The sequence below is a fragment of the Bufo bufo genome, chromosome 6 (genome assembly GCF_905171765.1).
Source record: "Bufo bufo chromosome 6, aBufBuf1.1, whole genome shotgun sequence".
In the NCBI taxonomy this organism is placed as follows: domain Eukaryota; kingdom Metazoa; phylum Chordata; class Amphibia; order Anura; family Bufonidae; genus Bufo; species Bufo bufo.
In genome coordinates, this window is record NC_053394.1 from 294,010,522 (window position 1) to 294,082,610 (window position 72,089).

Consider the following 72,089-nt stretch of genomic DNA (forward strand, 5'->3'; position numbering starts at 1 on the left):
GAGCAGGGATGTGGCGGTGTACATTTATATGCAGGTGCGTCAACTAGATGATTTAGCTTCATTACTCCAAAGTGGTAAATTATACTTACAGCTTTATGTGGGCATAGGGAATAAGCATCTGATCGTGGGGGCCCGATCAGAAAATATGGATTCCGTGTGCCCATATGAATAGAGCAGATCAAGCACATTCTTTAACTCCATTTATTCTCTATGGCGCAGAAGTGCCATAGAGAATGAATGACTCGACAGCACAAACGTTTCACCTGCTGCTCCATTCATAGGGGTTCATAGGATTTCCCTGTTCTTGCAATCAGTGGGGGTTCCAGTTGTTACACCCCTGACAATCAGATCCTTATATCCTATCCGATGGATAGGGGATAAATTGGTATCTTGGAGCAACCCTTTTAACAAGGGCCCAACAGAATAACAAGTCTTGAGCAGTCTCAAGACAGTAGTCTTTTAATAGCTGATTAACCCTAACAGCCTAACAATGGAACCTTTGGTAGGTTCACCTACATGCACTTGCATTAAGACCAAGATGTTACCACTACTGTCCCACTCGTGCCCTCTCTTGCTAGACTCCAAACGTATTCACTGTGGCATCAGCCACACACTGACTTCTTCCTGTTTGCAGCCTCTATATATAGTCTGTGGTACGACAGTGGCATCTAGTGGCAGCAAGTGCAGATGTACATGCAGCCGGTGTACAGTAAAATAAAACACAACAGGCTTTCCAGAAAAACCAAAAATAAATAAAAACATCATTGGACCTGGTCATGCTGCCTGGACATAAACTATGTGGTCATTCAGACTTACAAGACGGTGGACAAACAGACTCGTGGCTGCAGAATCTGGTAACTGATTGAGAAACAGAAAAGGAGTGACTTAGTGCTTTTGCTCAATCAACTACAGAGCTGCAACTACAGGTCAGTGTGTCCACAATCCCGTCTGGCTGACTGAGCACAAAGGTAATATGCAGTCAGCATGACCAGGAACCATCTATTACAGACCCCACCCCAACAGCTGATAACAGTACAGTCTCCCTTTCCACACACACAGAGCACAATCCCAATTGCAGTGTGCCAAGGAGGTATCTCGTATGTCCATTGATTCTGATTTCAGGCTGTGTAAGAGCTGACAATCTCAGCTGTAAATCTAGCCTAGGAACGTGGTGCTAACCACATTAGATTTCAAGTTAGAGCCCTAAGAAGTGGGTCTCAGTGAAAGATGCAGCTTTTACTCATGACCAGATTTCTAAGTGTTCTCTCGATCTTGGTCTTGTTTTAAAGCTGAAAATGTCAGCTTTAAAACAAGACCTGGCAAGATTCTCTAGCTGCTACACAGCATTGGATATTTCAGGAGAAATCAGCCCTTCAGCCAGCTGAGATGTCAGCAGGCATGGAGGAGAGGGGGACTAGTGGGGACTTGCTAACAGGCTGCACAGAGGATAGGCCATCACTTAAAAAACCCTGGACAACTCCTTTAAATATGTTACAGGCCAAACGTGCGACTTACAATGTAAGGAAACACACAGTTTGACTTATATATGGAGATGCATGTTAATTTTATTATATCCATATTGTGTGGTAATTTCCACAGTACAACACACATATGACAATAATAATAGAGTACATAAACAGCACATAGTCCCTTTTCCAGCTTCCTAGGGCAATGCCTCTTTAATGTATCCTATGCTGTGTTACATAGTTACTAATGTGTTAAAAATGCACAGAACAAGACACCCGTAGGGAGACGATGTACTGTAATTTAAAAAATCAGCAGGCAGCAGGGGTTGTCACAGTAGGTGCCCTGAGTGCTTTTTAAATGGATCTGTGATTACCTTTAGACCAGTATATTTTGCAGAATTTCCATATGGTGTATTTTATCTTTGTATAAGTTATGTAATCTAATTCTCGCATATATTCAATATTTTTGGCTGAAAAAATGAATTCATCAGGTCTGTGCATAAAAGCAAGAATCCAGAAATAAATGGAAATTCATTAGAGCTTTCATTGGCAAACACATGGGCTGTCTGAAAGCAATGAACTTGAGGTTTTTTCCTGCCTTAAAGTCCCCATACACGAGACAAAACAGCCAAACCCACCAATTGTGGTAGGAATGACGTACAATCTAATGTTGGGGAACAACTGATTGGACATGTTGGATTTTAACATGCCTGATTCTTTGAGATGAGCTGCTAGCAGAGACACATTAAACTCTCTCCAATGAAATAAAAATGCATCTTTATTGTGGAATTGGGAAATATAGATGTTGGCCGAACAACCTTGCTTGGCCAGCAGTCAGAGTCTTTTCACAATGCGTCTTAATCGTGCACTTACTGTATGAGCCAGGAATGGCCCCTGTGCATCAATAAAATGGACTCACAGGAATCCATTAACCCATTTTGGCCTCCATTTGGCACCATCTGGTGGCACCATCCATTTTATTTGTCCCTTTAATGGATGCATCAGTGCCATCATGGGCAGACTGGGAACTTAATCGGGTTGTCTCACTTGAGCAAATAGCATTTATCATGTAGAGAAAGTTAATACAAGGCACTTACTAATGTATTGTTATTACTTATATTGCTTCTTTAGGCTGGCTGGATTCATTTTTCCATCACGTTATACACTGCTCATTTCCATGGCTATGACCACCCTGCAATCCACAAGTGGTGGCCGTGCTTGCACAATATAGGAAAAAGTACCAGCCTATGCTCACTCCCGTGGTCCCAGCCACTTGAAAGACTAGCGCTTTTTCCTTTAGTCTGCAAGCACTGCCACCACTGATGGATTGCAGGGTGGTCATTAGTGTTGAGCGAGCATGCTCGGCCGAACACCAGTTCGGCTTGAGCATCGCGATGTTAGGCACATCGCGGTGTTCGGCCGAATACCGCGTGTGCTCGAGCGCGATGCTCTAGTCTCCTACCCGAATGTTTGTTGGCTGCTACGCAGCCAATAAACGTTCAAGTAAGTACTACAACTCACTGTAAAGCATTACAATGAATGGCTGGCCGGAACGCGTCATCGGGTTCTATAAAGCACCCGATGACATGTGGTTCGGCTCAGTCTTAGTCAGGGAGAGCTGTGCTGTAGAAGGGACAGATAGTGTAGGGAATTGAATTTTTTATTTTTATTTTTGGCAGGGTTGGTGTTAGAGACCCAAAAGTCCTTTTTAGGACTATTGTTGTATCTGGCAGCAATATATATTTTTAGAGCAACCTGCGCTAAATAGCTTGCAATTGTTTGGCAGCTGCAGACAGCGACATTATCTGCGCTATATCTCCTGTGTAACGTGTGCGCATCCTAAAAATATCTGTGACATCCAGTGTACTTTTTCCGTAGACGGTGTCCGCTGTGGACAGTGACATTACCTGCGCTACGTATCCTGTATAACGTTTGCGCATCCTAAAAATATCTGTGACATCCAGTGTACTTTTTCCGTAGACGCTGCGGACAGCGACATTATCTGCACTACATCTCCTGTATAACGTTTGCGCATCCCAAAAATATCTGTGACATCCAGTGTACTTTTTCCATAGATGCTGCGGACAGGGACATTATCTGCACTACATCTCCTGTTTAAGGCTACTTTCACACCTGCGTTAGGTGCGGATCAGTCTGGTATCTGCACAGACGGATCCGCACCTATAATGCAAACGCTTGTATCCGTTCAGAACGGATCCGTTTGCATTATTCTTTTCAAAAAAATAAAACTGATCTGTCCTGACTTTCATTTAAAGTCAATGGGGGACGGATCCATTTTCAATTGCACCATATTGTGTCAGTGAAAACGGATCCGTCCCCATTGACTTACATTATATGTCAGGACGGATCCGTTTGGCTCCGCATCGCCAGGTGATGCAAGAAGCATTTTGGTGTCCGCATCCACAGCGGAATGGAGGCTGAACGGAGCCAAACTGATGCATTCTGAACGGATCCTTATCCATTCAGAATGCATTGGGGCTGAACTGATCCGTTTTGAACTGTTTGTGAGATCCCTGAAACGGATCTCATAAACGGAATTCAAACGCCAGTGTGAAGGTAGCCTAATGTGTGTGCGGTATGCCAGACCTAGCAGGGGAATTATGTGTGAGGTCACGGTGTGAGCATTAGGTAGGCCGAGGTAAATACAGTTCTGGTTACTCACGGTTACGTCGTCCCTGGGCAGGCTCGCATAAGTGAAGAGGAGAACGGCACAAGAATTCTTTGGGGCACACTCTGGTGCAAGGGACACTGGCCAGATGTTGGTTTGAGGTGCCCTTGATGGTCTGTATTAATGTGCCTATGGCAAGATCCCTTGTAGTCGTGACGCCAGTACCTTTTGTATGGAGGTACAACCATTTACTGTAGTGTTAATGGAGGAACTTGAGACTGAGACAAGAGGGATGAAATCCAGGGTAGAACTTTACTGAAGATAACTCCTGATAACAGTACATCCAAAGTATTAAACAGTCTCTTGGTACAGCCCGGCATTAAGCACAATTCCCATACATATGGGGGAAGGGAAATGCAAATCCTCAGTGAAATACAGGCTATAGTAATACATAAGAAAGCTACTGCTCAGACTAGGCTTATAATATATGAAAGTCTTACACTGGCCAAAACTCCGGCCTGATCCTAATCTAGATTAAAGGTGCTTTTCTAAATCCTGGAACTTCTATTCCAATGTTGTTCTGACAGTTGGCCTGACTGTCCTCAGAGTTTGAACTGGAGGTGTAGATGCATCATGCTATCTCCTACACCTGATACAAAGGTGTCTAGTAAGTCCTGAGGTAATGACTATCTTGCTAATCCTTTGTCTTGCATAAACGTGATAATTCCTTATATACTCGGCTACATACAGGTTTAGACATTGGTCACCCTGGAAGAGCGATCTATAGGAGTGGATTGCTCACCTCTAGGTAGAATAGTTGCAGGCTTTAAACCCTGGGCTATGGAGCCGACAGGGACAGAGTAGAGAGGCTAGGAATGTGCCTCCCTCCAGATATTCAGCTACATCACTGTTGTTTTCTTGTAGGTTCATGAGAGAACTGCTTTTAACTGAACTCTCACTTGGATTGACCTGAGCTCACCTGATCTGGTTTGATCTTGACTCAACTGAACTGAACTGCCTAATAGAATTGAGCGGACACCTGGATGTTGGGGCTCGGCGGGTTCAGCGGAACTTGAAAAAAAAAGTTAGGGTTCGGGACCCGAACTTGAACCCGAACCCCATTGAAGTCAATGGGGACCCGGACTTTTGGCCACTAAAATGGCTCTAAAATAGCCCTGGAAAGAGCTAGAAGGTTGCAAAGGGCAGCAAAATGTGCTTAAGAGCATGGCAAATGCTCTGCAAACAAATGTGGATAGGGAAATGAATTAAAAAAACATAAAAGACCTTAAAAAAAAATAATTAGGAATGATGTAGGAGGAAGAGGTTGAGGAGGCGGTGAATGGGTGGATGTAGCCGTGTAGGCTCACGTGGCGGTCTAGGTGGAAGCGGCGGCGAAGGAGGAATAGGTAGCCAACACAGATGTGTGTTATTTGCATTTTACATAGCGGTATCCCCCAAAATATAAAAAAAGGAATAAGTGCACTTGAGTACAAGGATGGATGGTTGAGGCTGTTAGAACTGTCTATTCTGCACAAGGTACAGACAAGTCTGTGGGATCCAGGCCTGGTTCATTTAATGAACGTGAGCTTGTCCACGTTGGCTGTGGACAGGCGCTGCGTCTGTCTGTAATGACGCCTCCTGCCATGCTAAATACACGTTCAGAGAGTACACTGGCTGCAGGGCAGGCTAGCACCTCCAAGGCATACAGGGCAAGCTCTGGCCATGTGGACAATTTGGAGACCCAGAAGTTGAATGGGGCAGAACCATCAGTCAGTACGTGTAGGCGTGTGCACAGGTACTGTTCCACCATGTTGTTCAAATGCTGCCTCCTGCTAACACGCTCCATATCAGCAGTTGGGGCCGGTTGTTGCGGCGAGGTGACAAGCTTTTCCACATGTCGGTCATGCTAACCTTGCCTTTCTGAGGTGCTGGCGCTGACACAGCTGTGTTGGCGACCTCTTCCTCCTCCCCTGCCTTCGCCTTGTGCTTCCACTTGTCCCCCGGCGTCCCAACTTTGTCCTCTACCAGCATGCGCCTTTAGTCACGCATCTTCCGATCACGCTCCAGTGAGGGAATTAAGGACGTCACATTGTCTTTGTAACGGGGATCCAGCAGGGTGGCCACCCAGAGTCCGCACACGTTAAAATGTGGGCAACTCTGCTGTCGCTGCGCAGGCACTGGCTGCATGTAGTCGCTCATGGTGTCCAGGCTGCCCAGAGGTAAGGACAAGCTGTCCTCTGTGGGAGGCGTATTCGTCTGCGTCCTCCGTATCCCCCCAGCCAACGCACCAGTGATGGGCCCGAGCTGCGTTGGATACCACCCCGCTGTGAACATGCTCATCCTCATCCGCCTCCTCCTCCTCGTTCTCCAGTAGTGGGCCCTGGCTGGGCAAATTTGTATCTGGCATCTGCTGTTGCAAAAAAACTCCCTCTGAGCCACTTCTAAAAGACTGGCCTGAAAGTGTTAGAAATGATCCCTCTTTCTCCTTCTCCTCCTCATCCTGGGCAACATCCTCTTCCATCATCGCCCTAAGTGTTTTCTCAAGGAGACATAGAAGTGGTATTGTAACGCTGATAACGGCGTCATCGCCACTGCCATGTTTGGTGGAGTACTCGAAACAGCGCAACAGGGCACACAGGTCTCGCATGGAGGGCCCAGTCATTGTGGTGAAGTGGTGCTGTTCCGCAGTGCGACTCACCCGTGCGTGCTGCAGCTGAAACTCCGACTATGGCTTGCTGCTGCTCGCACAGTCTGTCCATCATGTGCAAGGTGGAGTTCCACCTGGTGGGTCACGTCACATATGAGGCGGTGAGCAGGAAGGTCGAAGTTACACTTTAGAGCAGACAGCCGAGCGGCGGCAGGATAGAATGCCGGAAGCGCGCACTAGACGGCCCGCACTTTATGCAGCAGCTCTGACATGTCGGGGTAGTTGTGAATGAATTTCTGCACCACCAAATTCAGCACATGCGCCAGGCAAGGGATGTGCGTCAAACAGCTAGTCCCAGAGCTGCAACGAGATTTCGCCCATTATCGCACACCACCAGGCCGGGCTTGAGGCTCACTGCAGCAACCGACTCGTCTGTCTGTTGTCTATACCCCGCCACAACTCCTGCGTGGTGTGGGGCCTGTCCCCCAAACACATCAGTTTCAGAACGGCCTGCTGACGTTTACCCCTGGCTGGTGCTGAAGTTGGTGGTGAAGGTCTGTGTCGCTGAACCGGATGAGGTGGTAAAAGAGGGGAGAGGAAGAGGAGGCAACAGGAGGCAAAGAATGATGCCCTGCGATCCTTGGCGGCGGAAGGACATGCGCCAAACAGCTCCCCGCTGGGGCCCAGCCACCACTACATTTACCCAGTGTGCATTTAGGGAGATATAGCGTCCCTGGCCGTGCTTACTGGTCCACGTATCTGTGGTTAGGTGGACCTTGCCACAGATTGGGGGCGTTGCGCAGTGCACACTTGATTTTACCAACACTTGGTTGTGCAGGGAGGGCACGGCTCTCCTGGGAGAAGAAGTGGCGGCTAGGAACGATGTACTGTGGGACAGCTAGAGCGACATGAGCTGTTTGAAGCTGTCCGTCTCCACCAGCCTGAATGACAGCATTTCAAAGGCCAGTAGTTTAGAAATGCAGGCATTCAGGGCCAGGGATCAAGGGTGGCTAGGTGGGGAATTTTACGCTTCTCTCCAAGGTTGTGAGATGGAAAGCTGAACGCTTCCGTGTGACATGTGGAGATGCTTGGTGACGGAGGTGGGTGGTGTTGGTGGCACATCCGTCTGCTTGCTGGCGCAGGTGCCAACATTCCTCCAGAGGCGGAGGAAGAGGCCGAGGCAGCAGCAGAAGAGGGAGCAGGAGGGGCCCAAGCCCTTTCTTGGTTTTGAAGGTGCTTACTCCACTGCAGCCTGTGTCTCCCATGTAGATGCCTGGTCATGCAGGTTTGTGCTAAGGTTCAGAAAGTCTCGGGCTCTGATGGCACAGCGTGCAAACCACTCGGGTCTTGTCGTCAGCACATTGTGTGAAGTAGTGCCATGCTAGGGAACTTCTTGAAGCTGACTTGGGGGGGGGTGTGCTCGGTCCCTGGTGGCGGTGGCCAGTAGCAGGCAAACTGTTTTGGCGACGGCTGCTCTGCTTTTGCACCCTGCTCCCGCTTTTGCTACGCTGTTGGCTCGGTCTCACCACTGCCTCTTCCTCCGAACTCTGAAAGTCAGTGGCACGACCTTCATTCCATGTGGGCTCTATCTATCCTCATCGTCCCCTGCATCGTGTTCCACCCAGTCTTCCTCCCTGACCTCCTTTTCGGTCCTGCACACTGCAGAAAGAGGCAGCAGTTGGGCACCCTATGTTTTCATGTCCTCATCAGGAAACATAAGTGGTTGTGCGTCATGTGCATTCTATGTCTCCACCCCTGGGGAAGGGCTAGGTGAAATGCCCTTGGGAAACCCTGCCAGCAGGAGTCTTCAAACAGCATAAGAGACTGCTGCATGATTTGAGGCTCAGACAGGTTCCCCGATATGCATGGGGGTGATGGTGACAGACTGTATGGGCATGGGTTTCATGTGCCACCTGTGCGCTTTCTGCAGAGACTAGGTGGGAGATAAGGTGAACCTGCTGGATCCACTGTCGGCCACCCAAGTCGACTAGCGCCTGTACTTGCTCAGGCCTTACCATCCTTAGAACAGCATTAGGCCCGACCAAATATCGCTGTAGATTCTGGCGGCTACTGGGACCCTGAGGGTAGTAGGTTCAGTAGGACGTGTAGCTGTGGCAGAACGCCACGTCCCATCTCCCTGCACCAGAGGCTCCACCAACACCACCACCACTACCATGACCGCGTCCCGTATTAGATGTTCGCCTCATAGTTAGCGTTCACAAAGCAAAGTAAAAAGTGGTATGTGTGGGGTATGTTAAAAATAATTATCCGCCAATAAAAACCTTGAGATGTAGGGTATTGCACTCAAATATATATTTTTTAAACTCTATATGACAGCAGTATTTGTGGCCTAAATTTCACAGTAACATTATGCACCTCTAATCCCAGATGTGCAGTATATCAGAGGGTTTTTTTTAACCCCAGTAAGCAAAAGGCTGTATTTGTGGCATAAATTTCACTGTAATTTATGCACCTATAATCACAGATGTGCAGTATATAAAACCGTGTTTTTTTCCACCCCTGGCTGAAATAATGAACAGTCCCTTATGCACCTATAATCCTAGATGTGCACTATATTAAAAAGAGTTTTTGTTTTTTTTCACCCAGTATGCCCCAGTATGCCAAAGCCGTATTTCTGGCCTAAATGTGACACTCACTTATGTGCAGTATATAAAACAGTGTTTTTTCCACCCCGGTATGTGAAAGCCGTATTTCTGGCCTAAAATGAACAGTCCCTTATGCACCTATAATCCTAGATGTGCACTATATGAAACAGAGTTTTTTTTTCCACCCAGTATGCCCTAGTATATTAAAGCCGTATTTCTGGCCTAAATGTAACACTCACTTATGCACCTATAATCACAGATGTGCACTATATGAAACAGAGTTTTTTTTTTTTACCCCAGTATGCCCCAGTATGAGAAAGCTGTATTTCTGGCCTAAATTGAACAGTCACTTATGCAGCGATAATCCAAGATGTGCACTATATGAAACAGAGGTTTTTATTTTTTTTTATTTTCAATGTCTCAAAGCAGTATTTCTGGACTTGCAGACATGCAGATAGCCTGTGCTGGTGCACTATCGTTGCATAAAATGGCTGCGGATTATGTATTGACTAACTGAAGAAAAAAAAGTTCATTTTCAGTAGTAGTTGGCTCAGGGCAGGCTTAAAACAATTGTACACTGCACCCACAAAACACATTTGCTGTAGATCGCTGAGTAAAGAAGCAGTTCTTCATAAGATTCCTCCCTGATCTCTCCCTCACAGCAGCTGCAGCCTCTCCCTACACTAATCCGAGCAGAGTGACGGGCGGCGCAACGTGACTCCAGCTTAAATAGAGGCTGGGTCACATGCTGCAGTTGGCCAATCACAGCCAATAGTAGGAATGGCTGTGATGGCCTCTTTGGGCAAGTAGTATGATGCTTGTTGATGCCTTTCAAAAAGCGCCATAAAAATCGACGAACACCGAACCCGAACTTTTACGTAAATGTTCGGTTCCGGGTGCCGAAAAACCTAAAGTTCGGTACGAACCCGAACTTTACAGTTTGGGTTCGCTCAACTCTACTGCCTAACTTAGGCTACTTTCACACCTGCGCTAGGTGCGGATCCGTCTGGTATCTGCACAGACAGATCCGCACCTATAAATGCAAAAGATAGTATCCGTTCAGTACGGATCCGTCTGCATACACTTAGTCAAAAAAAGTCTAAGTCAAACGGATCCGTCCTGACTTTACATTGTAAGTCAATGGGGGACGGATCCGTTTACAATTGCACCAATATTGTGTCAATGTAGACGGATCCGTCCCCATTGACTTACATTGTAAGTCAGGACGGATCCGTACGGCTCCACACCGCCAGGCGGACACCAAAAATCTGCAAGCAGCGTTTTGGTGTCCGCCTCCAGAGCGGAATGGAGGCGGAACGGAGCCGGATCCATTCAGAATGCATTGGGACTAAACTGATCCGTTTGGGGCCGCTTGTGAGAGCCTTGAAACGGATCTCACAGGCGGACCCTGAAACGGCAGTTTGAAAGTAGCCTTAGGTCTGAGCTAAGCTATATATACACACTGACACTGCTCCATCTTGTGGAGAAACAAGTGTCGTGCACCCTGACTAGGCCTGTGTAAAGGATATTTGCATATAGAATCACATTGTGACATGGGAGAATATGACAGGAGATAAAATACTAAATGCAGGCATATTACATGACATTAAAGCATAATTAAAACACATTTGCGGTGCCCACGGTCACGTAGGTGGGACACTGCATGTGCACATACAGTCAGGTCCAATAATATTGGGACATCGACACAATTCTAAAATTTTTGGCTCTATACACCACCACAATGGATTTGAAATAAACCAACAAGATATGCTTTAACCAGTCACCTGATTTGGATGTAAATACCCTCAAATTAAAGCTGACAGTCTGCAGGTAAAGCACATCTTGTTCGTTTTATTTCAAATCCATTGTGGTGGTATATAGAGCCAAAAATGTTAGAATTGTGTCGATGTCCCAATATTTATGGACCTGACTGTACTAAAAATATCTGACATCCAGTGTACTTTTTCCGTAGACGCTGCGGACAGCGACATTATCTGCACTACATCTTCTGTTTAACGTGTGCGCATACTAAAAATATCAGAATTGAGAAAGCTCGTTGGAAGAACGAGTGAAACGGTTTCAAGAAATCTACAGTAAGTCCAGTTGCCTTGATTTATTCTTTTACAGATTTAGCGGTTCAGCGGTTTCTCAAAACCTACCCCAATTTGCCTGAGCTACTGGTGATGGTGAGCCGCGTGTGTGCCTATTTACGAAAGTCATCTACAGCTGCCACCGGTCTGCGCTGCAGCAGCTCTTACAATTGCCAGCTCACCGACTGATGTGCGATGTGAGCACGCGCTGGAGCTCCACGTTCCACATGTTGGCCAGGCTTTGTGAGCAGCAGAGGGCTGTAGTGGAATACCAGCTGCAACATGGTCGTCGCCTTTCAAGTCAGCTTCCCCTCTTCACAAGCGACGAGTGGGCATGGATGTCTGACCTCTGTGAGATACAGACGGCGAGCGGCGATGCCGCTATTATCAGCGTAACCAACCCACTTCTGTGTCTACTGAAACGCTTGCTCCTCACAAAGAAGGCGGACGCTTTGCATGTGGAAATGGGGGAAGACAGTACACAGGGTGATAGCCAGACCACCCTCCGTTCGTCTTCTCAGGGCGAATTGGATGATAATGAGGAGGAGCAGGAGACGGTTGCCTCCGCTACAGAGGGTAGCACCCATAGCAGGTTTATTCCATCTGTTCAGTGTGGATGGGCCAAAGAGGAGAAAGAGGATGAGGAGATTGAGTCATCCCCCTGATGAGGACAGCGTAGTCTTGTCTGTTGGGACACTGGCACACATGACTGACTTTGTTATGCTGCCTTTCCCGTGACCCTCGCGTTATACGCATTTTGGCCATACTGGTTGTTCACCCTTCTCGAACCCCCGCTACAAAGAGAAGTTCTCATCTCTCATTCCTGTGGTGGAGAGGACAAGCAAAATGGTGCAATACCAGAAGGTCCTTGTGGAAAAATTGCTCCAGAGTACGTCGTTCCTTGGGCAACCGAGGAGGGGAGATGAGGGGAACACACAGCAGTTCCAACAGAGGCAGGGCAACACTCTCCAAGGCCTGGGACAGTTTCATGACACCCCGCCAGCATCCTCACCCTGATGCGCGGCCTACTGTCACAAGGAGGGAAACATTTTGGAAGATAGTGAAGGAGTACGTAGTAGACCATGTCTGCGTCCTCAATGATACCTCTGTGCCTTACAACTATTGGGTGTCCAAGCTGGACACTAGAGATGTCCCGAACTATTCGCCGGCGAACAGTTCCCGGCAAACATCGCTTGTTTGCGTTCACCGCGGCGGGCGAACATATGCGATGTTCGGTCCGCCCCCTATACGTCATCATTGAGCAAACTTTGACCCTGTACCTCAGTCAGCAGACACATTCCAGCCAATCAGCAGCATACCCTCCCTCCCAGACCCTCCCACCTCCTATCAAAAAGCAAGGACAGCATCCATCTTAGATTCATTCGGAAGCTGCAGTGTTAGTGAGAGCAGGGAGAGTGCAGCTGCTGCTGATTTAATAGGGAAATCGTTAGCTAGGCCAGTGTTCTGTGTCCACTCCAGACCTCAAAGACTCATCTGATCTGCTGTAAGGACAGCGTCCTGACAGCACCCCAAAAAGTCCTTTTTAGGGCTAGTACATCAGTCTGCTTTATTTATTTATTTTTTTCTCTGTAATATAATTGCAGTTGCCTGCAAGCATGTGTGTCAGGCCCACAGCGTGTACTGTGCCCACTACTGCCAGTGCCCAGTGCCACCACTCATATCTGGTGTCACAGTAGCTTGCATTTAAAAAAATAAAACCCATTTTTCACTGTAATATAATTGCAGTTGCCTGCAAGCATGTGTGTCAGGCCCACAGCATGTACTGTGCCCACTACTGCCAGTGCCCAGTTGCACCACTCATATCTGGTGTCACAATAGCTTGCACGCATAGTACAACTAATTGAAAAAAAAATGACAGGCAGAGGCAGGCCACCCTGCAGGGGCCGTTGTGGTCGTGGTGCTGTGATTTCCTTTGGCCCTAGAATAATGCCCAGTGTTCAGAGGCCACGTACTCTGAACTCGAAAAGTTCTGAGGACATAGTTGACTGGCTACCACAGGACACCCAATCTTCTACAGCTTCCGCTCGGAACCTTGACGCACCATCCTCCTCCAGCTCAGCTTCGGGCACCTCTCAAGTTACCACTCGCCCGCCCCGCCTGCCGCCACCATCAACACTAGCACCACAGCTGCTTCACTTGATCTGTCAGAGGAGTTATTTACACATCAGTTGGAAGAAATGAGTGATGCACAACCATTATTGCCAGAGGATGTAGATAACAGGGATATGTCTCAGTCAGGCAGCATTACACACATGGACGTACGGTGTGATGATGATGATGTTGTACCCACTGCTGCTTCCTTTGCTGAGTTGTCAGATACAAGTGTAGCGGTTGATGATGATGCTGTGTCCGTGGATGTCACGTGGGTACCCGTTCGAAGAGAAGAAGAACAGGGGGAAAGTTCAGATGGGGAGACAGAGAGGAGGAGGAGACGAGTTGGAAGCAGTGGGAGGTCGTCGCAAGGAGCTAGTGGCAGAGTCAGACAGCATGTATCGGCACCCAGACAGCCAGACAGCACGCCAATCAACGCATGCTGTTGCCACCACCAGAATGCCGTCATTGCAAAGCTCAGCAGTGTGGCATTTTTTTTGTGTGTCTGCCTCTGATAACAGCGATGCCATTTGCAACCTGTGCCAAAAGAAACTGCGTCGTGGGAAGTCCAACACCCGCCTAGGTACAACTGCTTTGTGAAGGCACATGATCTCACATCACAAACGCCTATGGGATCAACACATGATGAGTACAAGCAGCACACAAACTCAAAGCCACCATCCTCCTCCTGGTCCAGCATCTTCAGCCACGTCAACCACTGCTGTCCTCCTTGCCCCCTCTCAACCATCCGCCACTCCGCCTCTCACCTTCAGCAGTTCCTGCTCATCTGCCCACAGTCAGGTGTCTGTCAAGGAAATGTTTGAGCGTAAGAAGCCAATGTCACAGAGTCACCCCCTTGCCCGGCGTCTGACAGCTGGCTTGTAAGAACTCTTAGCCCGCCAGCTTTTACCATACAAGCTGGTGGAGTCTGAGGCCTTAAAAAAAAATTTAGGTATTGGGACACCGCAGTGGAAGGTACTCGGCCGAATTTTTTTTTTCACAAAAGGAAATCTCCAACCTGTACTCTATTGTGGAAAAGGAAGTCATGGCATGTCTGGCACATAGTGCTGGGGCAAGGGACCATCTGACCACTGATACCTGGTCTGCAAAGCACGGTCAGGGTAGGTATATCACGTACACTGCGCATTGGGTAAACCTGCTGATGGCTGCCAAGCATGGAATGCATGGTTTTGCAGAGGAGTTGGTGACACCGCCACGACTTGCAGGCAGGCCTGCTGCCACCTCCTCTACTGCTCCTACTCCATCCTCTTCGCTAACCTCCTCGGCTGAGTCCTCTTCTGCTGCTGCGTCTTGCTCCACATCAACTGCACCCCCCCCCCCCCCCCCCAGCTCCCCAGGGGCTATTCCACATCCCGGATATGACAGTCTCATGCCGTCTTGGGGTTGACTTGCCTGAAAGCAGAGAGTCACACCGGACCAGCACTCCTGTCCGCCCTGAACGCACAGGTGGATCAGTGGCTGACTCCCCACCAACTGGAGATTGGCAAAATGGTGTGTGACAACAGAAGCAATTTGTTGGCGGCATTGAATTTGGGCAAGTTGACACATGTGCCATGCATGGCACATGTGTTGAATGTGATCATACAACGCTTTGTGCATAAGTACCCAGGCTTACAGGACGTCCTCAAGCAGGCCAGGAAGGTGTGTGGCCATTTCAGGCGTTCCTACACGGCCATGGCGCACTTTTCAGATATTCAGCGGCGAAACAACATGCCAGTGAGGCGCTTGATTTGCGACAGCCCGACACGTTGGAATTCAACACTCCTAATGTTCGACCACCTGCTCCAACAAGAAAAATCCGTCAACGAGTATTTGTATGACGGGGGTGCTATGACAGCCTCTGCGGAGCTGGGTATTTTTTGGCCGCGTTACTGAATGCTCATGCACAATGGCTGTAGGCTCATGCATCCTTTTGCGGAGGTGACAAACCTGGTCAGTCAAACCCAAGGCAACATCATCGACCTCATCCCAGTTGTGGTCACCATCACCACCAGAAGCAGCCTTGTCGTCGATTGCTGGACCTGCGGCAATGCAGAGAGAGGAGTCTGAAGAAGAGGAGTCAGAGGAGGAAGGTGGCTTTGAGGAGGTGAAAGACCAACCACAGCAGGCGTCCCAGGGGGCTTTCGGGGACCCTTGGTGTTGTACGTGGCTGGGTGGAGGAAGAGACCTTCAATGACGTCAGTGAGGACAAGGAACGGGACATGGCTAGCTTGGTATCCAACCTTGTGCAAATGGGGAGTTTGCGGTTGTGCAAATGGACTGTTTGCGGTGCGTTAAACAGGGAGTTTGGTCTGTCACTGTGAAGCGGGCGTAACCCTTACACTACCTGATCGATACAACATCATACCTGATGTTTTAAAGCACGTTATTCCAAACAATTTAGGAATGTTAGGTGATTTATGCCCTTTATGGATTAAAACTCGACTCTGCGTCAACTACGTAAATTTCCATGGGAGTTTTGCCATGGATCCCCCTCCGGCATGCCACAGTCCAGGTGTTAGTCCCCTTGAAACAACTTTTCCATCACTATTGCGGCCAGAAAGAGTCCCTGTGGGTTTTAATATTCGCCTGCCTATTGAAGTCTATGGCGGTTCGCCCGTTTGCAAACATTTGTGGAAATTTGCGTTCGCCGTTCGCGAATGGAAAATTTTATGTTCGCGACATTTCTACTGGACACGTGGCACGAACTGGCCCTCTACGACTTAGAGGTGCTGGCCTGCCCTGCCGCCAGTGTTTTGTCAGAGTGGGTATTTAGTGCTGCTGGGGGCATAATAACTGATAAGCACATCCGCCTGTCAACTGAAAATGCTGACCGGTTGATTCTTATCAAAATGAGCAAGGCCTGGATTGCCCCTGACTTCTCTACTCCACCAGAGGAAAGCAGCTGAACATAAAGGTGTGAGAGGTTTTTATATATAATGTGAACATTCTGACGTACACATTTTTGTCCACAAGGTGGCAGCTAACCAGCTGTGTGAGCATCTGCACTTTTCTTTGTTTCTAAGACAACTGTAGGGAGAAGGTGGAATGCTATTTGCATTTTTCCAAATCTACCTATAAACTCAGAGTTGAAGTTGCTGAAACCACTCCTATTAAGTTAAGGAGCCAATAGTCTTTTCTTAAGGAACACCCCTTTTGTGATGTCATGTCTGCTATTTAAGTGAATGTATCTTGAATAAAGTTCTCTTGCTCACTGGGATGAGAAGATCTATGTATGAAACCAACTTGTCTCTGGTCTCATTATAAAAGCAGTATGGCATGTGCATACTTATACTTCTAATTGATTTGGCACCACACAAAGATGAGAATCGCATCAATTGCAATAAAAAATGCACTTTAAATGTGGCTTTTATGGTGCTATGGAATATACTGTATTCCCATGCACCCCTTCCACCATAAAAAAGGGTATATGGTTCAGTCTTCCCTTTTCTCGTCCTCCTCCTCCATCATATCAACATGCTTATTAGGTTGCCCCTCGCTCCTAATGTTTTAGAGGGTCAGCTCAGCAGCAGGCCCTTGCCTGTTTCTGAGGCGATGTAAGGTATTTCAACAACAACTTTAATCAGACACAAACAATAACAAAGGTTATAAACTGTCATATCTATATAGCCTACAGGTGGCAGTAAACATGTTAACATGTATAACTCCTAACATCCTCCCTTTCTTGTGAAATCAAGTAAAATATAAACATAAGATGATTGTATACCACAATACATTCCAAAGGTGACAATGTTTTTTATAATGTATCTAGCATACAAAATCCTTATATCTTGTTGGTGTTCTAATAACCCTAGTTCTAGTACGTCTTGGTGTGGCAGGAGCTTCACATTGTTGCATATGATCATCCATCCCTGTTTCTTTGGGAGTTGTCTCATCTGGAGATGTTACCTGGTGTAATCACTTCACTTATTTCAATGTCAGATTTGTAATCCGCAGTCCTGTTCCTTCTGTACAACTGTCCATTTGCTTTCCACTTTATAAGATCGTGGAGCAACTTTCTCCAAACAAATACCTTGTCGCCAAATTTCATCTGTTGACGACGGTGATGGTTGTATTCGCACTGGCTGACAATGCTTAGTTCAGGAAGTTCCTTGGCTCCTTTATCATAATATGCCTTTGCTTTTTTGCGTCTTTTAGTTAGGTTCTTGACCACTCCTTTTATAACCTTTGGAAACAGCAGTTTCTGAGCAGTCGGAAGTAAAGTCCTGGTCCTTCTTGACATTAGCCGTTGTACAGGACTACTGCTGGTGCTTTGATGGGGTATTTCTCCAGTCAAGAACCGCTTCCAGATATTCCTTGTCATCTCGTTAGCTTTCTTTATGAGTGTTTTTGCTATTTTTACAGTAGCTTCAGCTTTACCGTTAGACCAACTGTGATATGGGGATGATGTTAGATGTTCAAATTCCCATCTCTACAAAATCGTGCAAACTCTGAGCTGACAAACTGTGGTCCCGTTATCTGTAATTACAGAATCAGGGATTCCATGTCTGCTAAAATGTGCTTTGCAACAATCTATAATTGTTTTAGAGGTGGTATCAGACCATTAAATCCAATTTCCAGAAATCTGAATAATAAATCAACAATTATTAAGTAATCTTGTCCTGTTAAGGAAAATAAATCCATGCCTAGTTTGCTCCAGGGTAGAGTGGGCAATTTGTGAGTCACTCAGAGGTTCTTTTGTTTGTTTACGCATTATACTCATTGCAAGTGTTACAGTTCTTTATTGCCTCTATATATCTCTGGGCCCATGTGTGGCCAAAAGATGACATCCTTGGCCTTGCGAAGGCATGCTTCTATTCCTAAGTGGCTAGAATGAGTCCTCGCTATCATTTCTGGGCGCATGATTTTTTGGTATGATGACTCTGTGTCCTTTATACAGAATTCCATTTTGTATGCTTATCTCATCTCTAAAGCCCCAGTAGTCCCTGATACAAATCAGTATTTTTTCTTTCTGGTCTGGCCATCCTGTAAGAACAGTCGTTTTTAATGCTTGCAAAACTTCATCTTGTTCTGTGAACTTCTGAATTTGTTGTAGGCGCAAATCAGACACTCTTAGATATTCTGCAAAGTTTATCTCTTCCAGTTCCTTAGAAAATGCATCCTTTGATTGCATCAAGAAAATCTCATAATCTGGGGTGTCCTTGTCCATTGTTTTGTGAGGTAATGCTGCTCTTTAGTAACAATATCTTTTATTTGCTTGAGGGCTTCATCATGGCTGGATTGCCAGGCCCACACGCTGTCTTTGTCTGTCAGTCTGCGTAGTGGTTCACATACATCCGAAAGATGTGGTAAGAATTTTGAAAGGTAGTTTACAAACCCTAGCAGTCTCTGAACTGCTTGTACATTGTCAGGCTTTGGTACCTCTAAAATTGCTCTGACTTTTTCTGGATCAGGACGCAGGCCTTCTGCTGTGAGTAAATGTCCCATGTATGGTACCGAAGATAGCCTCAATCTCAGCTTCTTTTTATTGAATTTTAGGTTCAGCTTTCGTACTCTAAGAGTCCAATCAAATTCTTGTCATGATCCTTTGTGGCCTCCTCTGTAGTGTCACCACAGCCATACACTAATATATCATCTGCAATAACTTCCACTCTGTGCAGGTCTTCTACTGCTTCATGTTGTCTACGTTGATATTCTTCTGGTGCAGTAGCAATCCCAAAAGGCATGCGTAGCCATCGGTAATGCCCAAAGGGAGTCCAGAATGTAGTGAGATAACTGCTTTTAGTGTCCAGTTTTACTTGCCAGAAGCCATCCTTAGCATCCAAGACAGAAAATACTTTTGCATTTGTTAAACTTGGCAGGATTTCCTCTATAGTGGGCATTGGATAATGTGAGCGTTTTAGTGCTTTATTTAAGTCTTTGGGATCAATGCATATTCGCAGCTTGCCTGGTTTCTTAACAGCAACCATACTACTTATCCATGTCGTAGGTTCTATGACCTTTTTTATCACTCCAGTGTCTCTAATCTCTCTATTTTTGCCTTAAGTCTGCTTTTAGTGGAGCCGACACTCTACGTGGTTGGTGTTGAACAGGAGGTATTGCTTCATCTATTTCTAGGTGATACTCTCCAGGTAGACACCCTAGTCCTTTGAAAATGTCTCTATATTCAGTTGTGATCATTTCCTAAGAAAAGGGTGAAGTGTAGTTGTTTTGCTGGTCATCATGTAATAATACATTATGTTCTACATTCAGTGTAAGAGGCCCATTTTCTGACATGTTTCTGCTGATAGAAGTGTTTGTGTTTACCTTGGACAACTTGGAATTGCAGTGGATATGTTTTATCTTTATATGTACACTTTTAGATTACATTGGCCCATAGGTATCATATAGGTATCATTGTACATTTTAATTTGACATTACTCTTCTGTAATGTTGGCTTTCCTTCTTTAACAATTTTGCAATAGTCTTTGTATGTCATAAGGTTGCAGGTGCCCCACAGTCTAACTGACAGTGTAACCTTTCTCCCTGCTTCTCTGTCAGTGCTGAGTTCTAGTGGTACAAACCATTGTGATCCTGGACTGCTTACTGCTCTATTTGATGAATAATAGTGATACTGATTCTTCTGAGCTGCTGCTCTTGATCTGTGCAGCATATGTATTCTGGCATTTGCTTTCTGCCTGCATACTCTAGAAAAATGGTTTTGCTTTTTGCATTTACTGCAGGTTTCTCCATATGCAGGACAGTGGTCTCTCCCCCAGGGGTGGTTGTTTCACAGTATCTGCATCTGATTGTATTTACTTTGCTTTCTTTCATGGGCTTTTTATATGTTTTAGCAGTATAATGTACAGCTTCCAGTTTCACTTTTGCTTTCTTTGCATTGCTTGTATTTGCATTTCTGTAAGTTCATGGTTTCTACACATATCAATGGCTCTCTGTAGATTCAGGTCTAGTACTCTGAGCATTCTCTTTCTAGCATTTATGTCTTTTGATCCAGAACTATTCTGTCTCTGATAGTTCATCATGTAATACCCAAACTCAATGTAGCGGCGAGCTGCTCAGCCTAGTCACATACTGATCCATAGTTTCCAATGGGCCTTGGTTTGTGGTATTGAATATGTACCTCTCATAAATGATGTTACGTGAAGGCATAAAATGGCTCTGTAATGCATCCAGAGTTTTCTCTATGTCCTGCTTGTCGGCATCAGGAGTGAGGAGGTGCTGATAACTACGCAGGACCCGTATCTCCCCCCATCACTGAGCGCAGTGTCGCTATCCTTACCTTGGAGTCTTTCTTATCAAGTTCAATTGCCCACCTCATAATCTTCCCACTGGGATTTGAAATCTGTCAGTTAACTGCCAGGTCCCTTTACAGTCCATGGGAGACGGCACAGGGAAGTTGTTTGCAGCCATTTTCTGTAACACGGTGTGTATCTTATTAATAAATTACCAGAGAAACTTTTCTTGTTGATCTTTTGTTCTGATATTAGGACTTTAGTGGTTTCTAAAACACCAAAGCCCTCTCCACTTCTGACACCATGTTTCCTGAGGCGATGTGAAGGTACTTTCACACTTGCGTTCGGGGGGTGTACGCATGTGCGCTGTTTGAAGGCTACTCACAAGCGTCCACGAACGGATCCTTACAGCCCCAATGCATTTTTAGTGGATGCGGATCCGCTCAGAAGCATCAGTATGGCACCGTTTGGCCTCCGTACCGCTCAGCAGGCGGGACCACCCAAACGCAGCTGTGCAGCGTTCGGGGTGTCCGCCAGCGGCTGTGCGGACCCAAACAGATATTCCTGACTTACAAATGCAAGTCAATGGGGACGGATCCGTTTGACGTTGACACAATATGGTGCCATTGCAACAGGATCCGACCCCCATTGACTTTCAATGTAACGTCCTGGAGTCCCTATAATATACCATCGGATCACAGTTTTCTCCAATCCGATGGTATATTTTAACTTGAAGCGTCCCCATCACCATGGGAACGCCTCTATGTTAGAATATACCATCAGATTTGAGTTAGATCGTGAAACTCAGATCCAACAGTATATTCTAACACAGAGGCGTTCCCATAGTGATGGGGACGCTTCAAGTTAGAATATACTGAGAACTGTGTAATAACTGCCCCCTGCTGCCTGGCAGCACCTGATCTCTTACAGGGGGCTGTGATCCGCACAATTAACCCCTCAGGTGCCGCACCTGAGGGGTTAATTGTGCGTATCATAGCCCCCTGTAAGAGATCAGGTGCTGCCAGGCAGCAGGGGCTAGACCCCCCTCCCTCCCCAGTTTTAAATTCATTTGTGGCCAGTGCGGACCCCCCCCCCCCCTCCCTCCCCAGTATTATATTCATTGGTGGCCAGTGCGGCCAGTGGTCAGATCAGCAGCAGGCACTCGCCCCTAATGTTTTAGAGGGTCAACAGCAGGCCCTTGCTCCTAATGTTTTTGAGGGTCACCAGCAGGCCATCAATAATAATTTTTCAAGGGTGTGTATGATGCCCTCCTTTATGTGTAATAAAGGGTGTATTGGAGTGCCGGTTCCTTGAAATTTTTGGCAGCCCTTTCACTTAGTGCATAGGCTTTATGAGTGTAGGAGTCCCACTACCTGAACAATTGTACCACAATGTGAATGAGGCCCTCCTTTATGTGATATACAGGTTGTATCGGAGTGCCTCTTCCTTTTTATTTTTGGCAGCACTTGCACTTTATATACAAGTAAATATACAGGAAAAAATGTTTCCTAACAATTTTTCCTCTAAAATCGATTTTATCTTCGGTTTTGTGCGTATTATTGTCAGTCTGTAAAGCACCCGAGAATCCTGAGGTGTTCTACTTGAGCACCCGAGCACTTTGGTGCTCGATCAACACTAGTGGTCATAACCATGGAAACGAGCAGTGTATAATGTGATGGAAAAATGAATCCCGCCAGCAAAGGAAGCAAAATGGATAACAAAACACGAGTAAGTGCCTTGTATTTACTTTGTCTACATGATAAATGTCACGTGCTGAAGTAAGACAATAAAAGTGGCACCAAGTTGTAGGCGAGTCCAAATTGACATAAGGTGGTGCAACACAAGTAGGCAGGACCAGTACAAGCCATAAGTAGAAATGCACAGCAGAAGTAGGCCAAGCCAGAAATACTGTAGTGCAGCATAAAATACCGCCCCAGCAGAACCAAATACCACAGTGAGGCAGAAAATACTTCCCTAGCACCATGCTGAGAACGGTGACACAGATGAATTCAGGAGGCCACCTGCGGCTGCTGGCCAGGTGCATAATTAATGCTGAGAGCATCAGATCATTATGTACCTGCACAGTGGCAGAGAGGAGGGCTTGGGCGGTCCCCTGGGCATCGGCCCACCAGGAAAATTCCCTGTAAGATGTATGGTCAGTCCGCCCATAAGTACCTTTCCTGACGCATACATTAAATGGATTATTAAGACAGAGTTTGAAAAAAGTCATATTTCATGTGTATGGTCATCTTTATTCTTTCAGATTGTGAGGTCCTTGCTTTTTGCATGGTGTGGTATCATAATCCACCCAATCAAGTATGGAAAAAGCAAACTACTCCTGATATCACACACGTATGGTTTTGTTCTAAGCTTATCATCTACTTAAAGCAGAAATGTAATGTCAGGGCTTTACAAGGTGCCAAGAGAATTGAGTCGGAGGATAGCAGATGCTTACCAGGTAAGTCTTGAAGGAAATTTATCATCTAATTAAGACTACATAGTTGTTGTTTTTCTAAACTTTTGTTATTTTGTTATTGTAGATTTTTTTTTTTTTGCCTGAGCTGCTGTTAACCCTTTCAGCCTGGAGATTTTAGCATTTTCGTTTTTCACTCCCAATCTTACCGGGGCCATAACTTTTTTAATTTTCAGTTCACATAGACTTATGAGGTTTTGATTTTTGCAGGATAAGTTGATCTTTTTTTAATACGAGTATTTAATATTGCATATGATATACTGGAGAGCTGGAAAAAAAAATCTAAATGGGGTGAAATTGGAAAAAACGCAATTCCACAACAGTTTTATGGGTTTTGTTTTTACGGCATTCTCTATACAGAAAACTGACCTGTTACTTTCACTCTCCGGGTCAGTATGATTACAGCTCCACCACATTTGTATGGTTGTTCTTGCATTTTAATACTGAAAAAAATAAAAACCTTGAAAAAAATGTGTTTTTTCTTTTTATTGCGAAATTCTGACTCCTATAACTTTTTTTAGTCAAGTGTATAGAGTTGTGTGAGATTTTTTTGCGGGGCGATCTGTACTTTTCATTGATACCATTTTGGGGTGTGTATGACTTTTTGATGACTTTTTAAAAAAAAAATTGTGGGAGGTGAAGTGGCCAAAAAAATGGCAAATCGACTTTCCCATTTTGCTGTTTTCCATATGGGATAAATATTTTAATATTTTAATAGTATGGGTGTTTTTGCACCTGCGATGCACGTGATGTTTCTTTTTTTATTGTTTATGTATTTTGATTTTGGGGGATGGGGGTGATTTGAGTTTTTATGTTTATTAAAAAAATGTATGTTTTTAAAAACATTTATTTAATTTTTAAATTTTTTTTATAATTCCCATAAGTATAACTATAATAAGCAATTGCCTCTCTTATACACTCCAATGCATTATGTTCCTATGGAGCCATCTGGCTCCCCGATCCTCGCTACGGGGAGCCATTGCACACCTGGAAGCATGTGCTTCTGGGTTTTTGCGCTCCCAGATGCCATGGTCACGTTTAACCACGGCATCTTAAATGTACAACACTGGTCGGGCAGGGGTTAACGATATGCCTAACAGAAGCATGGACAATAAGCTCAATGGACAGAGATGACTCTCTTACTTCTATGTGAGACTCTTTTAGATATCCTCTGTGACCTGCGCAGAGGTCACTATGCAGGGAGGGGAAGTATAAAAGCTGTGATATCCTAAATTGTTAAAGTGTAACTATAATTTTTTCGCTACTGGGTAGGGGCAGGGATAGGGAATATTTTTCTAATATACTTTATTTAGGGAAAACCATTATTTATAGTAGAAAACTAGGGCTGAAATGTCCCTTAGCAGCGATCTTCTATAGGAATGTATATTTATTTTATTAACTATATTATTTATTAACTTTATTTACTATATTTACTATATTACCCCTTCTACCCCGGGCCAGTTTTCACCCTCCCGCCTAGGCCATTTTTTGTGTCACTTTATGTGGTAATAACTTTGGTACACTTTTACTTACCCAAGCCATTCTAAGATTGTTTTCTCGTGACAGATTGTATTTCATGAGAGTGATAAAACGGAGTCAATATTACGGTTGTAGCGGGTATCAAATTATCGATAACCAATCAATACTTTTGTACCGGTATCGATTCGATACCGGGGTTTGACATTTACTGATACTAGGCTGTGCTACTGCGCAGCCTAGTATCAGAGAACATGGCGCATGCTGCTCTTAGCGCGCTCCATGTTCTCCTCAGCAGCACAGGGAAGAAGGAGTCTATCCCTCCCCCTGTGCCGCTACTGTCGCCAATAAGAGGAGAGAGAGGAAGGGAGGGGCTGTGGCCACTGCGCCACCAATGATGATAACTCACCCATTATTACAAATATAGGCGACAGGTTCCGGCGGGAGAATCACATAGCCGGCACCCGACCTCTATGACAGGGCGCTGCAATCCGCGGCAGTTAACCCCTCAGGTGCCCTCAGGCTATGTGATTCTGCATCCGGCACCCGCCTCCTCTATTTGTAATAAATGTTAGGCTATCTTCATTGGTGGCGCAGTGCCCCCCCCCTTCCCCCAGTTCTAAAATCATTGGTGGCACAGTGCGCCCCAATAACCACATCAGTATTGATGGCAGTGGCCACAGGGTCCCCTCCCCTCCTCCTCATTGGTGGTGCACAGAGCAACAGGGAGAGTGTGAAGTCTATTCACCCTAATAGATCTCTATTAGGGGTGAATAGGACAATTTGATGAATAGATCCCAGGTTCTAGCCTAAAAGGGCTACTAGTTATTAAATAAAAAAGTAAAAAAAAAAATAAAAAACAAAATATAAGTTTAACCACCTCAGCCCCCAGTGCTTAAACACCCTGAAAGACCAGGCACTTTTTACACTTCTGACCTACACTACTTTCACCGTTTATAGCTCGGTCATGCAACTTACCACCCAAATGAATTTTACCTCCTTTTCTTCTCACTAATAGAGCTTTCATTTAGTGGTATTTCATTGCTGCTGACCTTTTTACTTTTTTTGTTATAATCGAATTTAACGATATTTTTTTTGCAAAAAAATGACATTTTTCACTTTCAGTTGTAAAATTTTGCAAAAAAATGACATCCATATATAAATTTTGCTCTAAATTTATTGTTCTACATGTCTTTGATAAAAAAAAATGTTTGGGTAAAAAAAAATGGTTTGGGTAAAAGTTATAGCGTTTACAAACTATGGTACAAAAATGTGAATTTCCGCTTTTTGAAGCAGCTCTGACTTTCTGAGCACCTGTCATGTTTCCTGAGGTTCTACAATGGCCAGACAGTACAAACACCCCACAAATGACCCCATTTCGGAAAGTACACACCCTAAGGTATTCGCTGATGGGCATAGTGAGTTCATAGAACTTTTTATTTTTTGTCACAAGTTAGCGGAAAATGATGATTTTTTTTTTTTTTTTTTTTTTCTTACAAAGTCTCATATTCCACTAACTTGTGACAAAAAATAAAAACTTCCATGAACTCACTATGCCCATCACGAAATACCTTGGGGTCTCTTCTTTCCAAAATGGGGTCACTTGTGGGGTAGTTATACTGCCCTGGCATTCTAGGGGCCCAAATGTGTGGTAAGGAGTTTGAAATCAAATTCTGTAAAAACTGACCAGTGAAATCCGAAAGGTGCTCTTTGGAATGTGGGCCCCTTTGCCCACCTAGGCTGCAAAAAAGTGTCACACATCTGGTATCTCCGTATTCAGTAGAAGTTGGGGAATGTGTTTGGGGTGTCATTTTACATATACCCATGCTGGGTGAGATAAATATCTTGGTCAAATGCCAACTTTGTATAAAAAAATGGGAAAAGTTGTCTTTTGCCAAGATATTTCTCTCACCCAGCATGGGTATATGTAAAAGACACCCCAAAACACATTCCCCAACTTCTCCTGAATACGGAGATACCAGATGTGTGACACTTTTTTGCAGCCTAGGTGGGCAAAGGGGCCCATATTCCAAAGAGCACCTTTCGGATTTCACTCGTCATTTTTTACAGAATTTGATTTCAAACTCCTTACCACACATTTGGGCCCCTAGAATGCCAGGGCAGTATAACTACCCCACAAGTGACCCCATTTTGGAAAGAAGAGACCCCAAGGTATTCGCTGATGGGCATAGTGAGTTCATGGAAGTTTTTATTTTTTGTCACAAGTTAGTGGAATATGAGACTTTGTATGAAAAAAAAAATATATAAAAAAAATCCTTCATTTTCCACTAAACTTGTGACAAAAAATAAAAATTCTAGGAACTCGCCATGCCCCTCACGGAATACCTTGGGGTGTCTCTTTCAAAATGGGGTCACTTGTGGGGTAGTTATACTGCCCTGGCATTTTCCAGGGGCCCTAATGTGTGGTAAGTAGGTAAATGACCAGTGAAATCCAAAAGGTGCTCTTTGGAATATGGGCCCCTTTGCCCACCTAGGCTGCAAAAAAGTGCCACACATGTGTATCTCCGTACTCAGGAGAAGTTGGGGAATGTGTTTTGGGGTGTCTTTTTACATATACCCATGCTGGGTGAGAGAAATATCTTGGCAAAAGACAACTTTTCCCATTTTTTTATACAAAGTTGGCATTTGACCAAGATATTTATCTCACCCAGCATGGGTATATGTAAAATGACACCCAAAACACATTCCCCACCTTCTCCTGAGTACGGAGATACCAGATGTGTGACACTTTTTTGCAGCCTAGGTGGGCAAAGGGGCCCATATTCCAAAGAGCACCTTTCGGATTTCACTCGGTCATTTTTTACAGAATTTGATTTCAAACTCCTTTCCACACATTTGGGCCCCTAAAATACCAGGGCATTATACCTACCCCACAAGTGACCCCATTTTGGAAAGAATAGACCCCAAGGTATTCGCTGATGGGCATAGTAGAGTTCATGGAAGTTTTTATTTTTTGTCACAAGTAGTGGAATATGAGACTTTGTATGAAAAAAAAAAAAAAAAAAAATCATCATTTTCCACTAACTTGTGACAAAAAATAAAAAATTCTAGGAACTCGCCATGCCCCTCACGGAATACCTTGGGGTGTCTTCTTTCCAAAATGGGGTCACTTGTGGGTAGTTTATACTGCCCTGGCATTTTCCAGGGGCCCTAATGTGTGGTAAGTAGGTAAATGACCAGTGAAATCCGAAAGGTGCTCTTTGGAATATGGGCCCCTTTGCCCACCTAGGCTGCAAAAAGTGTCACACATCTGGTATCTCCGTACTCGGGAGAAGTTGGGGAATGTGTTTTGGGGTGTCTTTTTACATATACCCATGCTGGGTGAGAGAAATATCTTGGCAAAAGACAACTTTTCCCATTTTTTTATACAAAGTTGGCATTTGACCAAGATATTTATCTCACCCAGCATGGGTATATGTAAAATGACACCCCAAACCACATTCCCCAACTTCTCCTGAGTACGGCGATACCAGATGTGTGACACTTTTTTGCAGCCTAGATGCGCAAAGGGGCCCAAATTCCTTTTAGGAGGGCATTTTTAGACATTTGGATACCAGACTTCTTCTCACGCTTTGGGGCCCCTAGAATGCCAGGGCAGTATAATACCCCACATGTGACCCCATTTTGGAAAGAAGACACCCCAAGGTATTCAATGAGGGGCATGGCGAGTTCATAGAAATTTTTTTTTTTTGGCACAAGTTAGCGGAAATTGATATTTTTTATTTTTTTCTCACAAAGTCTCCCGTTCCGCTAACTTGGGACAAAAATTTCAATCTTTCATGGACTCAATATGCCCCTCACGGAATACCTGGGGGTGTCTTCTTTCCGAAATGGGGTCACATGTGGGGTATTTATACTGCCCTGGCATTCTAGGGGCCCTAAAGCGTGAGAAGAAGTCTGGAATATAAATGTCTAAAAAATTTTACGCATTTGGATTCCGTGAGGGGTATGGTGAGTTCATGTGAGATTTTATTTTTTGTCACAAGTTAGTGGAATATGAGACTTTGTAAGAAAAAAAAATAATAATTCCGCTAACTTGGGCCAAAAAAATGTCTGAATGGAGCCTTACAGGGGGGTGATCAATGACAGGGGGGTGATCAATGACAGGGGGGTTGATCAATGACAGGGGGTTGATCAATGACAGGGGGGTGATCAATGACAGGGGGGTGATCAATGACAGGGGGGTGATCAATGACAGGGGGGAGTCAATGACGGGGGGGTGATCAATGACAGGGGGGTGATCAATGACAGGGGGGTGATCAATGACAGGGGGGTGATCAATGACAGGGGTGGTGATCAATGACAGGGGGGTGATCAATGACAGGGGGGTGATCAGGGAGTCTATATGGGGTGATAACCACAGTCATTTATCACGCGTGTAAGGCTTCATTCAGACGTCCGGATGCGTTTTGCGGATCCGATCCATCATCAGTGGATCCGTAAAAATCATGCGGACGTCTGAATGGAGCTTTACAGGGGGGTGATCAATGAAGGGGGGTAATCAATGACAGGGGGGTGATCAGGGAGTCTATATGGGGTGATCACCACAGTCATGATCATGCCCTGTAAGGCTTCATTCAGACGTCCGGATGCGTTTTGCGGATCGATCCATCTATCAGTGGATCCGTAAAATCATGCGGACGTCTGAATGGAGCTTTACAGGGGGGTAATCAATGACAGGGGGGTGATCAGGGAGTCTATATGGGGTGATAACCACAGTCATTGATCATGCCCCTGTAAGGCTTCATTCAGACGTCCGGATGCGTTTTGCGGATCCGATCCATCTATCAGTGGATCCGTAAAATCATGCGGACATCTGAATGGAGCTTTACAGGGGGGTGATCAGGGAGTCTATATGGGGTGATCACCACAGTTCATTGATCATGCCCTGTAAGGCTTCATTCAGACGTCGGATGCGTTTTGCGGATCGATCCATCTATCAGTGGATCGTAAAAATCATGCGGACGTCTGAATGGAGCTTTACAGGGGGGTAATCAATGACAGGGGGGTGGATCAATGACAGGGGGGTGATAGGGAAGTCTATTATGGGGTGATAACCACAGTCATTGATCATGCCCCCTGTAAGGCTTCATTCAGACGTCGGATGCGTTTTGGGATCCGATCCATCTATCAGTGGAACCGTAAAAATCATGCGGACATCTGAATGGAGCTTTACAGGGGGTTGATCACTGACAGGGGGGTAATCAATGACAGGGGGGTGATCAGGGAGTCTATATGGGTGATCGGGTGATTAGGGGTGATCAGGGGCTAATAAGGGGTTAATAAGTGACGGGGGGGGGTTGTAGTGTAGTGTAGTGGTGCTTGGTGGGACTTTACTGAGCTACCTGTGTCCTCTGGTGGTCGATCCAAACAAATGGGACCACCAGAGGACCAGGTAGCAGGTATATTAGACGCTGTTATCAAAACAGCGTCTAATATACCTGTTAGGGGTTAAAAAAAAACACATCTCCAGCCTGCCAGCGAACGATCGCCGCTGGCAGGCTGGAGATCAACTCTCTTACCTTCCGTTCCTGTGAGCGCGCGCGCCTGTGTGCGCGCGTTCACAGGAAATCTCGCGTCTCGCGAGAGGACGCGCCGGCGCGTCCAGGAGGAATGAATCAACCACCTCCAGGACGCGTCTGTGCGTACAGCGGTCCGGAGGTGGTTAAATCACCCCCTTTCCCAATTTTACATATAAAATATATAAACAATAAATAAATAAACATATTACATATCCCAAAAAAGTGTGAAGTATTAAAATATAAAAATATCTCCTATCTGGCAAAGGCCGTAACAGAAAAAAAAAACTGCACAATTCGCCATTTTTTTGTCACCTTGCTCCCCCAAAAAATAGGATCGGACTGGTCAATTATGGGCTTTTTTGGTGTTTTATTTTTTTTGGCGTGCTATCGAATGGTATCGAGTATCGCAATACTTTTTTATGGTATCGAAATCAAATCAAAATTTTGGTATCACAACCCTAGTCAATATATTTCACCTTTATTTATGAAAAAATCTAAAATTTACAAAACATTTTGAAAAAATTGCAATTTTAAAAATTTTAATTTCTCTGCTTTTAAAACAGAAAGTGATACCTCATAAAATATTTATTACTTAACATTGCCCATATGTCTACTTTATGTTGGCAGATTTTGGAAATGTCATTTTATTTTATTTTTTAGGATGTTAGAAGACTTTTAGTAGCAATTTCTAAAATGTTTAAGAAAATTTCCAAAACCTACTTTTTAAAGACCAGTTCAGTTATGAAGTCACTTTGTGAGGCTTACATAGTAGAAACCACCCATAAATGTCCCCTTTTAGAAACTACACCCCTCAAGTTATTCAAAATAGATTTTACAAACTTTGTTAATCCTTTAGTTTTTCCACAAGAATTTAAGGAAAATGGAGATTAAATTTCTAAATGTCACTTTTTGGGCAGATTTTCCATTTTAATAAATTTTTTCTGTAACACATGAAGGGTTTACTGTGTTCATCTGACCAGGTAGATTATGTGATATATTTATAGAGCCGGTCGTTACGGATGAGGTGATACCTAATTTGTGTGGTTTTTGTTTTGTTTTTTATTATAAAATCGGGGAAACTTTTTTATTTATTAGAAACACTTTTTTTTTACTTCTTTAACTTTTTTTTTTTTTACTTTTTGGGGTCTGATCCCCTCTGCAATGCATTACAGTTAGTGTTGAGCGAACCTGAACTGTAAAGTTCGGGTCCATACCAAACTATACGTTTTTTGTTACCCGGACCCGAACTCGAACCCAAACTTTGCCGGAAAAGTTTGAGTTCGTGTTCGGGCATTTAATAAAGCATGTTGAAAGGCTTCAGGGAAGCCAATCAACAAGCTTTTAAGCTGTGTGCCCTTAGAAGACAAAACAGCCATGCCTACTAATGGCATGGCTGTGATTGGCTGGTGCATCATGTGACCCAGCCTCTATATAAGCTGGATCACGTGTAGCACTGCCCATCAGCTCTCAGTAGTGAAGGGACAGAAATCAGGCAACTGAAGTGAGGGAAAGTGTTAGTGCGATTTTTTTTGTGGGTGCAATACAACATCTTTGCACCCCTGACACAGAAAGCTAATCATAAATCTGGCTGTTAATTCTGTGGGTGACCTACAGCAATTTTTTTTGTGGGTGCAATACAACATTGTACTTTGTACCCCTGACAGACAAATATAATAGTTAATCTGTCTGTTAGTTAGGTGCACGTCATATACCCATTTATTGTGTGACGTACACCTGCACTGCAACGTGACAGGAAAATTAATATAGTTAATCTGTCTGTTAGTTAGGTGCACGTCATATAACCATTTATTGCGTGAAGCACACCTGCACTGCATACATGACAGGGAAATTGATATAGTTAATCCGTCTGCTAGGTGCACGTCATATACCCATTTATTGTGTGAAGTACACCTGCACTGCATACGTGATAGGGAAATTAATATAGTTATTCTGTCTGTTTGTTAGGTGCACGTCATATACCCATTTATTGCGCGAAGTACACCTGTACTGCATGCATGACAGGGAAATTTATATAGTTAATACGTCTGTTAGTTAGGTGCACGTCATATACCCATTTATTGTGTGAGGTACACCTGCACTGCATACGTGACAGGGAAAATAATATAGTTTATCTGTCTGTTAGTTCAGTGGGTGATCTCAAAGAATGAGGAGAGCGTCAAATAAGGGATGTGGCCCTGGTCGTGGTGCTGCTGGTGTTGGTTGAGCTCCTGTTGCAGGGAGAGGATGTGGTCGATCTGTGCCAGCTACATGCCCAAATGAAACACCTTCATCAGGTACACATAGGCTAATGAACATTCAGCGTTATTTTGTTGGCCCGAATACTGGTGTACGAATGGTGAGGCCAGAACAAGTAGAGGCGGTAGTAGATTGGCTTGCTGACAGTGCCTCCAGTTCCTGTCTCCCACCCGGTCCCCTGATGAAAGCACAGAATTGGCACCTGCAGCCCATGGGCATCTGTCTTTCACATCACCCCCTTGCAAATCAGCCAAGCAGTCTGAGCCCCTATTCATGCAGCAGTCTCTTATGCTTTATGATGAGTCTACTGGCAGGGTTTCCGAGGGCCGTCCACAAAGCCCTGCTCCAGAAGTGGAAGAGATTGAGTGCACTGATGCCCAACCACTTATGTTTCAGGATGTGGACATGGGAGGAGCACCACAGCACATTTCTAATGATGACGAAACACAGGTGCCAACTGCGGCGGCTTTCTGCAGTGTGCAGACCGGCAAGGAGGGCAGGGGTGAAGAGTGGGTGGGAAATGATGATGAGGTACTAGACCCTACATGGAATCAAGGTCATGCGAGTGATGTGTGCAGTTCAGAGGAAGAGGTGGTGGTCACACAGCACCAGCCGCACAGCAAAAGAGGGAGCACTGTGCAAAAGCAGAGTGTCCGTCCCCTAGCCAGTACGCCTGCTTCTGCACACCGCACCCAGGGACTGAGCACACCAAAGCCAACTCCAAGTAGTTCCCTGGCGTGGCAGTTCTTCAGACAATGTGCTGATGACAAAACACGAGTGGTTTGTACGCTGTGCAATCAGAGCCTGAAGCGAGGCATAAATGTTCTTAACCTGAGCACAACCTGCATGACTAGGCATCTACGTGCAAAGCACGAGCTGCAGTGGAGTAAACACCTTAAAAACCAGGTGCCTCTTCTGCTGCAGTCTCGGCCTCTTCCTCCTCCTCTGGAGTGACAGTGTCCATCACTGTCACCAAGCATCTCCACAATGTCCCATGTAAGCGTTCAGCTGTCCATCTCCCAAACACTGGAGAGAAAGGGGAAGTACCCCCCTACCCACCCGCGATCCCTGGCCCTGAATGTCAGCATTTCAAAATTCCTGGCCTTTGAAATGCTGTCATTCCGTCTGGTGGAGATGGAGACTTTAAAAAAACTTATGGCGGTGGCTGTCCCACAGTACATGGTTCCCAGCCTACTTTTCCAGGCGAGCCATCGCAGCCCTGCACAACCAAGTGGCGGACAAAATTAAGTGTGCACTGCGCAACGCCATCTGTTGCAAGGTCCACATTACCACTGATACGTGGACCAGGAATCACAGGCAGGGATGTTATATCTCCCTAACTGCACACTGGGTAAATGCAATGGTGGCTGGGCCTGAGGCGGATAGCAGTTTGGCGCAGTCCTTTCGCCACCGAGGATTGCAGTACGTTTCTCTTTGCCTACCCCTCCTACTCCGCTTCCTCCTCTACCGCTTCCTCATCTGGTCAGCGTAACACCTTCACCACCAACTTCAGCACAGCAGGCTGTTTTGAAACTCATCTGTTTGAGGGGGAAAACCCCACACCGCGCAGGAGCTGTGGACGGTGTTGTGCCTTTTCATAAGTGTAAACAGTTATATCTACTTATTTTAATTATAATGGGTATTCATTGCCTTTAAGAGCAATGTTGATTTATATTCACTGTTTTGTAGGCCGAAGTAAGTCCATGGGAAGATTACTGTGCCGTTCAAAAAGCTAGTGTTATTGAAACAATATATTATACATTTAGACAGTTAGAAGATACACGGCACCTGCAGATTTAGAGGCTCATTGTATTTCTTATCTGAAAATGAATTCCACAGTGTGAGAATTATCTAGATGTTCCTCAAAGTATACATTCATGTATCAAAGTTTGTCCCTCGGCTCTAAGACAAGGCCTCCAGATGTCAGAGGTGTGTAGTATTGAAAATATCAGGCATGTATGAGTTAACCCTTAATGGGATGATGCTTATTGCTTATACAACAGTGCCACCTAGATATGAGCAGTTAATACTACATCAGTAGCAAAAGTGCATTCTGGGTAGTATTATGACGTCACGCTCCTTATCAATGCACACACCCATCCAACAATGATTGGAAAGTTCCAAACTAGGAGGGTGTGTTCATCTGATAAGTTTTGGGTTAAGAAACCAGATACCAAAAATAAAAATAAAAAGAGACAGAAAGGAAAAAAACAAAGAAAGAAAGGGAGATCTCTGGAAAAACATTTGGGTTATAGATCTCTGGAGAAACATTTGGATTATTGGGAAAAACTCTTGAGAGCTGATTGCCCCAAGACTCTGCACATCACTTGACCCTTGGGTAATGTATATTTTTGTTTTATGTAGTATTGATCTAAATTAATTGGCTTGATACTTAGCCAGATACCCGCTCATTTGCGGGGCTAGGTGTTAGCCTGAACTTTGGGGGACTCCGCGAGGTCTTGGAATCGACGGTCGCTAGGCCAGAGTCAGGAGGACTTCTGGGCCACAATCCCCCAAAAGGTACTGGACTTTGTTACAGCCTGGAAGTGCTGGATTGTTTGGCTGGGAAAAGCCGCATGTTCTTCAAGTGTGTGAACGGGGCTTTCAGTGAGGTAGGGAGTGCTCATGTTTAGTTAGAGCCCAGCCGGGCAGGTGTTTATTTGTATTGTTTGTTTTGGTTTTGCTGAGGAGCCAAATAAAAGCAATGTTTGGCCCCTAACCCTGTGGTCGATGAAGATCATTATGAGAATGACCCACGAATAAGAGGCGATCCCTTACAATATATAAAGCATTTGCTTTATATACCCGACAACGGGCATAGAACAACAGACCGATGAGTGGTTAGTGCCACTGAGCCTCAAGCCCGGCCTGGTGGTGTGCGATAACGGGCGAAATATCGTAGCAGCTCTGAGCCTAGCCAGTTTGACGCACATCCCTTGCCTGGCGCATGTGCTGAATTTGGTGGTACAGAGGTTCCTGAAAAATTACCCTGATATGTCAGAGCTGCTGCAGAAAATGTGGTCCGCTGTCAGGCTGCGCTTTCAGAGTTCTCACCCTGTTGCTGCTCGCCTGTCTGCGCGTGCAGACGTAACTTCGAGCCTTTCCCGCATTACCGCCTCATATGCGACGGTACCACAAGGTGGAACTACACCTTTCACAAGCTGGAGAGACCTGAACGTGAGCACGACAGCAGGCGATAGTGGAGTTTCAGCAGCAGCACACCACGAGCTGAGTCGCCCTGCGAACAAGACACCCCAATTCACCACCAACGAGTGGGCCCTGCCATGCGGGACGTGTGTGCCGTGTTGTGCTGTTTCGAGTACTCCACCACCATAGGCCAGCTGCCAGATGACTCAGGTCCTCAGCGTTACTATCCCAATTCTATGTCTCCTTGAAAAAAACGCTTTGGGCGATGATGGAAGAGGATGTGCCACAGGAGGAAGAGGAGGAGGAAGAGGGATCATTTCATAGGGTTATCAGGCCAGTCATTCACAAGTGGCTCGGAGGGTGGGTTCCTGCACCAACAGAGGCCAGGTACACAATTGTCCAGCCATGGCACAGTTCTGGAGGATGAGTAGGAGGAGGATGATGAGGAGGAGGAACCATGTTCACAGCACGGTGGCAGCCAAAGCAGCTCATTGCCATCACTGGTGCGTGGCTGGGGGGATACAGAGGACACAGACGATACACCTCCCACAGAGGACAGCTTGTCGTTGCCTCTGGGCAGTCTGGCACACATGAGCGACTACATGCAGTAGTGCCTGCGCAACGACCACCTAGTTGCCCACATTCTAACCAGCACTGATTACTGGGTGGCAACCCTGCTGGATCCCCGCTACAAGGACAATGTGCCCTCCTTAATTCCGTCACTCGAGCGTGATCGGAATATGCGCAAGTACAAGCGCACGCTGGTAGACACGCTGCTGATGGCATTCACACCTGTCACGGCTGTATGTGAGCAACAAGAGCATGCACAGAAAATAGAGCTACTGACCGGACCCAAACTAGGGAGGATAAAGGGTTACCCCTGTCAGACCCTCGAAAGCTCTCCCTATGCTGCTAAGCCCATGCCCGGATCCAAATGGTGGAAGGAGGCATGCCCGCGTACCTAAGACTGATGACCACTGTAACCCCTACAATAGTGGAAGGGGCCACGGCCACCGGTGCCCTGCTCAGTTTATGGAGGGATCCGTTTGGTCGCCTCGGATCAGTCAGAAAAACACACAGATACACAACAATGTCTGCCACACTTAGCTGAAGGGGCTGCAGATCCAAAGACAGGCTGGCAATATCCGAGAAGTACTTGCTGCAGCAGAACACAGGTCAGGTGAAGGATAGCATGCAAGGGAAGTACTCAAGCAAGAGCTACAACCCAAATGAGAAATATAATCCACACCTACAATAGGAGGAGGGGGAATATAAAGGCAGGGAAATCAAACGCAGCTGGGAGGAAGGAAACAGAAAACTCCTCCCAGCTCTAGTAGTGACACTCATCACAAGGGGTAAGGAAGAAGAAACAGAGCTGTGAGAACGTCCCAAAGCTCTGGTAGAGTGACAGTAACCCACCCCCCCCCTCTACGGGTGGACTCCGGACACCAAGGACCCACCTTCTCAGGATGAGCCCTATGAAATGCCCTGATGAGGCGAGTGGCTCTAATGTTCCGACACCGGAACCCACATCCTCTCCCTCAGGACCATAACCCTTCCAATGAACGAGGTACTGGAGAGAACTGCGGACAATGCGAGAGTCCACAATTCTGGAAACCTCAAACTCCAGATTGCCATCAACCAAAATCGGAGGAGGAGGCAAAGAGGAGGGTACCGTGGGCTGGACATATGGTTTTAAGAGAGATCTGTGAAATACATTATGTATCTTCCAAACCCGTGGAAGATCAAGACGGAAGGCAACAGGATTGATGACTGACAAGATTTTATAAGGCCCAATAATTGGGACCCAATTTCCAGGAGGGAACCTTCAGTTTAATATTTCTTGTAGACAACCACACCAGATCACCCACACTCAGGTCCGGACCAGGCACACGTCTCTTATCAGCCACACGCTTATACTTTTCACTCATCTTTTTAAGATTACTCTGAATCTTTTGCCAAATGGTAGACAAAGACGAGGAAAATCTCTCCTCCTCAGGTAAACCAGAAAGAGCCCCTCCCGAGAATGTCCCAAACTGCGGATGGAACCCATATGCACCAAAGAATGGCGACTTATCAGAAGATTCCTGACGACGGTTGTTCAGAGCAAACTCAGCAAGAGGGAGAAATGAACACTAATCCTCCTGGTTCTCTGCCACGAAACAGCGCAAATATGTCTCCAGATTCTGATTGAGGCGCTCAGTCTGACCATTCGACTGTGGGTGAAAAGCAGAAGAGAAGGACAGCCGAACCCCCCAGGCGAGAACAGAAAGCCTTCCAGAACCTGGACACAAACTGCGTGCCTCTATCGGAAACAATATCAGAGGGAATGCCATGCAATTTAACAATATGGTCGACAAAAGCTTGCGCCAACGTTTTAGCATTGGGTAAACCAGGGAAAGGTACGAAATGAGCCATCTTGCTAAAACGGTCCACCACCACCAGGATCACCGACTTCCCTGAGGAACGAGGAAGATCCGTGATAAAGTCCATGGACAGGTGTGTCCAAGGATGGGAAGGTATGGGTAACGGGAGAAGGGAACCTGAAGGCCGTGAACGAGGGACCTTAGCGCGAGCGCACGTCTCACAAGCAGCCACAAAACCCTCCACCGACTTACGAAGAGCCGGCCACCAAAATCTCCGAGCAATGAGATCTACCGTGGCTCTACTCCCGGGGTGACCAGCAAGAACAGTATCATGATGCTCCTTGAAGAGTTTGTGACGTAGCTCAGGAGGCACAAACAACTTCCCAGAAGGACAACGGGCAGGTGCCTCAGTCTGGGCAGCCTGGACCTCGGCCTCCAAATCCGAATATAGAGCAGAAACAACTACCCCCTCCGCCAAAATGGGACCCGGGTCCTCGGAGTTTCCTCCTCCCGGAAAACAGCGAGAGAGAGCATCAGCCTTCACATTTTTGATCCCAGGGCGGAATGTGACGACAAAATTGAATCTGGAGAAGAACAGAGACCATCTGGCCTGTCTCGGATTCATACGCCTGGCCGACTCCAAGTATGCCAGATTCTTATGGTCGGTAAAAACGGTGATAGGGTGCCTGGCCCCCTCCAACCAATGGCGCCATTCCTCAAAAGCCAACTTGATGGCCAACAACTCCCTATCTCCCACATCATAGTTTTTCTCTGCCGGGGAGAGTTTTTTAGAGAAAAAGGCACAGGGTCGCCATTTGGCAGGAGAAGGGCCCTGGGACAAAACCGCACCCACACCCACCTCTGAAGCATCCACCTCAACAATAAAAGGTAAGGAAACATCGGGATGCACCAAAACGGGAGCAGATGCAAAACTCTCTTTAATCTTAGAAAAGGCAGCAAGCGCCTCCTCCGACCAAGAGGAAAAATCCGCCCCCTTTTTTGTCATGTCAGTGAGGGGTTTGACAACAGAGGAATAATTCAAAATGAACTTTCTGTAATAGTTCGCAAAACCCAGAAAGCGCATCAATGCCTTCTGATTCTCAGGAAGCTCCCACTCAAGTACAGCACGGACCTTCTCCGGATCCATGCGAAAACCAGAAGCAGAGAGGAGAAAACCCAGAAATTGAATCTCCGATACCATAAAAACACATTTCTCCAGCTTGGTGTACAATTTATTTTCCCGCAGAATCTGCAGAACCTGAAAAAGATGATCCTGATGGGTCTGAACATCAGGGGAAAAAATCAAAATATCATCAAGATACACCAATACAAATTTCCCCATTAAATGGTAGAAAATACTGTTAACAAAATGCTGAAAGACGGCTGGAGCATTCATCAGGCCGAAAGGCATAACGAGATTCTCGAAATGCCCGTTAGGGGTATTAAAGGCCGTTTTCCATTCATCCCCCTCTCTGACCCTGACCAGGTTGTACGCGCCTCTGAAATCCAATTTGGAAAAAACCTTGGCCCCAACAATTTGGTTGAAGAGGTCCGGGATAAGAGGAAGGGGATAGGGATCGCGAATCGTGATACGGTTCAGCTCCCTAAAATCTAGGCAAGGTCTCAGAGAGCCATCTTTTTTTTTTTAACAAAAAAAAACCCAGCGGCAACAGGTGATTTTGAGGGACGAATATGCCCCTTATCGAGACTCTCGGAGATATAGGTTTGCATTGCGATTCTTTCCGGTTGTGAGAGATTGTAGAGGCGAGCTTTTGGCAGCTTGGCGCCGGGAATGAGGTTAATGGGACAGTAAAACTCCCGGTGGGGAGGTAGCTCCTGAACACCGCTCTCGGAAAACACGTCCGAGAAATGAGAGAGAAATGATGGCACAGTTTTAGTAGACACCTCAGCAAAAGTCGCTGTGAGACAATTCTCTCTACAAAAGTCACTCCACTCATTTATTTGCCTTCCTTGCCAATCAATAGTGGGGTTATGTCTAGTGAGCCAGGGTAACCCCAAAACTAGAGGAAAAGGCAATCCGTTAAGGACAAAACAAGATATATCCTCCACATGAGTGTCACCTACAGCTAACCGGATATTGTGAACAATGCCCTTCAGAGATCTCTGTGAGAGTGGAGCAGAGTCAATAGCAAAAACAGGTATATCCTTTTCTAATGTGCAAACCTGAAAACCATGCATGGCTACAAATTGAGTGTCAATAAGATTGACGGCCGCTCCACTATCAACAAAAATCTCACAAGAAATGACTTTGCTCTCTAGCGCCACTCTGGCAGACAGGAGAAAACAGGAACTGCAGGTCAGAGGAAAAGCATCAATTCCTACATCAACTTTGCCCAAAGTAGCAGATGAAGCAGAGTTTGATGATTTACCTTTTGAGGTTTTTCTCTTATTATCGTTCTTAGTACAGTTCAAGAATCTCCTAGACGGACAAACATTTGCCAAATGACCTATGCCCCCACAACAAAAACACACCATACTCTGAGGACTAAATCCTCTTTTATCAGGGGCAAGTCGACCTAGCTGCATGGGCTCCTCCTCAGAGGGGAGCGAGACAGGATGAGGCCCCTGCACACTGAATGAGTCCGCACCACTGCCCCTAGACTGACAATGGCTGGACAGAGAGGTCTCGTTTCTTTCTCTTAGACGCCTGTCAAGGCGTACCGCCAATGACATGGCAGACTCTAAGGACGTTGGTCTCTCATGGAAAGCAAACGCATCTTTCAATCTCTCTGAGAGACCATGACAGAACTGACTCCGGAGTGCAGCATCATTCCAACCTGAATCAGCTGCCCATCTCCGAAATTCAGAACAATAAAGCTCCGCAGACAGTTTGCTCTGGCATAAAAAACGTAAGTTAGATTCGGCCAGAGCAACACGATCCGGGTCATCATATATCTGCCCCAGGGCCACAAAAAATCCTTCCACGGATCGAAGGGAGGGATCCCCTGATGGCAGCGAAAAAGCCCAAGTCTGAGCATTACCCCTGAGCAGGGAGATGACAATCCTCACCCTCTGCTCCTGATTACCAGAGGAATGTGGACACAAGCAAAAATGGAGTTTGCATGCCTCTCTGAAGCGAACAAAACTCTCACTGCCCCCGGAGAACGTTTCCGGAAGTGAGACCTTTGGCTCGCAACAGACTCCATGGGCCGGAGCAGAGCCCAATGCTTGAAGCTGAGTCATAGATTGACGGAGATCCGCTACCTCCAAAGAAAGACCCTGCATGCGGTCAACCAGGCCAGAAAGCGGATCCATGTCAAAAAAGACGGTTTTGTTGGATTATAATGTCACGGCTGTATGTGAGCAACAAGAGCATGCACAGAAAATAGAGCTACTGACCGGACCCAAACTAGGGAGGATAAAGGGTTACCCCTTTCAGACCCTCGAAAGCTCTCCCTATGCTGCTAAGCCCATGCCCGGATCCAAATGGTGGAAGGAGGCATGTCCGCGTACCTAAGACTGATGACCACTGTAACCCCTACAATAGTGGAAGGGGCACGGCCACCGGTGCCCTGCTCAGTATATGGAGGGAACCGTGGTCGCCTCGGATCCAGTCAGAAAACACACAGATACACAACAATGTCTGCACACTTAGCTGAAGGGGCTGCAGCCGCAGTGAAGACGGATCCAAAGACAGGCTGGCAATATCCGGAGTACTTGCTGCAGCAGAACACAGGTCCAGTGAAAGGATAGCATGCAAGGGAAGATACTCAAGCAAGAGCTACAACCCAAATGAGAAATATAATCCACACCTACAATAGGAGGAGGGGGAATATAAAGGCAGGGAAATCAAACGCAGCTGGGAGGAAGGAAACAGAAAACTCCTCCCAGCTCTAGTAGTGACATTATCACAGGGGTGGAGAAACAGAGCTGTGAGAACGTCCCAAAGCTCTGGTAGTGACAACACCTGACACCGGGGGCTCAGTGGAAGCACAAGGTGAAGGCAGAGGAGGAGGAAGAAATCGCCAACGCAGATGGGGCACCGCCAGAACCTCAGAAGGGAGGGTTAGCGTGGCCGAAATGTGGAAAAGCTTTGTCAGCACGCCACAACAACCAGAACAACCAGCTGATATGGAACGTCTTAGCAGGAGGCAGCATTTCAGCAACATGGTGGCACAGTGCATGTGCACACGCCTACACGTACTGACTGATGGGTTTGCCCCATTCAACTTCTGGGTCTCCAAATTGGGCACATGGCCTGATCTTGCCCTTTACGCCTTGGAGGTGCTGGCCTGCCCTGTGGCCAGTGTATTGTCCAAACGTGTGTTCAGCACGGCAGGGGGGGTGATCACAGACAAGCGCAGGAGCCTGTCCACAGCCAATGTGGACAAGCTCACGTTCATTAAAATGAACTAGGCATGGATCCCACAGGACTTGTCCGTACCTTGTGCAGAATAGACAAGTATACCGGCCACACCCAACCATTGTTATACTCCAGCGCACTTTCTTTTTGTTTTCCTTTTTATATTTCCCAATGTTTTGGGGTCTTCCCGAATTTATAAAAAATTTAAAAATAAAATAAAAAAACTACAAAAATAGTGTTGGCTACCACCTCCTCCTCCACCACCGCTTCCATCTACACCGCCACATCCACTTTGACCTCCGCCTCCTAGTTTAAGATCATTATTTTTTACTTTTTTTAAATTCTATGTGATTTTAATTCATTTCCCTATTCACATTTGTTTGCAGGGCAATTGTCCTGTTCTTAAGCCTATTTTGCAGCCCTCTAGCCCTTTCTATGACTTTTTTAGAGCCATTTTAGTGCCCCAAAGTTCGGGTCCCTATTGACTTCAATGGGGTTCGGGGTCAAGTTCGGGTCCCGAACCCAAACAGGTGTTCGCTCAACCCTAATTACAATACATCTGTATTGTAATGTATTGCCTGGGTAATACAGTAACAGTTGCCTAGGAGACCCAGCCTGGGGCTGAATCTCCTAGGCTTCTGTAGAAGGCAGGTCCCGATGCCTCTGCAAGGCTCTGGGCAGCCTCTGCAAGGCATCAGGTTGCCTTCTCACCCATTGGGTCCCCGTCACCGCAGCGCGGAGACCCGATGGGATCCCTCACCCACCGCAAACACCTTCTATGCCACAGTCAGTGCTGACCGCGGCATAGAAAGGGTTAATATGTCGGAAACAGCGATGCCGGCGGATACAGTAGGGGCCCAGCTATCAGCGACTGCTGGATACCTGCCCTGATTGGGCAGGCACCGGATACAATAGTACGTGAAATGGCGGAAAGTCACCTGCCGCTATGATGCACTATTACGTCATATGTCAGAAAGGGGTTAATATATATTTACACAGTTATCACTTTTTTTGGCATCACTGTATAAAGCAGCAATGTGCGCATACGCACGCCAGCTCCCAGCCCGTCCTCCTAGTCAGTGCAGCACTGTGCTTTTAGGAAGACAAATGTCCCTTACCAGCGGTTCTGAAAAAGATGCTAATGGTCATTTCAGCCCTTGTTTTCTCAAATAAAGGTTTTCCCTAAATAAAGTATATTAGCAAAATGTTCCCTATCCCTGTCCCTACACATTAGCAAAAAAAAAAAAAAAAAAAATGACAGTTATCTATACATATGAGTTATCTTTCATTGTATCCTACCTGTGAAGATAATGAGTTCACTGCTGAAAATTGATCCCTATGGTACAGGAAATGTCAGCCTATTATTAGGCTTATTGGCCAGTATGAAAACTGCAGTATTTTATTTCTGTTATCAGAAAATAACCTATTGTTTAAAGGGAACCTGTCACCTCCTAAATGCATGTAAACCCGCCAGCAGTACCTCATGGTAGCCCGCAGTGTGATACTAATCATTCTTTTCATCCTTCAGTCCGATTCTGCATAAGGTCAGAAAACTATCTTTTATCCTCTGTTCACGCTAATTTGCATGTCAGCTTAACCCCTTAAGGACTCAGCCCTATTTCACCTTAAGATCTTGGCCAGTTTTTGCAAATCTGACCAGTGTCACTTTAAGTGCTGATAAGATAACTTTAAAACGCTTTGACTTATCCAGGCCATTTTTTCATCACATATTGTACTTCATGACACTGGTAAAATGAAGTAAAAAAATATAATTTTTATTTATAAAAAAATATCAAATTTGCCAAAAATTTGTAAACAAAATTGCAAATTTCCAAATTTCAATTTCTCTACTTCTATACTACATAGTAATACCTCCAAAAATAGATTCCCCATATGTCTACTTCATGTTTGGATCATTTTGGGAATGATATTTTATTTTTTGGGGATGTTACAAGGCTTAGAAGTTTAGAAGCAAATCTTGAAATTTTTCAGATATTTTCAAAAACCCAATTTTTAGGGACTAGTTCAGGTCTGAAGTCACTTTGAGAGGCTTACATAATAGAAACCACCCAAAAATGACCCCATTCTATAAACTACACCCCTCAAGGTATTCAAAACCGATTTTACAAACTTTGTTAACCCTTTAGGTGTTCCCCAAGAATTATTGGAAAATAGAGATAAAATTTCACTTTTTTGTCAGATTTTCCATTTTAATAATTTTTTTCCAGTTACAAAGCAAGGGTTAACAGCCAAACCAAACTCAATATTTATGGCCCTGATTCTGTAGTTTACAGAAACACCCCATATGTGGTTGTAAACCGCTGTACGGGCACACGACAGGGCGCAGAAAGAAAGGAATGCCATAAGGTTTTTGGAAGGCAGGTTTTGCTGGACTGTTTTTTTTGACACCATGTCCCATTTGAAGCCCCCCTGATGCACCCCTAGAGTAGAAACTTCATAAAAGTGACCGCATCTAAGAAACTACACCCCTCAAGGTATTCAAAACTGATTTTACAAACGTCGTTAACCCTTTAGATGTTCCACAAGAATTAATGGAAAATAGAGATACAATTTAAAAATGTAACATTTTTGGCAGATTTTCCATTTTAATAATTTTTTTCCAGTTACAAAGCAAGGGTTAACAGCCAAACCAGACTCAATATTTATGGCCCTGATTCTGTAATTTACAGAAACACCCCATATGTGGTCGTAAACCGCCATACGGGCACACGGCAGGGCGCAGAAGGAAAGGAATGCCATACAGATTTTGGAAGGCAGGTTTTGCTGGACTGTTTTTTTTGACACCATGTCCCATTTGAAGCCCCCCTGATGCACCCCTAGAGTAGAAACTCCAAAAAAATTGACCCCATTTTAGAAACTACGGGATAGGGTGGCAGTATTGCTGGTACTAGTTTAGGGTACATATGATTTTTGGTTGCTCTATATTACACTTTTTGTGAGGCAAGGTAACAAGAAATAGCTGTTTCGGCACCGTTTTTATTTTTTGTTATTTACAACATTCGTCTGACAGGTTAGATCATGTGATATTTTTATAGACCAGGTTGTCATGGACGCTGCGATACCTAATATGTATACTTTTTTTTTATTTATGTAAGTTTTACACAATGATTTTATTTCTGAAGCTAAAAAAGCATGTTTTAGTGTTTCCATAGTCTGAGAGACATAATTTTTTCAGTTTTTGGGCGATTACCTTGGGTAGGGTATGATTTTTGCGGGATGAGATGACGGTTTTATTGGCACTATTTTTGGTGCGTGTGACTTTTTGATCGCTTGCTATTACACTTTTTGTGATGTAAGGTGACAAAAAATTGCTTTTTTTACACCGTTTTAATTTTTTTTTTTTTACGGTATTCACCTGAGGGGTTAGGTCATGTGATATTTTTATAGACCAGGTTGTCACGGACGCGGCAATACCTAATATGTATACTTTCTTTTTATTTATGTGTAATCTGATTTTATTTTATTTTTATTTTTCAAGTGACATTTTACAGAAAATAAAATAGCAGAACACATGGTACGGGCAAAGCCCAACAATAGGTCACGCAGGACCCACATAATACAGCCATAGTATAAGTGTGCAATATGACGAGCAATAGCACTTGGCATAGTGTTGTATCAAGTTAATGCCTAAGGCAAACAAAACATATAGGACACAGAAGGAAAGAGGGTAAGGGTGGGAGGGGGGTACAGATGGTATCGAGGCGCACTTGCAGAAAACTGTATAAGAATATCCACAAGATCACAACATATTCTTAAATCCCTGAGAATCCAAAAATAAAGTCAGAGAGGTAACTCTATTCTGAAACAACTCTCTCCTTTCTTGGCTGTCTGCTTTCAGTTCTTCCATTCTCAAGAGGTGTATTAATTCATTTGCCCATTCTATCAGAGTGGGGGGGAATTGGTTTTCCAATGTCTTGGAATTACCATACGCGCCGCAGCCAAAAAGAGCCGTAACGCCCCCTTCTCGACTTGTTCAATGGAACCCGGAAGGAGTGAGAGCAGAGTGATTTGAGGTGCATTAGGTATAGGTTTACTAGAGTAAACAGTGTATATCATTAAAACCTGCTCCCAGAAAGGCTTTATCAACGGGCAGTCCCACCAAATATGAAGCATGGAACCTCTCTCCCGTTCACAATGCCAACATTGATCTGAAACAGAAGGAAACATCTTATGTAAAGTAGTAGGGCAATAGTACCACCTGGAGACAATTTTATAGTTCTTCTCTTTAACTTGAGTTGCCATTGACATTCCATGGGAGAGCGCACACAACTTCCTCACTTCCTCTGCCGAAAAGGTAATTTGTAGATCCCTCTCCTATTTATCAATAAATGGGTCTCTCTCTCCATTTTGGAGATTTAACAGAATCTGATACATGGCTGATATTGTACCTCAACCGTCTGCGGGAGCTAGGTAAAGTTTGTTAAAGTCTGTCAGCTGGCCTATCACTCTGCCTGAAAACGTGAGTCCAATAAATGACCTTACCTGAGCGTAACCCAACCACGAAACTGCTGTGAAGGCTGCATTCTGTCGAAGTGTCCCTATAGAGGATAATTGACCAGAAGTGATCATGTCTCTAACCCTCAGTAAACCGTCTCGAGCAACTTTAATGAGGAATGAGGAGGGGGTTAGGCCCAGTGAAAATTCCGGGTTGCTATGTAATGGAGTCATAGGACCAGGTCTTGCAGATACCTGCGAAGAGGATATCCAGTAATCCCAGATTGCCAGGGCATGCCTCACCAAATATGGCCATCTATCAGTGGATGGTCTGTCAGCCAAAGCAATCTAGGGCAACGCCTGAAGAGACAGAGGAGATAGTGATTGTTCCAGGCCAACCCACAATTTCTGAGAGTCTTTATGTAGCCAGTCCCTCAGTCTGGTGAGCACAGTTGCGCTATGATACATGGACATATCGGGGAGTCCAAAACCTCCTAAAGATTTCTGCTTAGTCAGGACCTGTTTCTGCAGTCTGGGTTTGTTGGCCTGCCATATAAACTTGTTCATCCCTTTTTGTAATTCTCGGAAGTATGACCTAGGCACATGCACAGGGACAGTTTGGAAAAGGTATAGAAACCTCGGTAGGATATCCTATCCTATCTTAAAGGCGGCCATATGACCAAACCAAGATAACTTTTTAAGGGAATACTTTTGCATATCCTCTAGTGTCCTCCTCTGCAGTGGCAAGTAGTTAAGCGGGAAGAGCAAATGCAGTTGCGCAGGGATCTGGACGCCCAAGTATGTCAAGCTTTGCTCTTTCCATTTAAAGGAGAAGTTGTCTCGGAGGGTGGTTACGTCCTCAGGGGCCAGAGATACATTCAATAACTCCGTCTTTGAGAGGTTCACTTTAAAATTGCTCAGATAACCGAATCTATCAAACTCACGGAGTAGAGATGGAATGGAGATGTGGGGGCCCGACACATATAGGAGCAAGTCATCAGCATACAATGCCAATTTATGTGGTTTGTTCTTGATGCTGATACCCCTGACATCTGGATTGAGACGAATGGCCTGTGCTAGGTCTTCCATTTGAAGCACATTTAAGAGAGGGGATAGCGGGCACCCCTGACATGTCCCATAATGGATCTCAAAAGAAGGAGCAAGGATACCATTAATTCTAACTCTAGCTGTGGGGCGGGTGTATAAAGCTGATACATATTCTAAAAATCTGTTCCCTATTCCAATATGCTGCAAGGAAGCCAACATAAATCGCCAGTGAAGCCTGTCGAATGCCTTCTCGGCATCAACAGACATCAGGCACAGGGGACTTTGCTGTTCCTGAGCTTGGTGGATCAATGTGATAGTGCGGATGGTATTGTCTCTGGCTTCTCTGCCCGGGACAAACCCAACCTGATCTAGGCTAATACTCTTCGGCAAAATCATCCGAAGCCTGTTCGCCAGAATTTTTGAATAGTTTTTTATGTCACAGTTTATTAGTGAAATCGGCCTTTAGTTGCCACAAACCGTGGTGTCCTTATTGGGCTTGGGTATAACAACAATGTAGGCTTCTAAGTATTGCTTGGGAAAAGAACAGGCAGGAGAGATGCTATTAAAAATCTTTGTCAGTAAGGGAATAAGCAGATCAAGGAATTTCTTATAGAAAAAGCCAGTAAACCCATCCGGTCCTGGGCTCTTATGCCCTTTAAGAGACTTGATCACCAATCCTACTTCAGATTCAGAGAAAGGTCGATCCATGTCAGTCTGTTGATCTGACGAAATTATGGGCAGGGCCGTCTCATCTAGATAGGATGAGATACGGTTGTCTAATTCAGGAGATGGCATGTCCGCGAATTGGCCTTTTATGTTGTAAAGTGATTCATAATACAATCTGAATGTTTCAGCAATATGAAGAGGATGATATAAAGTCTTACCCCCTGAGTCTTTAATCTCTGGGATATAGGATTGTGTCAATCTAGGATGTAGGAGTTTGGCTAGGGCCAACCCGCATTTATTGGCTTTCTCAAATAAGAAGCTCTGGAAACGTTCTCTAGCATAAGTACATTTCTTGCTGATCTCTTCTTTTAGCTTATTCCTAACCGAAGTCAGCTCTGTTAACAGAGCAGGGGTAAGAGAGCCTTTGTGTAAGGACTCTAAATGGAGTAGTTTCTCAGACAAGCTCCTAATACGTACCTCCCTTTCCTTTTTCAATCTCGATCCATGTTGAATAAACACACCCCGTAACACGCATTTAAGTGCCTCCCACTGCAGAGGAGGGGCCGTGGAGTCATTAGCATGAGTGTCAAGAAAGTCCGTAATGGTCTTCTCAATTGCTTGCCTACATACCATATCCTTCAGTAGATTGTCATTGAGCCGCCACGTCCACTCTTTGGCAACTAAGTCGGGTAGCGCTAGAATAAGTGAAACAGGAGCATGATCCGACCATACAGCCGAACCAATAGCTGCCCTAGGGTGGTATGACAGTGCATGATGGGAGATAGTAAACAAGTCAATCCTGCTATATGTGTTATGGGCCGGGGAGTAGTATGTGTAATCCCGACTTGCCGGATTCAAAATCCTCCAAACATCTACAAGCCTATTATTCTGCAAGACAGAGCGAACTTTGGATAGTGTTGAGTTAGGAACATGAGATCTTCGTAGGGAGGTATCTAGTGACGGGTTAAGAGGTAAGTTAAAGTCGCCCCCCCAGCAGTACAATACCATCCATGAAAGATTCGAGTTTCCACATAATAGCTGCAAACATCTTACCTTCTCCAGAGTTTGGAAGGTATATATTACCTACAGTGTACACTCTCCTATGGATGGCCAACTTGACAAAGACGTTACGTCCCTTGTTGCAGGATCTGGAATCTATAACAGAGCAGGGTAGATTATTATGCAAAGCGATTGAAACACCCTTAGCTTTAGCTTCTGGATTTGTACTGTGAAACCAGGTGGTATAGGTTCTAGACCTAAAGTTTGGGATATGGTGTGTCTTAAAATGTGTTTCTTGGGGAAGCAATATCTGCGGGTTATCCTTTTGCATCCCCGCAAGTATCTTCGCTCTTTTGTCAGGGATATTAAACCCTCTAACGTTTAAGGAGACAAGTTTAATTTCAGCCTGTTGATTCCTTTCTGACTTCGGAGCGAATCTGTGATGTGTGACTCAGGAAAGGCTCAGGGACAGGTGCTGAGGTAGGAGAAACCAATAAGGGGGAAAGAAAGGACCAACAAATAACACAGAGAATAACCAGTGACAAGAGGACCACAAAGACCACAGAGGAAAAATGAAAAGGAGGAGAGGAGGAAGGACACGAACAGGAAAAGGTGGGAAGTAGACGTAGACCACAAACTAAGGATGACACACAAAGTGTATCAAGTAAACCTCGGAACTGAGGAGGGTAACGTGAAACGTTAGTCGGGGACTGTCTTCCAATAGCAGGTATGGAGACCTGTCCGAGAGTATTAATGGTCATTAGTTATCAAAATGAGCGCCCTAAAAAAGAGGATAGTGGACGGAAAGAGTGAATATCAGCCCCATGGGGACCCGATGGCACCACCGCCGCCGCACAAGGTAAATGCCGCAAACCGCAGGTCTGAATCGATGCAGGGGGGTCAATGATTTCAGCGGACATCCTGTTCCGATTAACCCCCGCCGCTCCGCAATGTAGTTTTAAAGTTAGGACTCGGCAAACATGGCGTACCGGTAAGTCCTAAGTCCTTAAGGGGTTAAAGGGAACCTGTCATGTGGATATTTGATTATAATCTAACTAATTATATGCAATCATTAACTACTAAAAAGTGCCTTAGATGTATTCACTTACTGGTGTGACAGATGGTTACCTCATAATATACACACAAAGATGCAACATGCCGCATGCTAATGAGCTGATTTGAGTCCAGCGTGATGTCAGTGAGTCCAGTTTTTTTTTAATTCTGAGATATAGCCACTCCACTGCCCACCTGCTGCTGATTCATATGGAAAAAAACTGTCATTCAGCAGCAGGTAGGCGGGAAGAGTCAGGAGCTCATAAATATTCATGACTCATCATTATCAGTTGGAGCTTTTCAATACAAGATGTTGGCAGATTGATTGGGTCAATTAAAGAAAGTGACCCAGCATTTTGCTAAGAGAATCAGTCACTTATTTATGTTGCCCTTAGTTAGGACACCATAAAACTGGTGACAGGTTCCCTTTAAATCAGATTTAGGTTAAACATATTTTTTAAGAACATTCTGGTGAGTTTTTTTTTTTTTTTTTCCCATGTCACAATTTATATTTTGCTGGCCATTAAGCCTAATATTAGGTCGTGATTTCTTGTTCTCTACTGGTAACTTTTTAGTAGCCATTATGATTATCACCACAGGCAGAATTGCAATGACAAGTAACACCTCTATATAGATAACACAGCATATCACAGCTTATCTACTCCCTTCTTAACTCTGTACAGCTCACAGAGCAGTCGGCTCCTGTCCATTGTGTCTAAGGCTCGTGTAGCTTCTCTCAAAAGACATGAAGTCTTAGTGGCCAGTGTCAAAAATTCAGGATTTTATATTTGTTTGTTAACCCTTTGAAGACATAGCAATTATCAGTTTTGGTTTTTTACTCGCTGCCTTTCCAAAGCCATAACTTTTTTATTCTTCCATTCAAATAAATATATGAGGGCTTTTTTTTTTTTTTTTTTTGTAGGACAAGATGTAATTTCTATTGGCACCATTTAACTGGAAATTCCAAATGGGGTGGAATTGGAAACAAAAACACAATTGTGGGATTTGTTTTTACAGTGTTCCCTATGTGATAAAACTGACCTCTAGGTCAGTTCAACTATAGCAATACCACATTTGTATAATTTTTCTACTGTTTTAAAATGTTGATCACCATATGAGATAAATATTTTTATATTTTAATAGTACAGGTATTTTAGGATGTGACAATGCCTAAGATATATTTTTTAGATTTTTAAAAATATTTTAAATTTTTTTTTTTTACATTTTTTAAAACTTCCCCTAGGTGCTATCACCAGATCACTTCTCTCATAAACTCCAATTAATTAGGATTGAAGTCTATAAGAAATTTGCTATGTTTCTATGGAGCACTGCCTCAGGGTTTCCATAGGAACATAGCTGTGGCAGCCATGGATCCTTAGGAGGGACCAAGGCTGTACCAGGGAATGCTAGGTGGAGCCATTCCAGCCCTGGTAGCACAGTGCTCCCTTTTTTCTGTGCTCAGCTGCTGTGGTCACATTTGTCCATGGCATCTGAGAGGTTAAATGTCAGTGATCGGCGTTATCACTGATTGAGGACATTAGCCCCGGGTGACTACTGTGTGAAAGAGGACGCACCTGGATGACATCCACCATACATATATGGAGGATGTTGTAAAGGGGTTAAGTATAGACAAAGACATGGTAAAAAATAAAAAATAAATCACCAAACATTAAAAAATATGCTTGATTTGTGATATAAACAATAGGTCATTTTCTGATGACACATACTTTTTCAAAGTATAAATAGGAACAGGAGAAACTAAAAATTAACATTAATAGCTATGAAGGCTGAGCACTCACCACCTGGACCACACAGGGAAACACACAAAACTGGGTAGTAATAACACTCAAATAATTTATTGTTACAAAAATTCAGATATAACAACATAAAAATATATAATCATTAAAAGACAACAATAATTAGGGTATAACCAATATATTACAATAACTGTAGTACAATAAATCTAAAATTGTGGCTGAGGTAGTTAATTGGCAGTAATAATGTTGACGGCATAGATGGAGTCACCATTCAAATACGTAACATTATAGATCTTCTAATAGGATATAACGTCAATATTGGATGAGAATGATGATCGTATCTTATATGGCATGTAATGTTACCAACTCGATTAGTGCTGGCAATGAACAATTCGGCAAAACCTTCGCCGATTAAAATTCCCAGTAAATGTTGGAAATGACGATCGTAGCTAGAGTCACATGTATTATTCTCAGTTCGATTATATGTATGTTATGGAAAGTTCGACATAGATTCGCTGACTGAGATGCTGTCATTGCACTTCCTAGTGTGGAATAGTTGTATTGCCGTACGACTTGCACACACAGTGGCGTCCCACGTGGCTAGCAATGTCGAATACAGCGGTACCTGGTTGCGGATTGTCAGCTGGAAAGGCTCGATTGATTCAACGGTCCCTGGTCTGCACAGTCTCCAGTTACCTTCCGAAGTCCATTATTAATTAAAATTTTATAATATAATACTAAGTAATATAGATATGAAATATAAATTATATATAACAACCACATTTTAAAAAATATGATGGACACTTGTAAAATATTAGAGGCATACATAATAAAACATATAAAATCTTAAAATCTGGTGTAGAGTAGATAATCAAATTCATATCCGATTCTAACTTCGTTGTTGAGAAGGAAAGTGGGTGGGGGCCCTCCACCCAAGGGGACCATAGCGGGTAAGAACAGACCACCTCTGGGCCAACGTCGGATGGAGGGCTCCTACCCTAAGATCCAACTCAAAGGAAGCCAAAAAGTTCGAATTCGGAATTTAGGCCCATAGGTATTATTGAATTAAAATCTAAAATAAATCTGGATTCGACACGTGACATTTGTTTAATAAAATCACCGCCTCTCCAATGGGATTTCACCCTTTCAATGGCTGCAAAGGAAAGACAGTTTGGGTTCTGATTATGATGTAATTTGAAATGTCTTGAAATTGTATGATTGTCTGATCCACTTCTGATCTTAGTAAAATGCTCAGAAATTCTTTATTTTAAAGTTCTTTGGTGTGTCCTATGTATTAGAAGTGGATGAGACTTTTATTGTTTTTTTAGGGAAATGTGTCTTTTTACAATTAGGGCAAGTGTTACACCTAAAAAAAACTTTTAAATCGAGCCATTTGTGTATAGAGGTATCCGGGGAAAAAAAATCCGACTTGACAGTGGGAGCAATTTTGAGACCTAAATTGGAAGCTCTAGTGTAAACTGTAGTAGGCATACTTGGCAATAGTGGTCCTATTGTTTTATCTTTTTGGATAAAATGCCAATATTTACGTTTTTCTTCCCATACCAGCAAAACACATTTAGTATTTTTAGATTTAAATATAAGGGTTGAGCAAGATAGATTAATATGCTCCACGTATCAAAAACCCACCGCTAGAAATAGTTTTATTCTCCACTCCAGTTGTCACCTACCCAGGTGGCTCCTCAATATCCCGGGGAGTCAATTTAGATTGTTAAAGAGGAATTGCACTGATAATGACACTTTTGAACAAGAAGCAGAAGTTTTAAAATCACAGTTCATGGAGAAAAAACATCCTATAAGATGCGTTGAAGACTCCCTAAATAGGATAAAACAGTTGGATAGACAGACCTTTTTCCACAAAATTCCAAAAAACACAGAAAATTCCATAATATGTAAAAACACGTCACAATTGGAACATACACATATTATTCTCCCTTTCAATGCACACCATAAAAAGATTGAGGGAATTATTAACAAATATTGGCATTTTATCCAAAAAGATAAAACAATAGGACCACTATTGCCAAGTAAGCCTACTATAGTTTACAGTAGAGCTTCCAATTTAGGTCTCAAAATTGCTCCCACTGTCAAGTCGGAATTTATTTTTTTCGGATCCCTCTATACACAAATGGCTCGATTTAAAAGTTTTTTTTAGGTGTAACACTTTGTCAATGCAACCCTCTTCTCCCACTCTTCACACACTGATAGCAACACCGCAGGAGAAATGCTAGCACAGGCTTCCAGTATCCGTAGTTTCAGGTGCTGCACATCTCGTATCTTCACAGCATAGACGATTGCCTTCAGATAATACGAGATGTGCAGGACCTGAAACTACGGATACTGGAAGCCTGTGCTAGCATTTCTCCTGCGGTGTTGCTATCAGTGTGTGAAGAGTGGGAGAAAAGGGTTGCATTGACAATCCAACACAATGGGCAGCACATTGAACACATTTTATAAGTGGTCAAAAACTTGTAAATGGGGGGCGTGGCCTGCTGCCGACGGAGATGGCTGCTCAGTGAAAGAGCTCCGCTCCACCATCCCTGCAAAGCGACCTCAAGCATCTTGGCAGAGGAGATTTAGAGTCACCGATTCATCTCCTACCTCCACAGTGACATGATGACCAGGAAGAAAGCGTCTCGCCCGGGTCTCAGACGTTTAACTGAATTTTTTTCAGCCCAGGAGCCTGATGGCGGTTTCCCGCCACAAAGACCCGTCTCTCCTCCAGCGCGACAGGAGAAGGAAGACCGCTCAGCGGCAGCGCATGCAACCAAAGGTTCCTCTTCTCCCCCTACGGCTAGCCGGGGAGACACAGAGACGAGCGGTAAGCGTGTGCACACACCGTACAGACCCGATCCCAGAGGGAGGGAGCTCCGTGACGATGCAGACCGAGGGGAAGCCATGATGACCAGGCTGCCGGTGAGTGACTCCATAGCCGGCCCAAGGAGTGGCGATACTTCCCCCGCAAATATAACGCGTTACACCGCAGTAGTCACAACACCCACATCGGGGGTCGCGACATCAGATCCCCTGCAGGACTTTGTATGCTCGGATCAGACTGTGTCTGAAAACGCACTCAAAGCTATGATGACGGCTGTACATCAATCCCTCACGTCACAGCTGCAACAAGTAGCCTCCTCCATTACATCTGCAGTGGATGCCCTGGGCTCCAGGGTGAATCATATTGAGCATAAGATGGGGGAGCTAACCAACTCCCATAATGAGTTAATAGATGCACATTATACCCTGGAAGATGAAGTAGCAGGGCTGAGAGCTAAGTTAGCTGACTTGGAGGACAGAAACAGGCGAAATAACCTGAAGTTCAGAGGGATTTCAGAATCCATTGCTCCGGCTAATTTGCAGCAATATCTGGGTGAAATGCTCAAATTGATATTCCCAGACAAGGATCCACAAATGCTCCTGATTGACAGGGCGCATCATTTGCCTAAACCTAAACATCTTCCAGCTTCTGCGTCCAAAGATGTCATTGCACGCTTTCACTTCTACTGTATTAAGGAAGAGCTGGTCTCCTACATCAGGAAAAATAGTAGCTTACCAGAGCCGTTCCAGGACATTCAAATATTTTCTGATTTGTCACAGGTGACATTACAAGCTCGGAAGAAGCTTTCACCAATAACCAAAGTTCTGAGGGATCTCCAAATCCCATACAAGTGGGGTTTTCCGCTGAAACTCCTGATTCATAAAGATGGGAAAACTTTTATTATCAAGAACCCTGAAGAAGGAGAGTTATTGCTTAAAAAGTGGAACATTGGAAGATCTTCATCGCCGGTTCCAGCTAGACAGAAATCCTCTACCCATGTGACCCCGGATTGGTCCACAGTGGGTGACTGATGCTGAAAAAAAAAAAAAAAAAAAAAAGCACCTAGACTGCATTTATTTCCCTTTAGCCAAGTTGCTATCATTAGAAGGGATGGCGGTGTAAGGCCGGACTGTTCACCCCCAATTTCTCTGGTCCAGGTTTCTTCTAAGAACCTCTTAGACCAGACAGTCCCAGTTATTATTGAATAACCTATGTTTTCTCTACAGGTTACATTGGAATTGTTATTTGATGTTTTTGTCCCCTTCATTTCTATTTTTCTTTTTGCCAATGGTCCCGGGTCAATCTATTGTCCACCACCAAGGTCTTGGGTTGTAGATGTTATAGCATGCAATCAACATCGCAGTACTAGTATTTATGATGGCGGTTAGAATAATGTCCATTAATGCAAAGGGACTAAATTCCCCCTATAAGAGATCCTCACTTTGGAAAGATGTGCGGTCCTCACAGACTGATATAATATGTGTTCAAGAAACACATTTCATGCAGGATAATCATCCAGATCTCTCCAACAAAGGTTTCTCTACTGTTCTACTTGCTAATTCTAACAAAAAGAAAGCTGGGGTAGCTATTGCGATCAGAGATTCTCTGGCTATGCAGGTTGAGAAAGTGATAACTGATGTAGGTGGGAGATACATTATCCTTGTAGCTCTTATTGGATCAGTCGCGCTGACCCTAGTTAACATATATGCCCCCAACAAATCTCCTGTAAGGTTCCTAAACAAAGTTCTGAGGAAAGCGCGTAGTGTGCAAAAGGGTCACCTAATGATATGTGGAGACTTTAACATAGTTCCAGATAGGTGTATGGATTCTTCAAGTTCAGGCAGAACTTTGGCTCCATCCTTGGGGCGATGGCTGAGGGAAAATCAATTATATGATACATTCCGTTGTTTAAACGCGAATTCGAAAGAATACAGCTTTTACTCCGCTAGGCATAGATCGTTCTCTAGAATTGATCTGTTTCTCACGGACAGATCTTTATTATCTAGGATATCTAGATCCTTAGTAGGACTTACATCGTGGTCTGACCACGCACCAATTTCATGTTCGATCTCCCAGGTATTGCCAACGGGTGCTCAAAAAACATGGAGAAATAACACTTTTCTCCTCCGTCACCCGAAATATAAGCCGCGCACAGAAGCTGCTATTCAGGAATACTTCTCTATCAATGATACAGGAGATATCAGTGCTTTTACCCTCTGGCAAGCCCATAAAGCGACTATTAGGGGAGAACTGCTAAAACAGAGCTCACACTATAAAAAAACACGAGAGGCCAAACTTTCATCTCTCCTGGAAGAGGAGGCAAAAATGGAGGAACAAATAAGGTTAGATCCATCTGTCATGCTTCATAGGAAATTAATGTCTTTGAGAAATGAAATTCACGCCACTCTCCAGTTAGAATATGATCGTCAACTAACTTCCATGAGACTGTTATTCTATAAATCCTACAATAAACCGAGTAGGCTAATGGCGAGGAAAGTCAAACCCCTGACTCAAAAAATTAACATTCCCTATGTGCTTGCTCCCGATAAAAAGTCTAGAATCACTCATCCTAATGAGATAGCAGAATCCTTCAACCAATATTACTCAAAGTTATATAACCTTGACAAAGATCCCACCACGTTACAACCATCTATAGAGAGCATTGCTGCCTTTCTACAAAAAGTTAGCTTACCTGCTTTGAATATTGAGCAACTGGAGGGTCTGAACGCCCCAATCTCGGCTTTAGAAGTCGAAACCACAATTAAATCTCTTAAACCAAATAAATCACCCGGCCCTGATGGGTTTTCAAATGAGTATTATCATATATTTGCCCCGATATTGCAACCTTATCTCGTGCAACTTTTCAATAAGGTGTTAAATGGAGATCAATTTCCATCTGAAATGCTGCAAGCTACGATTGTCACTATACCAAAACCGGGAAAACCAACCGATTCACCTGCCAATTTTCGCCCTATTTCCCTCCTCAACTGCGATGTAAAGCTGTATGCAAAACTATTGACCCATAGACTTTTGAAAATTTTACCTGAACTAATTCATAGTGACCAGGTGGGATTTACAAAGGGAAGGGAGGCACCAGATGGTACTCGTAGGATATTGGGTCTTCTACAAAAAGCTGGAGGTTTGACAACGCCTTCTCTGCTTCTTACCCTAGATGCTGAGAAGGCGTTTGATCGAATTCATTGGGGATTTGCATCAGCGGTATTAGAAAAATTTGGCTTTCAAGGTCCTATTAAAAACGCGATCCTTGCTCTTTACTCTTCCCCGTCCGCTAGAGTACTAGTGAATGGATCCCTCTCCTCCCCTTTTCCCATTACTAATGGTACCCGTCAGGGCTGCCCCCTCTCCCCTTTCCTTTTTTTACTGGTAATGGAGCCCTTCGCGGAAATGATACGGATGGCAGACAAGATTCGGGGTATTCCAGCAGGCAATCGACAACACAAGATTGGTTTATTCGCCGATGATGTTATACTGACCATATCTGACCCCTTGTCTTCGCTTCGGGCTACATTGCAGATTATAAAGGAATTCGGAGAGGTCTCCTATTACAAAGTTAATGAATCTAAATCCCAGATATTAGCTATCAAAATCCCCCCATCATTGAGGAGAGTGCTGGAAGACGAATTCCCTTTTCAATGGGCAGCTGAATTTATCACTTACTTGGGTGTCCAAATCTGCTTCCCGCTTTCACACTTAGTCAAAGCTAATTACGATACGCTTTATAACTCTCTTCAAGCCGACCTGAATAAATACTCCAAATTGGACCTATCCTGGTTAGGGAGGGTAGTAATCTATAAAATGATGGTGCTTCCAAAGATTCTGTATCTATTTCGCACTCTCCCTATCCCTATTCCTGTCTCGGTCTTTGCAAGATTTAAAGCCCAAATGCTCTCTTTTATTTGGAACAAAGGCCCTCACAGAATAGCAGCCTCTATTCTTTACAGCCATAGGAGACATGGAGGTTTAGGGGTTCCGAATCTCCAAGGATATTACAATTCGTTTGTTTTTAAGCAGTTGAAGTTTTGGTGCAGTCAGGAACAAACCCCTAGCTGGCAAAAGGTAGAAGTGGATCTTAACAAAGGGAGATCTCTTTACTCTCTTCTCTTAGTGCATGCCATAGACGACGACTTTCCACTACCTACAGCATTGACTCTGAAAGCGTCAATTCAGACATGGAAATTGCTGCTACATGGGGTGGGTCCGACGTCTCCAATGAGAAACATAAAATTACCTATAGAAATCCTACAATACTATATGTCGGATTTCTCGGTGAATAATTGGCGAAAAGCTGGCATACAAGAGTTGAATGATTTTTATGACAATGATGTTCTTAAATCATTTACAAGCCTTCAAACCTCATACAAACTCCCAGACACATATTATTATCAATACACTAGGATTGTTCACTGCTTAGCTAGAGGGCCAAAAAGAATTGCCAAACTTCCAGTAGTTCTTCTTAACGCTATACTTTATATTCAAAGAGATACGCGTATACCTACCAGCTCAATATACAAAACAGTTATAGGTGATGAACTCCTTTCAAAAAGAGCTCATTTTCTGAATTGGGAAAAGGATCTGAAAGTCTCATATCCTACGAATAAATGGCAAACAGCTATTAGAATTACTCTACAGGCTACAAAATGTTCCAATCTGGTGGAGGGTTACCTTAAATTGCTTTCTAGATGGTACTTTACCCCAGCCAAACTTTCCAGATTCTTTCCCAACGTTGAAAATGTATGTTGGCGCTGCCAAAAGACACCTGGTAATCTGTTTCATATATTTTGGGAATGCGCGGGAATCTATCCCTTTTGGGGTGCGGTTGAGGGTCTGGTGAGAGAAGTGACAGGCTTTAACATAACACTTTCTCCAGCATTGGCGCTCCTTTCATTAGACCTTGACTTGTTACCACAGAAATTTAGACTCTTAATCTGTCATATTCTGCTGACAGCTAAACTCCTGATTGCTAAACATTGGAAATCGGTGAAGATTCCCTCCCGTATTGACCTCATTGAAAAAGTGTCCACACATGTTATATTTGAACATCTTTCAGCCCAGAGGACCAGCAGGTTGAAGCATTTCCATTCAGCATGGTCATCTTGGCTCGGTAAATTCCCTATACCTAGTTAATCGAAATTTATCGACTTGTCTCCGAGTAAGCTCTACAAGCTGGATTGGTTCTTCAACAGATATTCCACTAAGGCACACCGATATATATACCTCCTTCCATTGGTATTCCCTTTTATTCATTTTTATTTTGATTTTGATTTTTTTATTATTCTCCCGTGTTATTCATTATGTTTTGTTGTCTTGTTCTTTTTTCTTCTTTTTAATTGTCGCGGTTCTACGTTGGCAGCACCCGAGCGGGTGCCGTAGAACGTCCTTAATATACAAAATTTGTCGATGTATTTTTGTAGGTGGCCGCGACCACTGTATATTGTAGTCTTGTGCATTGTCTTAACTACGCGCTGAGTGGCTGCGTCCACAGAATATAATATTCGTTTGATATGCATATTTGACAATAAAAAACTTTTGAGATTAAAAACTTGTAAATAACTCATGAAAGAATAAAGTTACGTTAAAACCAAGCACACCATTGTTTTTCTTGTGAAATTCCCAATAAGTTTGATGTGTCAAATGACCCTCTTCCTATTGAAAAACAAAAGTTGGATTCAAAATGGCCGACTTCAAAATGGCCGCCATGGTCACCACCCATCTTGAAAAGTTTCCCCCCTCACATATACTAATGTGCCACAAACAGGAAGTTAATATCACCAACCATTCCCATTTTATTAAGGTGTATCCATATAAATGGCCCACCCTGTATATAATTTATATTTCATATCTATATTAGTATTATATTATTTAATTTTAATCAATAATGGACTTAAATATACAAGGTGGCTATATAAGACAAACTGTGTTTTGTAGTTGTTGTCTTTGAAAAATAATGTTTACCTACTGAAATAAGATGGAGCACAGTATTTTTGAAATATAAAACATGTAACTTATTCATTTTGCATTTATAGCAGTGAGGAGTAATAAAACGCATTTTGGGGAAAAACCGCACCTATGGGGAAAAAACCGCATCAATATCTCATGCTACATTTTTGTAGATTAATGACAAAATCCAACAGCATATGTCGAAATGAAAATAATTATAAGAACATTGGTGCAGACTGCTATGTAATTATATATATTTTTAAGGTTTTTTTCCATATGCCCTAAATTTCGAATATTCCATGTCTGAGCTAACTTTTTATTCGACTCCACTCCGCAATTTATGTTCCACTGAATTCAATGAACGCTGGATATAAAAAGGGATAGATTTATTTTGCGGGTCACCACTGAGGAAGGGGCCAGGAAAAGACCCCGAAACGCGTCTGGTTGTTTTAAGACCCGCACATCAGCTGATGGACAAATATCTATCCATTCACTCTGGACTTGGACCCTCATTTATGTAGAGTCCTCTACTATAGAAGTTCGATCTTCACCTGGCACATAAGGAATGTCCCGATTTAAATATTCGGTCCTGATAATTGGGAGACTCCACTTAAATACCCCCCACGGTTGGAGACAGTCCGGAAGGTAACTGGAGACCGTGCAGACCAGGGACCGTTGAATCATTCGAGCCATTCCAGCTGACAATCCGCAACCAGGTACCGCTGTATTCGACATTGCTAGCCACGTGGGACGCCACTGTGTGCGCAAGTCGTACGGCAATACAACTATTCCACACTAGGAAGTGCAATGACAGCATCTCAGTCAGCGAATCTATGTCAAACTTTCCATAACATACATATAATCGAACTGAGAATAATACATGTGACTCTAGCTACGATCGTCATTTCCAACATTTACTGGGAATTTTAATCGGCGAAGGTTTTGCCGAATTGTTCATTGCCAGCACATCGATATTAAATAATCGAGTTGGTAACATTACATGCCATATAAGATACGATCATCATTCTCATCCAATATTGACGTTATATCCTATTAGAAGATCTATAATGTTACGTATTTGAATGGTGACTCCATCTATGCCGTCAACATTATTACTGCCAATTAACTACCTCAGCCACGATTTTAGATTTATTGTACTACAGTTATTGTAATATATTGGTTATACCCTAATTATTGTTGTCTTTTAATGATTATATATTTTTATGTTGTTATATCTGCATTTTTGTAACAATAAATTATTTAAGTGTTATTACTACCCAGTTTTGTGTGTTTCCCTGTGTGGTCCAGGTGGTGAGTGCTCAGCCTTCATAGCTATTTGTGTACAAATTTTTTATGACCGGGTGAGTCATTAGGCTTAGCAGCACCCAATCCATAGCTATCGACAGAGTGAGCCACCATATCCCTATAAAAATTAACATTTCCAAACAATTTCAAAATATTTGTTTAACATAAACTTGATTTAAACAATAGGGCATTTTTTGATGACACAATCTCTTGAAGTGTTGCAAGGACAAGCCCCTCACTGGCTCATCACTGCTCAGCAAAATTCAGTTCAAAATACTAACAACATATAAGGTCACCCATAATCTGTCCACTTCTTACATTTCTGACCTGATACATCCCTACATTTCATTTCCGATCCTCACATGACCTCTTCCTTTGCTCTTCTGTTCTGTTCTTTGCACATTTGTCATCTACAGGATTACTCACGTGCTTCCCTCATTTTCTGGAACTCACTACCCTACCACACCAGACTTTGTCCCGACATCCAAACCTTTAAAAGCAACCTGAAAACCCACCTCATAAGGAAGGCCTACAGCCAGAATGAGCCACCACATAGCCAGATGAGCAGCTCCTTTACCCGCTTGTTATAGATTTTAACCCCTACGGTCAGGGTCCTTGCCACCTCTGTACAAGTCTGTTAATAAGTTCAAGCTTATTATACATGTGTTGTTTGATACCGGGTGGCAATCAAAAAGTAGCCACCTCCAGCGATAGTATGACAAGATGAATGAGAAAGTGGATTGTTTTTTTAAATTACCAACAAGTCAGAACAGATTCTGAAAGTGGTCCCCCATCTTTGGGCATGTCGGATTATGTTTGCTGCTTGTGATGCTGCGGATGGTGATGTTCTCCTTGAGTTCATCCAGGGGATGTGGATTGTGGATTGTTAGCGGACACTTTCTGTTTTACATTTTCCCACAGATAAAAATCGCATGTGCACAAGTCTAGGGAACGTGGTGGCCATAACCCCTTGTTCACAGTTCGCTTCTACGTAAACAGTTCATGAACCCGTGCCGGTGAGTTCCTTGAGGTGTGGCATCTTGTTGGAAAAAGCAGGACGTTTTTTTTTTTCTGCAGCATCACTGCTGAAGAGCTGTGAGCAGTATCAACCAACACAATCCGACCTGCCTAGAGATGCAGAGACCTGAACGGGGACCACCTTCAGCATCTTTTCTGACTTGTGGGTCATACTATTGCTGAAGGTGGCTACTTTTTTGTGGGCCACCCTGTGTTATGTATTGTGACACAGTGAGAGGTTTGGTCTGGGAAAACAGGTATTTTCCTCCCAGAATGTGCTGCTGGGCTGATTTACGGCCAGGTGAGGTCAAATACTGGACCAAATTTTAAATGCCGGTCTGGGTTTTGGCAGCACCTGGCTGTCTTTAAATAGGCAGCTGGGCTCAGAAGCCAGGTCTCTGTGTTGGGATCTGAGAGCCTTGTGTATGGATGAAGGTTTGCTACCTGTTTGGCGTAAATACAGGTTGGTGCTGCTATCAGCAAGGACTCTTTGAGGCAGAATTGCCGCATGGTGTGAATTACCACCAGGTGACTTTTTGTTTGAATATGACTGTTTTGTCACTTGTCACTTGCCTAAAGTGTAAATAAAACACTTTACTGTTTGATGTGTATAAAGATAAAAGAAGGCGGCACTCACCACTGTAGAGTATACGTTCCTTTATTCTTCCATATATAAAAACATCAGGGCGGGAGCGACCTGCAAAGTTTCACAGCAAATAGAGTGGCGACGGCCGTTTTGCGCTAGTTTGCGCTTCCTCTGTTCACTGACATCAGAGCGCACCTATGCGCTGACCTTTGTACATCACGTCGTCAAGTTGCCATGACAGCAATAGACGCTTGCCTTCACTACATTACCAAAAAAATACAAAAAAAGACATTTAGCAACATCACGACATTACACAAATACACTGAGGTCATTTCTATAATTAAGTCCTGAGGGGCCCAAGGCTGCGGTTCTCATTATCCATCTCACTTCTTCTTGTAGAAGCGTACAATGCCTGTCCCCGCCTTGAAACATGTGTGGAACTAAATCAATTCCTGCAAAAGACAGACAACCTACATCTCCTCCATGTTTGGTACAGACATGTTCTATAACCTTTGGGCAACCCTTACCTGTTCTGATTGAATTTATGTGCTCCCTGAACCTTTCAAAGAGGGGTCGTAAAGTCTTCCCTATATAAAAAGCGCTGCATTGGCACTGCACCAAGTAGACAACAAAATTACTTCTACATGTGATGAACTGAGATACCCTATGTGACACTCCTCCAAAAGACAGAAACTTACTATTCTATTAGACAACCAGTTACCCACTTTTGTGTCTCGAATTTTACTCCTCACTAATTTGTCCTTAATAGTATGACACCACTTAAAAGTAACGAGGGGTCTGTTCTCCATAAGCTCTTGTAACCCTTCTTCATTTCTCAAAATATCCCAATTGTCCTGAATGATATGTTTGATTGAATTAGCCATTGGGCTGAACTTAAAGGCAAACGCAAACCTCTCTTCCCCACCCTGTGCCCTAGACTTCTTCCTAGACAATAATTGATCCTGTGTAAGGAGCATGACTTCCGCAAGCTGTATCTTAAAAAAATGTTCAGAGATGTACCCTTTAAGCAACCATTGAGTAAGCAAGGAAAAAAACCAGCTGATATTAATCAGTTGGGGTTTAGTATCACTAATCAGTTAGACAAAATGGAAGTCTCATGTCTAGAGTTACTTACTGATACTGACCTACGAGAGCAGGGTAGTACATTTGAAGGGTTTGACAGATTCAAGGGTGGTATTAAATCCACGTTTTGCCCCCCTCATGCCAGCCGGCTGTAGCATAGACATCTTTCACAAACAGGTCCTTAGGGATATGAAAGCTTTGATTTATCTCAGGGTCCAAGATAACATAACTGCAGGTGAGAAAATCGCCCTTCATTGGCTCGGTAAGTTAGATGATGTCGTAGTGAAGCCGTCCAACAAGGGGGGTAACGTTCTGATGACAAAGGGTTACTACCTGCAGGAGGCACATAGACAACTTGAAGATCTGACTGTGTATGACAAATTGGGAAGTGATGCCACTGGATCTGTTTTCCTGCAGTTAGAAAAACTGTTACTTAAATATGTAGCGGCTGACTTCCTCCCTAGTAGTATCATCAATAAATTGGTACCGTCCCACCCTAGAAAACCCACCTGGTACTTTGTACCCAAGATCCACAAGTCTGACCCGACCACCAGGTGTCACCGCCAGTTCTGTGAGAAGGTCTGACAGACATTCTTCTCTACCTCTTGTATGATGTTGTTTGTTTTGGTTTCACTTTGTCATCTCCTTTCCTTCTGCCAGGTGTCACTTATTTAGACTAATTGTCTTCCTTTATATTTCCTCCCATACTGCCTCACTTTGCGGTTTATACTATTTCCTGGATGAAGTGTTCACTGCTGGAGGCAGCTGCTGCTGTTTGCTCAGATAAGTATTTTCCCTTATTGTGTTTCCTTGCTGGCTTGATTCTAGGTGACCCTGACTCCGTCCGTATTAAGTGCAGGGAGCCGGTGGTCGTGTCCGCTCACTATTATAGGGTTTTCAGGTGTCACACAGTCTTAGGTACTTGGGCATGCAATCGTCTACCATTGAGACACTTGCATGTGCTTAGCAGTCAGGGAAAGCAGGGCTCACCTTTATGCTCCTTAGTTTGGGATCAAGCCAGTCGGTCGTTTATTTATTAGTTCCAGCTATCTTCAATTTCACCCGTGACATTATAAACCGCCAAAACAGTCTTAAGCATGGATCCGGTTTCAGCCTTGATTGACCGTATGCAAGGTCTTTCGCTGGAGGTAGCAGATCTCCGTAAAACTGTGTCTCAGTTTCAGGTGACCGGTTCTGCTGGCGTTTATGGAGTTTGTTCTGAGCCTAAGATCTCGCTTCTGGATATGTTCTCCAGGGGTAGTGAGAATTTTGTTTGCTTTAGAGAGGCTTGCAAACTCCATTTTTGCCTACTTCCCTATTCCTCTGGTGATGAGGAGCAGAGGGTGGGGATCATCATCTCGCTGCTCAGGGATAAAGCTCAGTCTTGGGCCTTATCGCTGCCGTTGGGGGCACGGCCCCTCCGATCGTTGGATGAATTTTTTTTAGCCCTGGGGCAGATATATGATGACCCAGATCGTATTGCTCTGGCTGAATCTAAACTGCGTCTTTTATGCCAGGGTAAACAGTCTGCAGAGATATATTGTTCTGAATTTCGGAGATGGGCAGCTGATTCTGGTTGGAATGATGCTGCACTCCGAAGTCAATTTTGCCATGGTCTTTCGGAAAGATTGAAAGATGCATTTGCTTTTTATGAGAGACCAGCGTCGTTAGAGTCTGCCATGTTTCTAGCTGTTCGTATTGACAGGTGTCTTAGAGAGAGAGAGAGAAGACTACTCTTTCCTGTCATATTCAACCCAAGGACAGTGGGGCTGTCTCAGTCTGTCTCAATCCCCTCTGAGGAGGAGGCCATGTAGCTGGGTTTGCTTGCCTCTTATAGTAGAGGATTCAGCTCTCAGAGGAGGGTTTGTTTCTGTTGTGGGGGTATAAATCATTTGGCTAATGTTTGCCCCTCTAGGAGATTCATGGAGTTTTCTGAGGGTAATAAAAAAAAAGAAAAGAAAAGAAACCCTCTAAAAACTTTCCATTTGCTACTATTGGCAAGGTTGATGTGGAAATTGAAGGTTTGCCGTTTGCTTGTAGGTCCCGTTTTCTCCTATCTGCCAGGGTGGTGCTAGACAGCAAGAACATTGTGAGATTTTTGTAGATAGTGGAGCAGCTGTCAATCTCATTGATAATCAATTTTGCAACAACGCATGGTTTCCAGGTGTGCACTTTGGAAAAGGATATACCTGTTTTTGCTATCGATTCCGCTCCACTTTCTCAAAGATCGTTAAAGGGCATAGTTCACAATATCCGTTTGACTGTGGGTGACGCTCATGTTGAGGATATGTCATGTTTCGTCTTAAGCGGATTACCTACTCCTCTAGTGTTGGGGCTACCCTGGCTCACTAAACATAATCCCACCATTGATTGGCAAGCAAGGCAAATGAATGGTTGGAGTGAGTTTTGCAGAGAGAATTGCCTCACGGCATCTCTTTCAGAGGTTTCTACCAAGACTGTGCCATCTTTTCTCTCTGAATTTTCTGATGTGTTTACCGAGAGTGGTGTCCAGGAGTTGCCCCCTCACCGGGAGTACGACTGCCCTATTAATCTCATCCCAGGCGCCAAGCTGCCAAAATCACGATTATACAATCTCTCCCAACCTGAAAGAGTCGCTATGCGTACTTATATCTCTGAGAGCCTGAGAAAGGGACACATCCGACCCTCGAAGTCACCTGTTGCCGCTGGGTTTTTTTTTGTTTAAGAAAAAAGATGCTTCTTTAAGACCTTGTCTGGATTTCAGGGAGCTTAACCGTATCACGATTCGTGACCCATATCCGCTTACTTTGATCCCGGACCTGTTTAACCAGATTGTTGGGGCTAAAGTTTTTTCTAAGTTGGATTTAAGAGGGGCATACAACCTGGTCAGGGAAGGGGATGAATGGAAGACGGCCTTCAATACCCCTGAGGGTCATTTCGAGAATTTGGTTATGCCCTTTGGTTTGATGAATGCTCCGGCCGTCTTCCAACATTTTGTGAACAGCATTTTTTATCATTTAATGGGGAAATTTGTACTGGTGTATCTAGATGACATTTAGATTTTTTCTCTGGAAAAATGTGTGTTTGCGGTTCCGGAGATTCAATTTCTTGGTTTTCTTCTCTCCGCTTCAGGTTTTCGGATGGACCCTGAGAAGGTCCGCGCTGTGCTTGATTGGGAGCTTCCTGAGAATCAGAAGGTGCTGATGCGGTTTTTGGGTTTTGACAATTATTACATAAAGTTCATTTTGAATTATTCCTCTGTTGTTAAGCCACTCACTGATATGACTAAAAAGGGGGGGGGGGGGATTTTTCCTCGTGGTCAGTAGATGCGCTTAAAGCCTTTTCTAGTATTAAAGAGTGTTTTACTTCCGTTCCCATTTTGGTACAACCTTATGTCTCTCTACCTTTTATTGTTGAGGTGGATGCCTCTGAGGTGGGTGTGGGTGTGGTCTTATCTCAGGGTCCCTCTCCTGCCAAATGGCGACCATGTGCCTTTTTCTCAAGGAATCTCTCCTCTGCAGAGAGAAATTACGATGTGGGAGATAGGGAGTTGTTGCCCATCAAATTAGCTTTTGTGGAATGGCGCCATTGGTTAGAGGGAGCCAGACACCCTATTACCGTGTTTACCGACCATAAGAATCTGGTCTACTTGGAATCGGCCAAGCATCTGAACCCGAGACAGGCCAGATGGTCTTTGTTCTTTTCTAGGTTTAATTTTGTTGTTGCATTCCGCCCTGGGGTTAAAAATGTGAAGGCAGATGCCCTGTCACGTTGTTTTCTGAGAGGGGGGAACTTTGAAGACCCGGGTCCCATTTTGGCTGATGGGGTGGTCGTCTCTGCTCTTTATCCTGATTTGGAGGCAGAGGTTCAGGCAGCCCAGGCAGAGGCTCCTGATCTTTGTCCTCCTGGGAGGTAGTTTGTGCCTCTCGATTTACGACATAAGGTTTTTAAGGAGCACCAAGATACTGTCCTTGCTGGGCACCCGGGGAGTAGAACCACAGTGGATCTCATTGCTCGGATATTCTGGTGGCCGGCTCTTCGTAAGACGGTTGAGGGTTTTGTGGCAGCCTGCGAGACCTGTGCTCGTGCCAAGGTCCCTCATTCACGGCCATCGGGTTCTCTCCTCCCGTTACCCATTCCTTCCCGTCCTTGGACGCATCTGTCCATGAACTTCATTACGGACCTGCCTCGTTCCTCGGAGAAGACTGTGATTCTGGTGGTAGTGGACCGTTTTAGCAAAATGGCGCATTTCATTCCCTTTCCTGGGTTACCCAATACTAAGACGCTGGGCAAGTGTTTGTTGATCACATTGTGAAATTGCATGCCATTCCTTCAGACATCGTTTCTGATAGGGGCACGCAATTTGTTTCCAGATTCTGGAAGGCCTTCTGTTCTCGCTTGGGGGTTCGGTTGTCGTTCTCTTCTGCTTTTCACCCACAGTCGAATGGTCAGACCGAACGCGTCAATCATAATCTGGAGACATATCTGCGCTGTTTTGTGGCGGAGAATCAGGAGGATTTGTATTCTTTTTTGTCCCTTGCTGAGTTTGCTTTAAATAACCGTCGCCAGGAGTCCTCTGATAAGTCACCATTTTTTGGTGCATATGGGTTTCATCCGCAGTTTGCGACATTCTCTGGAGAGGGATCTTCTGCTTTACCCGATGAGGAGAGATTTTCCTCGTCTATCATTTATTTGGCAAAAGATTCAGGGTAATCTGAAGAGGATGAGTGAGAGATATAAGCGTGTGGCGGATAAGAGACGTGTGCCTGGTCCGGACCTGAATGTGGGTGATCTGGTGTAGTTGTCTACAAAGAATATCAAACTGAAGGTTCCCTCCTGGAAGTTGGGTCCTAAGTTTATTGGGCCTTACAAGATCTTGTCCGTCATCAATCCCGTTGCCTTTCGTCTTGATCTTCCTCAGACTTGGAAGATCCATAATGTTTTTCACAGGTCCCTATTAAAACCTTATGTCCAGCCCACTGTACCCTCCTCTTTGCCTCCTCCTCCGATTTTTTGTTGATGGTAATCTTGAATTTCAGGTCTCTAGGATTGTGGATTCTCGCATTATCCGCGGTTCTCTTCAGTACCTCGTTCATTGGGAGGGTTATGGTCCTGAGGAGAGGATGTGGGTTCCAGTGGCGGACATTAAGGCCACTCGTCTCATCAGGGCTTTCCATAGGTCCCATCCTTAGAAGGTGGGCTTTGAGTGTCCGGAGTCCACCTGTAGAGGGAGGGGTACTGTCACCGCCAGTTCTGTGAGAAAGTCTGACAGACGTTCTTCTCTACCTCTTGTATGACGTTCTTTGTTTTGGTTTCACTTTGTCATCTTTCCTTCTGCCAGGTGTCACTTATTTAGACTAATTGTCTTCCTTTATATTCCCTCCCATACTGCCTCACTTTGCGGTTTATACTACTTCCTGGATGAAGTGTTCACTGCTGGAGGCTGCTGCTGCTGTTTGCTCAGATAAGTCTTTTCCCTTATTGTGTTTCCTTGCTGGCTTGATTCTAGGTGACCCTGACTCCATCCGTATTAAGTGCAGGGAGCCGGTGGTCGTGTCCCCTCAATATTATAGAGTTTTTAGGTGTCACACAGTCTTAGGTACGTGGGCATGCATTAGTCTACCATTGAGACCCTTGTATGTGCTTAGCAGTCTGTAGAGCTGTTAGGGATTTAAAGGGCTCACCCTAGTTTGGGATCAAGCCCGTCGGTCGTTTATTTATTAGTTCCAGCTATCTGTAATTTCACCCTGACACCAGGCCGCCCTATTGTAGCTGGCATTCGGTCAGCGACCGAGGCATTATCTAAATATGTGGACTGGCTACTCAGACCGCTATTGCCATTTCGTTGCGGAAGCCCTTGATTTTGTCCTCATTAACAATGCCTTCAAGTTTGGCGATTAATGGTACAAAAAAAGATTTGGACCGGCAATGGGTACTCATGTGTCGTGTACCTTCACCAACTTATTTTTGGCTGCATTTGAGGACAAATATGTTTTTTCTATCACTAACCCCTTTTTACGGTATACGCAGCTTTTTTTGCGTTATGTCGACAACGTGTTCATAATTTGGTTGGGCACGGAGACGCAATGTAGAGATTTCGTAACCCATTTAAATAAGGTCAATGATATAAACATGAGGTTCACGCTTAATTATGGAGGAAAGTCCCTAGAATTTTTAGATGTATCGGTGTCGGTACATGAAGGGAAATTGCGAACATGTGGATATTGAAAACCCTCTGCTTCTAACTCCCTATTGCACCATAATAGCTTTCACCCACAGAGTGTACAAAAAGTCCATACCATATAGCCAATTTGTTCGGTTAAAGCGAATTAATAACACACAGGAAGGGTATGCAAGACAAGCGCAAGAACTAAAAGATAAATTAGTTGCTAGGGGTTACCCTGAACAAGATGTAAATGCAGCTGGGAAACAAGTCTTGCTCCTTACACAGGATCAATTATTGTCTAGGAAGAAGTTTAGGGCACAGGGTGGGGAAGAGAGGTTTGCGTTTGCCTTTAAGTTCAGCCCAATGGCTGATTCAATCAAACATATCATTCAGGACAATTGGGATATTTTGAGAAATGAAGAAGGGTTACAAGAGCTTATGGAGAACAGACCCCTCGTTACTTTTAAATTGTGTCATACTATTAAGGACAAATTAGTGAGGAGTAAAATTCGAGACACAAAAGTGGGTAACTGGTTGGTTGTCTAATAGAAAACCGACAGGGAATCACAAATGTGGTAATTGCTCCTTTTGTAAATATAACAGTCAAAGTAAGTTTCTGTCTTTTGGAGGAGTGTCACATAGGGTATCTCAGTTCATTACATGTAGAAGTAATTTTGCTGTCTACTTGGTGCAGTGCCGATGCAGCGCTTTTTATATAGGGAAGACTTTACGACCCCTCTTTGAAAGGTTCAGGGAGCACATAAATTCAATCAGAACAGGTAAGGGTTGCCCAAAGGTTATAGAACATGTCCGTACCAAACATGGAGCAGATCTAGGTGGTCGGTCTTTTGCAG